Source organism: Phoca vitulina, unplaced genomic scaffold (genome assembly GCF_004348235.1).
Source record: "Phoca vitulina isolate PV1807 unplaced genomic scaffold, GSC_HSeal_1.0 scaffold59, whole genome shotgun sequence".
NCBI lineage: Eukaryota > Metazoa > Chordata > Mammalia > Carnivora > Phocidae > Phoca > Phoca vitulina.
Genome location: NW_022589762.1, coordinates 5,073,702 through 5,145,790, shown reverse-complemented (window position 1 = coordinate 5,145,790; position 72,089 = coordinate 5,073,702). Strand labels below are relative to the sequence as shown.

General features: G+C 44.8%; 1 long non-coding RNA gene across 2 annotated transcripts; it reads left to right on the top strand.

Annotated features, from left to right (window-relative positions):
• The first annotated feature begins 12,150 nt into the window (after positions 1-12,150).
• LOC116623563 lies at positions 12,151-61,876 on the top strand. Of its 2 annotated transcripts, XR_004297725.1 has the most exons (4): positions 12,151-12,275; positions 13,005-13,079; positions 56,755-56,925; positions 60,278-61,876. It is a non-coding gene; the product is annotated as an uncharacterized LOC116623563 (long non-coding RNA). The 2 variants fall into 2 exon arrangements; XR_004297726.1 differs by lacking the exon at positions 13,005-13,079.
• Positions 61,877-72,089: the final 10,213 nt, after the last annotated feature.

Below are 72,089 nucleotides of genomic sequence, written 5' to 3'. Positions count from 1 at the left end.
GGAGCCCGATGCGGGGCTCGATCCCAGGACCCTGAGATCATGACCTGAGCCGAAGGCAGACGCTTAACGACTGAGCCACCCAGGCGCCCCAAAACATAATTAAAATTTAAAAAGAAAAGAAGAAAGATTTTAAGGATATGAGGGAAGGTGACAGATAAGGAAGATAAGAACAATCCAACAAATGAACAGTGAGTTTCTTTAAGGAAAAGAATGTTGGAAATGAACAAGAAAAATAGTAAATAGATCATAGATGAAAACCCTTCTTAAAAGACATGAATGTGTTGATTGTAATTGTGTTCCAGGCAAATCTTTGATAATGAACTGTCAAAACTACGTTGTATCTCAGTAAAGCTACAGGAATTTTAAGATTAAGAATTTTTTAAATGAAGAAAGATAAAAGTAATAAATAATCTTGTGGGCATCTAAACAAGAATCCTAGTCATTTATGAAGAAAATACTATCAGGCTGGTTTGAGATTTCAACAATATCCTAATATTAGGAAAAAACAAAGGAAGATCTACAAACCCTCAAGGAAAAAGTGTCGCACAAAAAACTTTCATTTTATCTGAAGGCACTGACAGATATTTTAAAAATCTTCTTGACTATTAGATTGAGCATATTAAATTCACATTTTTCTAGGGCAAAAGTGGTCCAAGATTGGCAATTGCATATAGTTTAACCTAAGAAAAAGATAAATGGAAAAGCCATGTTAAAAAGATTTAAATATAGCATGACAGTTTAAAAAGTGTTCGAGGGTGCTTGGGTGTCTCAGTGGTTAAGCGTCTGCCTTCGGCTCAGGTCATGATCCCAGGGTCCTGCGATCCAGCCCTGCATCGGGCTCCCTGCTCAGCGGGAAACCTTCTTCTCCCTCTCCCACTCCCCCTGCTTGTGTGTCTCTTGCTGTGTCTCTCTCTGTCAAATAAATAAATAAAATCTTTAAGAAAAAAGATTTTATCTTTTTTCTTGTTCTTGCTGCTCTTGCTGTGTCTCTCTCTGTCAAATAAATAAATAAATAAAATCTTTAAGAAAAAAAGCGTTTGAATTACAGTTTCAGGGGCATCTGGGTGGTTCTGTCAGTTGAGCATCTGACTCTTGGTTTTGGCTCAGGTCATGATCTCAGGATCGTGGGATCGAGCCCCGTGTCAGTGGAGAGTCTGCTTGAGATTCTCTCTCTCCCTCTGCCTCTGTCCCTCCACCCCTTCACCCCATTCTCTCTCTTCCTCTAAAAATAAATTAAATCTTAAAAAAAAATGTGTGCAAGTTACAGTATCAGAAGAGAGTGTAAATGCTATCAATTTGATGATGTAGGAATAATAATATAAGTAATAAAAATCTTGAGATGGAGAAAGGAGAGGAGATGGGAAGAGGCTTAATTGCACTTATTTCTTCATCCTCAATATGGGGACAGGGAGATCTGGAATGAATAGAATGTGTATAAAGCTGGGAACAGGGTATGAACTGGCTAGCTCCAACCCGTTTGTCATTTTGTTTTCTTTTCCCTTCTTTTTTTTTTTTTAAGATTTTATTTATTTATTTGTCAGAGGGAGAGAGCGAGGGAGAGAGAGAGCACAAGGAGGGGGAGCGGCAGGCAGAGGGAGAAGCAGGCTTTCCGCTGAGGAAGGACCCCGATGCGGGACTTGATCCCAGGACCCTGGGATCGTGACCTGAGCTGAAGGCAGATGCTTAACCGACTGAGCCACCCAGGCGTCCCTCTTTACCCTTCTTTATTAAACGTTGGAAAGCTAAAATTCTAGCTCTCCCTCTACCCCTTGCCATTAGCGAGAACAGGATAATACCATTTCTAATCAAAGAGCTGAATGTGCAAATCTGCTTGGAGAGGATTTCTTTCCTGAATAAAGAGAAAAAGTCACAAAAGGAAAAGATTTTGGCCCTATTTTTTCCTCGCTTGGGATATGGGTGGGACCCCAGAGGAGCAGCAGTCACTCACCACGTGGAAGTTGGTAGAATTAAAAGAGAATGAGCTTGGGGCTTGGATGAAATTGGGGGGTCACTACCCTATGGGTCCTGGACTGCCTGTCCTAAGAGCTTTTTTTTTTTTTTTTTTAAGATTTTATGTATTTATTTGGCAGAGAGAAAGACATCAAGAGAGGGAACACAAGCAGGGGGAGTGGGAGAGGGAGAAGCAGGCTCCCCGCTGAGCAGGGAGCCTGATGAAGGGCTCGATCCCAGGACCCTGGGATCACGACCTGAGCTGAAGGCAGACGCTTAACGACTGAGCCACCCAGGCGCCCCTAAGAGCTTTTATTTAAGCCTTTCTTATTTAAGCCCTGGTTGTTGGATAAAGTCAGATGCATTCTTCGCTGATCCTGATTTTGGTATCCAGAGGTAAACTGAGTCTAAAGTGTGGAGCTGGCTGAGTGGAGGAAGCACATACAGCTTGAAGGGCATCAGTCTGTGCTTGTATCCAGGTTCTGCCACTTCCTGGCTCTGTGAGCACGGGACAGATGACTTAACTTCACTTTGTTTCTTAAATCTGGAGAGTGGAAACGCTTAATTTGTAACATTATTTTGCACATTCAAAAAGAAGTGCAGGTGTAGAGCTTAGCATAGTGACTGGCACATAGTTGTGTCAATTAGTTGTGGCTCTTTAAAAGTCAAATGTCGGCCAGGGCCACTCTGCCTCTCTAAGACATGATTAAACCTGGCATGAACCCCTGTTCCACAGCCCTGTGAAAATCCAGAGCCTATTTGTGGTAGGTGGACTTCTAAAAGTAGCCCCCCGGATCCCTGCCCCTTGGTAGTTGCGCCCTTGTATAAACTGCCTCCAATTGAGCCTGGGCTGGCCCTGGTAATTTGCCTTTAATGGATAAGAGCATGGCAAAAATGAAGGGATGTCACTTCTCTGACTAGGGTACAAAAGATCGTGACTTCTGCCTTGCTGTTAGACTCCACGGCCCGCATGGTTCGTGTTCGCTTCTGAAGTCACCCTGTCGGTGAGGCCCATGTGGCAAGAAACTGAGGGCAGCCTCTCGTCCACAACCAGAGAGGGGCTGAAGACTGGCAACAATTGTGTGAGTTTGGAGGCGGAACTTTCTCCAGGGGATCTTGCAGAGATACCCCAGCTTTAGACGACACCTTGATCACAGCTTGATTGTAAGAGACTCTGAGACAGAGGATTCAGTTGAGCCATGCCTGCATCCTGACTCCTAGAAAACAGGGGATAATCAAACAATGTGCTGTTTTAAACCGCTACCTTTTAGGGTAACTTATTATGCAATAGGTGACTAATGACTTCCCCTAGAATCTTGATATTGGTCATATTTCCCTGCTTTAGCAATCTAGTGTCTCTATCCCTTCAGTATTTTCCATAAAAATATCCGGTCAGACTCAAACATTTTTTGAGTGAGTTTTTTAAAATGTTTTTTATGTATTTACTTGAGATAGAGAGAGAGAGATACAGCGATCGAGAGAGCAAGAGCAGGGGAACAGAGAGAGAGGGAGAAGCAGGCTCCCCGCTGAGCAAGGAGCCCAATTCGGGGCTCGATCCCAGGACCCCGGGACCACGACTCAAGCCGAAGACAGACGTTTAACTGACTGAGCCACCCAGATGGCCCTTGAGTGAGGTATTTTTAATGAGGATTTGGCGTTGGGGAAACTTCATCTCTTCTCTCCTTCTTTCTCTTCATCTGTTCTGAGCGATGGACAATAGCAAATTCTTCCTTTGACCTGTGCCAAAGAGTTCTACGCATGGTTCTACCCACAGGCCCAAGCACTTGTCAAAAGATACTTTTTCTTCCTAAGGGAAATACTGGAAAATCCAGGTTTTTCCATTTTGTTACACGGTAGTATTATTGTTGTTGGTGGACCGAAACAAAATGCAAAGGGATCATGGGCAAATAGATAGGAGAACAGAGGGCTGAGGTGTGAGACAAATCTTTAAACTCAGGGTAAGGGCCAAAGGGAGCCTTCTCTGTGCACAGAGAAAGGATGAAAAAAAGAAAGTTTTCACTTTAGCAAGAGAGAGAGCGGCCAAGATGTCTTTCCTGCAAGGCAGAGAGCTGCAGGTTATGTTGTTCATTTATCTAGAATCTTCTAGGTGTTGCTCTTTTGAAGGCTAGAGAATGATGTGACCTGTGCAGCAGGTTCTCACCAGCCCTCTGAAGAACAAAGTATCAGTCCAAGTTCAAATGTGAAAGATAAGAGAGAAGAATCTCTGGCACCACTCAGCACACACCATGGCCTTGGGCCTGGCTCCCCTTGTTGCCTGGCTCTTGTGTCCCCTTGGCCCTGCCGCCTGACTGGACTCACAAGGAGGAAGCCACAGGAGAACGTCTCCTTATTCTCTTTCTAACGTTGTTGAGAGGGGGTGAATTAACAGAATGGAGCCAAATCTTGGAAATGAAAAATTTGGACGTGGAAAATAGGGAAGTAATTTCTATTGAGTATGTGGGAGTGGTCCCCACCTGGAGATTGAATGAACACTAAGGTTCTGGGCAGAATGTTGGCGATTGGGACAAAGGGGAAGAGATGGGGGCTGAGTACTCAGGATAAAGCATTAACATATAGTATTCAAACACGACCTCTCCCTTCATGCCCGGGTGTTTTTATCTCTTAAGTCCAGGTTAGTGAGTGGTGGGGCTGGGAAGCTCCCCAGTCCAGAACGTTTTCTGCAAAGTGTGTGGGAAGGACTACAAATGTTGTGGACCATTGGGGAGGAATCCAATTGCCCTTTGCACAAAAGAGGAATCTTAGAACACACAGATAATCCCAAACTTACCAAATGTGGGAACTAGGGCAAGTCTTTCACTTTCTTTCCAGATGTCCCCAAAGATTAGTCACTTTCTCTTGACTCTCAGAATGCCTCCGCTTCCACCCTTACTTTGACTTGAGAAGGAAAAAGGAGAAGCCCTCAAATGAACTCACTATGGACACTGAGCCCGCAACTCTCCTTCTTTCATCTTGGGTCTAAAGCGACCTCTCCCCATTTGCTCAGGAGTCTATCTTTCTTGCATTCTTAGCCACCTTGGGGCTACTGATGACTTTTCTTCTCTCTTGTTCCTTCAACTTCTTTCTCCCCCTCTAAATACTTCTCATAAATTTTAAAATATGCTCAACTCTCTCCTCTGTATTAAAACATTTCCTTGATCCCACACCCTCCTCTGGTCATATCTTTCTCTCTCCCTTCACAGCCAACATTTTTGAAAGAGATGTCTAAACTCATTGGACCCTTTTTCTCATGTCTCATATACTCCTGAGTGTCCTATCAGCTGGGTTTCATCCAATCATCTCAGTGAAACTCTCATCCCCAAGATCACCCTGCACTTGCGTGTCACTAATCTATGGACACTTTCCAGTTCTCTTCTTATTTGACATTTCCACAACATCTGACACAGCTGTCCGCTTGCTCCTGGAAACACTTCTCTCCCTGGTTCCTATGAGACCACACTCCAACACTCGACTGGTTTTCTCCTTTTTTTTTGATCTATGTGCAATTCCTCAAAGTCACCCACAGAATGGGCTCTGTCTTGGGCCCTTTAATGCCCTCACTCTGCACACTGTCTCTCATGGCTTTATAATGACCTGACAGTAGCTCCAAAATCTATCTTTTTAATGCAAATTTCTTTCATTGAAATCTAATTGTCCACTAAAATTTTCATTTGGAGCGATCTCTGGAAACTTAAATTCAACATGGTCAGAATGGAACTCACCTTTCCCCCAAACCTGCTCCCCCTTTTATATTTTCTCTCTTGCTAAGTGACACTAACACGCACTCGGTTGTCTAAGCCGAAGCCTACACATCACTCTTGCCTGTTCTTTTTTCCTCACCCTTCACAGCCAATCAGAAAGAAAATCCCATGATTCTAGATCCAGACTATCTTCCAAATGCTTCAATTTCTATCCTCCTCCAGTGCCACCACCTGAGACCAAGCCATGTGGCTCACCTGGGTTATCATGATCACTGGTCTTTCTCCTTAACACTGCTGATTCCTTTCCGTTGATTCTCCATATTGCAGCCAGAGTGGTCCTCCTAACGTATAAACCTGATCATAAACTAAAGTCCTTCAATGGTCTTTCACCCCTTTTGGTCTCCTTGGCTGGCTTCGGAACTTTCCTCATGCTTCAGCCTCTACTTTTGCTCATTGTTAGCCACGTCCGGCCTTACACTTTATATACATTCTAACCCAGTGCTCCCAGACTGGCTACCCATTGGCCCATTAAAACCCACAGGTGTGTTTTATTTGGCACACACAATATTTTTTTAAGTTGAGCCAACATTTAAAATCAGAGAATTTCTCATAAAAGTCCAGGTTTCCAGATTCTTTTGAAAAATTGGAATATACATTAACACCCCTCCTCCCTCCATTCTTGCATGGCCACAGTATGTTGGGGCTGAATACGGGCTGTCCTTTTAGATGGGGCATGAGCTCTTCCGGGTTAAGAGCTATGACAAATGTGCATGTCAAGTACGACAGGAATACAGTTGTAGAGGTGCTGATTTCTGCTCAAGATACCAGGAAAAGGTAGTAAGAGGAAGTGACATATGCCCTGAGTCTTATGGGATAGGCAAAACCACCCCACTAGAAAGCTTGGAAGGACAGCCGTGAGGGGAGGTAGCATGAGTCCACCCTAATTCTATAGGTTAAAAGGATTTATGGTAACAGAGTTTCCAAATACGTAAAGCAAATCTGATAGCACTAAAAGAAGAAGTAGGCAATTCCCCAAGTATTGCTGGAGATTTCCATGCTCCTTTCTTACCAATGTTTGCCCTGGACAAATCTCTCAACCTTTTGAGACTTAGTTTGGTCATCTGTAAAGTGAGATAGTGCTATTCCATGCTTACTTTTTGGAGCTGTGGGAATGAAGTGGACATGGACGAATTTAGTAGGTTCTTAATAGCTTTACACATGTAAGATTGATCATTTTCTTTTTGGGTAAAATACAATGTTTTGCTTGTCATCGTGCAGAAAACAAAACAGGTCAATAGATCTTGAGTACTTATTTTCTGTTGCGCACTTGGGTTAGATGCTGAGTTCTAGAGAGGGCAATGTGAACACCTTCGGGTAGCTCACAGTCTGGTACAGAAGGCAAACCTTGGTAATTATATGTTGTATATTTATATATTATATGTATATATAATTTTATATATTTTATATAATATGTATGTTATATGTTAATATATATGTTTATACATTATAAATAATAATTTATTGTGAAATGCTTTCACATAACGGGATTCAGAGGGCACGAACCATCACTGACACCTAACGTTTTTCCCTTCCTTCACTGATTCAACAAATCTGTACCTACCGGGGTGCCAGGCCGATACTGGGGCTGTACAAATGCTAAGTGAGACTGCCAAGGGCCCCTCATTTGTGGAACCCACATTCTTGGGGACTGAGTGGTGGAGGTGATGATACTGCTCAGATAATAAACAAGTAAATAAGTCCATAAGATCAAATAAAGATAAGTTTTTGAAAGGAAATAAGCATGGCAATATAGGAGACAAGGGTCCAGGGGTGGGGGGCAAGTCTAGATAACGTGGTTGGAAGGGACCTCCTTGATAAAGACCTGAAGGGTGTAAGAGTCCATGAGGTGAATGGTGGCCAGGGTGGTAGGCATGTGTGTGTGCCGGAAAGACACGTGGAAAGCATTTGAGATGGGGATCAGCAACTTTGGCTGTATTCATTATTTTGTATTAGTTGTGGTTGGGTGACTAACTTGCAGGAAGCATACCTAAGAGTAAAGCTGTCTCTGCAAGCTTGGCCGGGTGGAAGGGGTGGGGTGGGGGTGGGGGGTTAGTGCTTATCCCACAAGGCAGGGGCATTCTCTCAGTGGCCCAGATGGGAGCCCCACCTTTGGCGGGGTTCTAAGGAGTTGAGGGGAGGGAGCAGCACATCCAGCCATCCCTGCAAACCATGCTTAGGGGCTGGCACCCCGCCTGAGGGTACCAACTGAGCTCTGTGCTGTGGGTTGGGGAATGATTTGGAGAGGGAGAGGGACACTTCCTCCCTGCTCCTTTTAAGCCTTGCCCCTTCATCCATTTGCTCCTGTCGTGTTCCCTCAGAAGTGTGTGTGTGTGTGTGTGTGTGCGCGCGCGCGCGCGCGCGCACCTGTGTATGTTACTCTTCCATAAGGTACTTGTATTTAAGCCAAGAATTCCGGAAGATTGGAAACCCTGAAGACCCCAAAGGAATGAAGCTCCAATATATATAGAAAATCCAGGCACCATCTGAGGGGAGAGCATGTTTTCTTTGGGGGCAGGAGAAAAGAGAGAGGTACAGCCATGGGCGGCCATGCTGCCAGCCCCAGAATAGCCTGGGAGCTCTGAAGATGCGGCTCCTAACCCTGTTGATCCCATCCTCCCAGGGCGACTCCGCCATTCCGAGGGTTTCCGTCTGTCTTTCTTCCAGATAGCTTTCGCCTTCATTCAGGCCTCCTGATTGTGTCTGGGCCCGAATGAGTTAGGGGTGTGTGTGTGTGTGTGTGTGTGTGTGTGTGTGTTTGGGGGGGAGGAGCTGTGCGGGTGTGAGCCTGTGTGTGCAGCTCTGTGCACGGCAGCCCGGTTTGGGGAACGTTTTACAGAAAGTGAATGTCTAGCCAAGTCCATTTCCGCTCCTGTCTGCCCTTGCTCACAACTGCTGCGTCCCCTCCCTCGAAGCCGAGCCCCCGGGGTGGGCGCGCCCCTCCCGCACGCAGACAGGGGCCTGGGTGGGAGCACGGGGGCACCCCTGGGCTCAGATGCCACGCGGATGAGGTCACATCCTCTCCCTCCCGGCCCCTCGGCGGATGAAAGGCGAGAGCGGACGGAAATGCACGCGGCGCGGGAAGGCCGGGCTTGGCGTGGCGGGGCTGGATTACATAATAGTGGGGCTGGCCGCCTTCAGCCGGGCCCGGCGCCGGGGCAGGGCGCGCGGGGGGCCGGGCTGGGGGTGCGCCTGCGGGGAAGGGGGCGCCCCCGCCCAAGGGCTTGGAGCGCGCGGGGCTCCGGCGCCTTCTCTGCGGTCCGTTAGCCGGCCAGGGAAGTGGTGGTGACAACTCAGCTGGCTGGGGCGTCGCCGAGGAAAACGGGTGTGAAAGTGAGGGAAGGAGAGGGCTGCTGGGGGGAGGGGGGGGGGGCGCTGTTCTGCCTCACACCCGGGGACAGCCGTGGGACTGTAGCAAGGAGCAGGGAGGTCGCCCAAGGGGGACGCGGCGAAGACAGCCCTAGGGACGCGCTGCCTTGGAGGGACAGCAGGCGCCAGCCTTTGCAACCCCCGAAGATCATTTCCAACCTAAGTTTGAAAACCACCCACCTTAAGCATGCAGAATTCCTCATCATAACTTTAAATAGTTGTCAACGTTGTAACTCTTGCCCTATTGACATTTCATTGACATTTAAAAATATATCTGGTTGTATCACTTTAAAACGTAACACAGAGAATCAAGCTACTTGACCCAGATCATCATTCGTTTAAAAAATACATTTTTAGGCTCTTAAAGGCCAAAAGCATTACCTAGTTCTCTTTTCTCCTTGAACCCCACAGAATTTTATCTGGACATGACTATGGTTGAATATGTTTTATTGATCACCCTGTTATGTTTCTCCACCACCAAAGTATGTATATAGGTTGAAATGAAATTTTCTCTCAGATTTTACACAATATACACATTTTTATAATTATTACATAAATGGTAAACTTTTATTGGCAATTAATTGGAAAATTTTATTCTCAATTAGTCCATGTGTCCGTGGATGAATATTACTTATGTGATTCAACATCAATTCCATTCTGATGTTTCACTTTTATGGACATTTTGTTCACATAAAAAGTAGATGACAAGGGAAGAAGTTTTATTATGACAAGAGTCGCTCAATTCTTCGAACGAGTTCCAAGTTATTTGCCAAAACATCACATAGTGATGTGTCATCAAAACTGTTTTGTCAGTTGATGATTTATCAACTGATAATTTATGTCCCCCACCAATTTGTTGAAAACAAAGAAATAAAAGCCATTTGACTTATGAGTGGATTTGTTATTCAGATACTAATGTCATTGCTTTCAATTTCTGGGAATTCAGCTAAGAAGGCTTTACCCTGACATGTTAAATGACTGTAAATTATACCTGTGACTCTTTCACTTAAAGGCAACTTGCTCAACCAGATAAACTCAGAGAGCTTCAGGAAATAGAAATATTTGTTAACTTCAATATATCTTTGCCAATATGTCTTAGAGTTAAAATGCTTTTATTGTGTCACTTGCTTTAGATCTATTTTCATCAGATCCTTGGTAGCACAGATTTATCTCACTCAATTTGTGGAAAATATTTAATGGATCACCAGTCTGCCAAATCAGACAGCTTTCTGTCAGAAAGAGGTCACTGTCATTTCTCCATTTGAGGAACCCTCTGACAACATTGTCACTTCTAAATTCTAGATAGATAGATAGAGAAGAAATGACAAGGGGACCCGCCATGAGTGTGTCACGTGGATGAAAGATAAAAGTGGCACCCCTCACATTCCCCACTGAGGCTCTCTGGGCTTTGCTCTCACAGGACTGCCCCTAAGAAGAGACACAACCTTTGGCAACAGTGGGACGGAAGACGTTATTCAATGGAAATCACTCTCAGTCCAGTCCCATTCTACAATACATCTGAATTGAGAACACCCCATCATTGGCCAAAATATCCCATTTTTAAGACCAAGTTTTGTCCTTAACAGAAACATGTATGAAACAGAAAGGGGGAGGGGGAACATCCTGGTGCTTTGATTAAAGGCTTCACTGACACCAATTTTTCAAACTGTACCCCTTTTTGATGCCCCCTGAGTTTTAACGCATAGGAGCAACATAGCGCCTTTATTTGTGGATGGAGAGAAAGTCAATGGAGGACAGAGATGTGGGAAAAGACACCCAGCCACTAGTGATGGCAGTCCCTGGGGCTGCTTCTTTTGTCTCCCTGCTATGCTTAAACCCTCCCCCTCCTCTTGATCTACACCAACTTTGCTTTAGTTCCAAGCTTCATTATCTCTCACATCATCCCCACCATGACTTTCCAACTGAGCTTGCTGGGTCTGCCATACCCATTCTCCACACCACTGTGGAGTAGTTTGGCTAAAATGCCAATCTGACCAGGCTACTCCCTGTCACCCATAGAAGAAAGTGCAAATTCCCTACTATGGCACGCTGGGACTCCACCTGCCTTTCTAGTGTAGTGTCTTCTCTTTCCTACATCCCATCATGTGTCCTAGCGATGGAAAGTAGGACTTCCTACCTCCACATCTTACAGTGAGTGACAGACGCACTGAACAGCCCCTATTTTAGGCATGACCGAATTGGTGCTACCCCACCCAACATTATTTGAGGGCTATAAGAGGATCTTTCTATTCACTCTTGCTGGCTAAAATTGCAACATTACACTTTCATTCCTTTGACTTCAGGCCTTACTATCATCAGTTGCCTTCTTTCAAAATACACATAGCCCTGAGAGAGATAATGCATGTTGTCATTAACATGGCCCCTCAGAGGGGATGAACTGTCACCAAGACATTGCCCAGACATTTAGCTGGGAGAAGAAGTGGGGTGGAATCAAAAGAGGGGAAAACAATTTTGGAACATGGAGTCCGGTCTGGGATGGGTGGTCCAGGGTGGAGCATCATGACTGGTAGCAAGAACACCCACTGGGGAGAGTGATAGACCCCTAGGAGGGCCTTAGCCAAAGGGGACTTTTACCTGCTACTTGTCACATCTGTTTTTTGGGTCTGGTTACTTTGATACTATTAGGAGTGGAAATTTGTTGTCACAGTAAGCCTTCCAGACAGGAAGTTATGTCCAGCCTGTTCTCTGGCCTACAGAGTGACCACGGGATTGTATCACCTTAAAAAGAATATCTCTCCACTGGTTTCCACAGCAGAGCAGGATGGGGGGCAGGTCAGGCAAGCCACGGTAAGGGACGACATTCTGCAACTGGTATAACAACATCATTGACCTATAACAAAACAGATTTTTTTTTAAGCAATGACCCCTCATAGGCACAGTGGTATAAGTGGTGAATAAGACACTTGGTGGATATTTGTGTAGGTAAAAGCCCAAGGGACATAATCAAAGCCCAAGTGACAACTAACAGCCTCACATCTGCATTCAAGGAAGGTTTTGTTGATGACAATAGCCTCCCCGTTGTCCACAGTGGTGCTTTCTGCAGTTCCAATCAACCGCTGTCCAGAGCAGATGATCCTCCTGACACAGCCTCACGCCGTGGCACAGTGCCTACGCCATTCACCTCACTTGTCTCACCAGGTCTCTGTTGTCTCCTCGCTCATCATCACAAGAGGAAGAAGGGTGAGTAAGTACAGTACAGTAAGATACTTTGACACAGAGAGAGAGACCCCATTCCTATCACTTTTATTGCAGTATATTGTTATAATTGTTCTATTTTATTATTAGTTATTGGTATGGATCACTTGCTGTGCCTAATTTATAAATTAAACTTTATCATAGGTATTGTGTATATAGGAAAAAAAAATATAGTATATATGGGACTCTGGTACTATCTGTGTTTTCAGGCATCCACTGGGGGGCTTGGAATGTACCCCCCTGTGGATAAAAAAGGACTCTTGTACTCAGCTCCTTCCTGATTAGGGGTGTGCAGGTATGGGGCCAGAGCTGAATTACTCAGAGTGATGGACAGCATCTCTCCTCCCCCCACCTCCAGCTTTATTGAGATATAATTGACATATAGTTTCTATCATGTCATAGAATTGCTGTGTGTGTGTGTGTGTGTGTGTGGTGAGAACTTTTAAGATCTACTCTCTTAGCAACTTTCAAGTATATAATACAGTATTATTAACTGTTACTGCCATGCTGTACATTAGATTCTTAGAAATTATTTATCTTGTAACTGGAAAATTTGTAGTCTTCGACCAACATCTCTCCACTTCCCTCACCCACCAGTTGCCGGTAATCACCACTCTATTTCTCTAAGTCTGGCTTTTTCAAGTTCCAGATATAAGTAAGATCCTACATATTTGTATTTCTCTGATAAATAGTATCTTTACTGTATTCCCCCAGGAAGCATCTAGCACCTCTAAACAAATATTGAACACCTTTTGGATAAATGAGATGTTTCCTGTTCTTGGCTAAACAGTAAGTACTTTAGGGCAGATTCTGCCCCTGCTAGGTGGGTCTGTGGTGTAGAGGAGTAAATTCAATTCTCAGCCTAATAAGTAGGCTAATTTGGCATGTCATCCAGGATGGCTTTATCAGCAATCAAGACAGAATTTTGATCTCTGTTTGTTTGAGTGTAATTTTTAATCTCTGAGTTTAGAACTAGGGCAGGGAAAAGGGAGTGTTTTATATTTGGCCCCCGGTATTAGTTTCCTAAGGCTACCATAACAAATCACTTCAAGCGGATTGGCTTAAACCAATAGAAATGTATTATCTCGCAGTTCTGGAGGTCACAAGTCTGAAATCAAAGCATTGGCAGGGCCGCACTCTCTCTGAAGGTTCAAGGGGAGACTCTTTCCTTGCTTCTTCCAGTTTCTTCTGGTGTTCCTTGGTTTGTGGCAGCATTCTTCTGCCTCCATCTTCACATGGCCTTCTTCCCTGTATCTCTTCCTCCGTGTCTGTGTCTCAAACCTTCCTCTTCTTTTTCTCATAAGGACATCTGTCACGGGTTTAGGGAGTACTATAAATTGGGGATGATCTCATCTCGGGATCTTTAACTTAATTACATCTACAAAGACTCCATTTCTAAATAAGATCATCTTCATAAATATTTGGGGTAAGATTTGGGCATATCACTTTAGGGGACACAGTTCAACCCACTATACTCCTCCAAACCCTAACATCTCATTAAGGAGTAGAGAACACTGAAAAATGGATAACAGCTGTCATTTCTGGAACACCTGGCACGTGTGGATGGGGACTTTGGGCATGGTCAGGAGGCAAGGCTTTTGCAACCGGGACAGTCAGGGTTTTGACCTTGGCAATTGGTAGTAGTGCTTCCATGATGTCATGTGGCTGTTTCTGATGGCTGTGCTATTGTTTTATTTTTTTTTTAATGAACTTTTTATTAAAGTACACCTATCATAGGTGGACAGTGTGATGAATTTTTACAAACTGAGCACTCTTATGTAACCAGCCCCTGGATCAAGAAATAGAATATTACCAGTACCCCAGAAACCCCCATGCCAGTTACTACCTGCCAAATACCATTCTGACTCCTGACAGCACAACATTTGTTTCTGTTTGCTTTTGTAGTTTATATAAATACAATCATACAGTACGAACTTCTCTATGTCCATCTTCTTCCACTCAACTTATATTTATGAGCTCACCCATATTGTCGCGTATAGTTGTATGTCACTCATTCTCATTGCTTTGTAACACAATTGGCTTTTAACAGGTGTGGCCTGGGCAGGTGGCATCAGGCTGTACTAAGAATGGGCCATGGAGGACCTCACCTTGGTGGGTCACCAGCAAGTGGCTGTTTTACACAAGCATAGAGAGGCAGGCTGGACCCTAGCAAGTGGGGTGGCTTTCAGATGGACTTAGCAACCAGAAACAGCAAGGATTTGATTAAGAGGAGGCATTAAGGAGGATTAAGAAAGAAGAAAGGATTTGATTAAAGAGAAATAAGAGCATTTCATGAGGTTTTTTAGGTGTTAGGGAGCAGGACAATTTTACTGTGTTCCTCAGCAAGATCTTCAAGCCAAGAGGCCAGGACCTTAAACTGAAGTTCTGGTTTTGCAGACTAGCAGTGAATTTTGCATTTTAGAGTGTTAGTGGCAGGTATTTTTACGCAAAATGAGATAAATTACCCTAAATGCTGTTCTATTTCTTATACTGCTTTGAATGTTCTTTAGGACCAAGAGAGAGGACTGCAGAGGAACTGACTTTAAATTCCTGTAACTTGCCCACAAGTTCAAGGGAAACGCCCATTCTGGGATTTCAAGGTGGTTCCAGATTTGTTACTTATACATACTCTCTCTGTGGCTCTAAATGTCAGGGACCCAAATTGTGGCCTCCCTTACAGAAAGATAGCAGATTTTATTGACAGAGAGAGAGAGAGTGAAGAAATGAGGTCCTTTATCATGAAAAGAATGTTATCTTCTCAATTTGTGGTAGAGAAATTGATCTATATTATTGAAAATGCAAGGTTAATTGTTCTTCAAGGGGAAATTGAAACAATGGGCATATTTTAGATATGCCCATAACAGAAACAGTGCTTGGATTTCTGTGAAGTCCAACAGAAGAAGAGAAGCAAATTTTTACAAAAAGCAGACTGGAATGACTTTTGCAGGGGCAGCCAGGATCCAGGAAAATTTGAGAAGTGTCTGTCTTAGATCTACAGGGAGGATGGCAGAGCAAGAATGCATTATAAAAATGATTGGCAACTACTCCTTGAAAGATGGGACAGATATTCAAAATGGTTACCAACATGCAGACAAATTTACAATGAAAAACCAGAAATATCAGTTTAAAGTCCTAAAAAGAAATCATTCTATGAACTTTATTGCATGACCCAAGAAACACCTAAGACTAAAGGAATATCTGCAAAATTTATGAAATCTGGTTTCTCGAAGAAAGCCCAGGAAAAATGAGATGCTCTTAAGTGTAGCCAGGCAGGACAGACAGAACCAGCCCAGGCAGCAGTGAATCCTGGGTTGATGGGAGGAGACCTTTGGGTGGGATTTTCCAACACAGTAAGGTGAGGGTGTGCAAGATTTGTCCAAGCAGTGCTTGATTTTGACAGACCCAGAGTTAAAGATTGCATAGCATTATGGGCAATCCCATAAGAAAAAACAGTTGGGGGATTATGTTCAGAAAACAGTCATTGGAAAATGAAAGAAAGGGTTGGGTTAGTTTTGTTTTTGTTTTTGTTTTGAAATAAAGTGACTAACTTAAAAAACAGGTTAAACTGTTATAATGCTGAACCTTCCTGAAGGAAGTGAGGTGTAGTCCAGAGGAAGACCACACTAGTGCAGGATCTCACCATAGCAGAAAAAGGTATGAGAGAAAGACATGATATCTAAAGGGTTGAACAATTTTTAAAAATCTACGAGGAGTGTCTTAAGAAGTACCTGCAGAGCCAGAATAATCACTACAGCTTTAGTTCGGGATTCAGCCAAAGTGGTCCCCCATTTGGAACAAATGGGGAATGGGGAGGTGGAGTCTTCCTGAGGAGAAAGGTCACAAGTCTTAGCACTTCCACAGCAGGAGGTAATGGACACCCTCAGTGGGATGTTCCCCTAAATGTCTGCCCACAACAAGGGTGGAGGCGCTCATGCTCAAGGAGGTGCTGGACCCCCCCCGAAAATGGACATTAGGCAGTTTTGACAATTTTAGCTCGGAAAGGAAGGTACGTCAGGTAAGAAGACCTGCTGACTGGAGCTGTCATGATTGCAAATTGCTAAACTTAGTGTGAAGGCAATGAAGTCTCAAATCCATCATCTCAGAGAAGAGAGATCATGCATGGTGTCCCCCACTCCATATGGCACCTGCATAGTGGCAAAGGGAACCTCCCAAGGGGAGATTTGACCCCATTGAGTTTAGGTGGACTCCAGACTCCAGGCTAACATTCCCTGATTGTTATCCTGGCAGAATGGAAGATGTTCTTGCTCCGTCTCTTCCTCATGTCTTCTGGGTTTTCCCATGGTCTTTGCAGCACCGCATGCCAGACCCAGGGAATACACTTGCCTGTGATAACTGTCTCAAGAGCTGGGAGTTCACTGTGTGGCTGGCATAGCATTAATCTGTTGGGTTCACCATGTTAGCTCTTTGGATGCTTTTAAGATGAGGCTCATCTTAAATGGTCACCACCATTTCTGGGGTGCTGAAGGAACCCCACTCCTTCCCGCCAGAGACAGCCCAGGCAGGCTGTGGCTGCTGAAGGAACCCTAACTCCACTACATATTCAGATCTTCCTCAGCTGAGCAGAATCAGAAACTGGGAGAGGCTTCAATTCATCCAATCTTTAAAACTTCAGACTTGGGACTTTATGTGATTTTTAAAAATTTTATCTTATTTCATTTTTTAACTTATTTTTACTTTTTATTTAAGTAATTTCTACACCCAACGTGGGGCTCCAACTCATGACCCCGAGATCAAGAGTCACATTCTCTCTCAACTGATCCAATCAGATGCTCCCACACTGTGATTAATTTAAATCCAGTTCAAAAACTTGCAAGACTAACAATATACTAATTCAGGATATTAACATTGGCAGTGAAATTATAATGAAATATTTATTTCATTAACTAGATACTTATTCTATTATTTTTAAAAATATCTGACACATTTTGCACATTTTATGTGATTTTAGATTTTAATTTTTTGAACTTCACTCAGCAAGATGATATGACCATTGGACTTTAATGTGTCCCAGAGAAATTCATGGTGGGAATGAATTTATGTATTTATTTATTCATTATTTATTTATCTCAGTATGAACCCATGAACATTTATCCTACTCAATTCTACTGATTATAATCTATACCTAACATTTATTTCATTACTCAATGTTCACGGGTCCATGCCAATATAAATAAATAATTGAATAAACATATACATCAATAGAAAAAAATAACAGCTCTTTCTCAGTAGAATTCCAATTAGCAAATATAGGAGGAATGAGAGAAGTAGAAAACCACAATTTGGCAACATCACATTAAAAACTGTGGTGGCTATTAATCATCAATGGGTACTAGAAGTACAAGGTACAAATATGATGGAAAACAGGATATTTGCATAGTCTCAAAGCATCTCCTCACAAGACGCTTATTAATTATGAAGGAAAAATAATAAATTTACAGTGGAGAAACCTAGCAGACACCACCTTAACCAAATGGTTGAAGTTGACATCACCAGTAATGAGAAATATTGACATCACGGAGCTCCTGATATGATGCATTAAGAAGAATACAGCATCATATCTGTGTTAGTCTTGCCAAAAATACGTAACCTCAATCTAATCATAAGGAAACATCAGACAAATCCAAACAGGACATTCTACAAAATAACCAGCCAATACTTTTCAGAAGTGTCAAGGTCATGAAACTAAAAAAAGGGAAAGACTAAGGAACTATACCAATTAAAGGAGATTATGGTGGGTGCCTGGGTGACTCAGTTGGTTAAACCACTGCCTTCGGCTCAGGTCATGATCTGCAGAGAGCCTGCTTCTCTCTTTCCCTCTGCCCCTCCCCTCAGCACTGCCTCCCGGCGCTCGCCGCGCGCTCTCAAATAAATAAATGAAATCTTAAAAAAATAAAGGAGGGGGCACCTGGGTGTCTCAGTCGTTAAGCGTCGTCTGCCTTCAGCTCAGGTCATGATCCCAGGGTCCTGGGATCGAGCCCCCCATCAGGTTCCCTGCTCTGCGGGAAGCCTGCTTCTCCCTTTCCCACTCCCCCTGCTTGTGTTCCCTCTCTCGCTGTGTCTCTCTCTGTCAAATAAATAAATAAAATATTTTAAAAAAATAAAGGAGATTATGGAGACATGACAACTAAATGCAAATAAATGCAAGGTAGGATCTAGGATTGGCTCCTGGAGCCAAAGAAAGACATTAGTGAAACAAATTGGTGAAGTTTGAATAGGTCTGTGATTAGATGATAGAGTTGTATCAATGTACATTTCTTGGTTCTGACCATTGGACTGTAGTTATTTAAGTTATTAATAGTTGAGAACTCTGGATGAAAGGTAGAGGGGAACTCCATACTCTTTTTGTCACTTCTGTGAGTCTGAGATTATTTCAAAATGAAAAGTTAAAGAAAGAAAGAAAACGGAGTCTCTTAAGCATCATTCGAGTTGGTAGAATTGATCACATCTTCCTTTGTGCCTGTTGCTGACTTGGCCATGTCATACTTTTGTATGGTATTGATGACATTTCATCATACTTAGTTACTTATTTGTTGGTCTACCCCAAGTTCTTTTATGCAGGCATGTTATTTTTAATCTCTGACTCTTCAGTGCATATAAAAGTGATAAAAGTGGTAAATACTTACAAGGCATTAACAAACATTAATTCCTTCAATAACTTTTTTTTTTTTTAGAGAGGGAGAGAGAAGGGTGTGGGAGGGAAGGGGCAGAGGGAGAGGGAGAGAAAGAACCCAAGTAGGCTCCACACTCACCACGGAGCCCAATGTAGGGCTTGATACCACAACCCTGAGATCATGGCCTGAGACAAAGACAAGAGTCGGATGCTCAACCGACTGAGCCACCCAGGTGCCCCTCACTCAACCACTTTTATGTGCCAGATCTTAAGCTAGGGCCATGTCATGCAGTGATGGATTTCTCTCAAGTGCCTTCCAGTCTAGGTTGAGTCAGACCAATCCAGAGAGAACTCTAACAGACTGTGATGGGTGATATAACCGAGTGAAGGAAGGCTGCCATGTGGGTCCATGACTGGCAACACTGGGGAGAGGTTCCCCAAGGAAGTGACAGTTAAGGACATAACTGGAAGGATGGTCAAGAATTACACAGCCAAAACAGGATGGAGAAAGAATGTTCCATGCAGCAAAACAAAACAAAGCAAAAAAACGTGCAAAGGTCCACAGTTGAAAGAAAGCAGAGAACGTAGGGAACTGCACTTCTGGCTGTAGGGTCCAGGGAGAGGAGAGGGATGGCAAGAATAGAGCTGAGCAGGCATCAGGGCTGGGTCACAGGGGGGCTCATGTGCCTGCATGGGGGGTTTGAACTGTGAGACAATGACTCTGTGAGGTTTCTATCACAGAAGGAATACTCTGGCTCCATGTGGAGAATGACTGGGGCACAGCTTGGAGGCAATGGGCCAGTTGGGAAGCTGCTTTATGATTGATTGATATGCATAGTGAGGGGGTAAAGAATGAAAAACACAACTCCCAAGCTTCCCGCTTAGATGACTGTAGAAGGCATATGCTATACTCAGAGGGGCAAGAAGACGCAATAGTGATGACTAGCAGTTACTGAGGGCTCATGCCATGCCAGCAGCTATTCTAAGAACAAGTGTTTCCCAGCTTCCAATTTCAGTCACTCTGTCTCTGAACTCAGTTTTCAAAAGAGAGACTCAGATGTCTACGTCTGCTCCAATCAGCTGTAATATTGGTATTCTCATCACTGTGCCTGGGGGCAGAGGTAGAACAGGCTTAAGGAAAGTGTCAGGGTTCTCTGGTACAAATAAGGTTACCTGGATGTATCCCTTCCATGGGGGAGGTGGGAATGGATTCTCAGAAATGGGGGTGGATGTAGGAAAGGCACCTTAGTAAGTAAGGGTATCCAGGTGGGAATCAGTCCCATTCCATGCTCAGAGGAGAGATGTGAGCTCCAGATGTTTATATTTGGGAATCTTCAGGGACACCTGGGTGGTGCAGTCAGTTAAGCATCCAACTCTTGGTTTTGGCTCAGGTCATGATCTCAGGGTTGAGATCCAGCCCCACGTTGGGTTCTGAGCTCAGCTTGGAGTCCGCTTGAGATTTCTCTCCCCTTTTCCCTCTGCCTTTCACGCTTGTGTGCGCACACACTCTCTCTCTCGCAAATAAATAAATCTTTAAAAAAATATTTGGGAGTCTTCAGCATGTAGGTGGGTGAAGCCAGGGAAGCTGCTGACATCACCTAGGTGAAGGGAGAGATGTAACGGAGGGGAGGACAGAAGCCCCAGGAATAGACACATTTGAGGGATGGGTGAAGGAAGGGAGCCAGCAAAGGCAAGGGAGATGTAACTTCCAGCAAAAGGGGCATAGAAAAGGGAGGGAGTGTTGTCTCAGTCGCCAAGAAAGGTGGAAGGCATCCATTGTGCTGAAAATGCTGGAAGCAATGGAGCCAGGGCAGGGACGGAGGAACCCATGAGTCAGAAGTGGGGTCATAGCTTCCAGTGGGGTGGGATGGAAGGAAGGAGTTGGGGAGGCTGCAGATGAGTTGTGGGACGATTGCCATCTGCTAAAGCTGTGTGGGGAGGTCCTGAGATAGGTTTGAGGAGGGTTAGCAAAAGTTTGAAAAAGCTGTTGTGGAGAAAGGGGTAAAGAAAACCAAGAAACGAAAAATAATTTGCGAGCAGCCTGTGAGGGCCAGGCTGAGGTTGGAGATCCTGAATCTGAAACACCAGTTTCTGTGCTGTGTGGTTTCTTTCAGTAGGGCTCAGCTGCTGGGGGTGGGGGTGGGGGAAGGAACAGAAGGTTGGGAGTTGCTGGTTCTGGTTGAGTTTGGCTGGGTGGGTTTGGGCACACTGGCCTAGCCCGTGTGTCTCCTAGGAATTATGACATCCACACAAGCTGTCCCCTTGATGTGAAGTCTTTGTCCCCTCTTCCTTCTCTCCTGTATGTTGAGAGTGATCCGGCTCGCACCTCAAGACTTAGTTCCAATGCCCTCTCCCTGTAGAAAACTCTTCTTCATTGAAGCTTCTCAGCACTATGTACGGAGATTATAGCATAGAGGTTATGTCTTATCTCCTGACACGTGGAGGGTCTGTGATCTCTTTATCTCCAACCAACCCAGTGACCTAGGTCCTCTCCCTTTGAGCACCCAGCATCCCTAGTCCTGAGAAGCCTGTCTAACACCCATTCCAATGCTGAAACCGCCTGAGTGATTGTGTGTATGCAGAGCTGTGTTGCATTACTAATGCTTTTAATGCCTTTGGGGGATTGATGGGAGGGGTGGGACAGGGGGAAGGGGAAGTCCATTTATTTGCCTAGACAGCCTCCCTCCCCAGGACATTAGAGTCACCTTGTTTAAGTCTTTCATTTCCTAGATGAAGAAACTGAAATGAAGGTCTAGGGAGCTTAAGCATTACTCAAGGAAATACAACTACTTTTTTTTAATTGATAGACTTTTTGGGGGAGCAATTTTAGGTTTAAAAAAATTGAGGGGAAGTCAGAAAGTTCCCATATATGCCTCACCCCCACCTCCAGTTTCCCTTGTTGCTAACATCTTGATTAGTGTGGTACATTTCTTATAAATAATGAGCCAAAATTGAAACATTATTAACAAAAGTTCAGAGTTTACACTAGGCTTAATTCTTCCTTTTGTTCATTCTGTGGGTTTTGACACATGTATCCACCGTTATAGTATCATACAGAATAGCTTCACTGCCCTAACAATGCCCTGTGCCATTTATTCAACCCTCTCCCAATCACCTCCATTTCCAGAATGTCGTATGATTATGGTTAGAGTCATACAGTATATAGTGTTTTCAGATTGGCTTCTTTTATGAGCAATACACTTTTAGGATTCCTCCATGCCTTTTTATGACTTGATAACGCATTTCTTTTTAGTGCTGAATAGTATTCCATTGTATGGAATGTGCCACTGTTCATTTATCCATTCATCCATCGAAAGACATCTTGGTTGCCTTCCTGTTTTGGCAATTATGAATAGAGCAGCTATAAATATTTGTGCAGGTTTTTGTGCGGACATAGTTTTCAACTCATTTGGGTAAATATCAAGAAGTGGGGTTGCTGGATCATAAGGTATGAGTATTACGTTTTGTAAGATATTGTCCAACTATCTTTTAAAGTGGCTGTCCCATTTTGCGTTCCCACCAGTGATGAGTGAGAATTCCTGTTGCTTTATATCCTCACTGGCATTTGATGTTGTTAGGGCTTTGGATTTTAGCCATTCTAACAGGTGTGCAATGGTATCTCGTCTTACTTGGAATTCTCTGAATCAGCCATCCATATATCTTCTTTGTGAAGTGTCTGTTCAGAGCCTTTGCCCAGTTTTTAATTGGGCAGTTCGCTTTCTTATTGTTGAGTTTTAAGCGTTCTTTGTATATTTTTATTTTTTAAAAGATTTTATTGTTAAGTAATCTCTACACCCAACGTGGGCCTCGAATTTATGACCCAGAGATTAAGAGTTGCATGCTCTACCCACTGAGCCAGCCAGGAGTCCCGATAGTTCTTGGTATATTTTTAGATACTGGTCCTTTATCAGATATGTGTACTGCAAAAATTTTCTCCCAGTGTGTGGTAGCTTATCTTTCCATTTTCTTAATACAACTACTTCTTGTAGAAGTCTAATATATATATGCATACGTTATGTATTTACATGTGTGTGTCCAAACCCTAAGTGTACAGCTGTAAATATAATAAATGTCTTGATATATATACTTAATATAAGTGTATAATAAGTGTACAGATCGTAAGTGTACTTAATTCTTACGAAGTGCGTGCCTCCCGGTAACTGACACCTAGATCAAAGGCCAAGGACTGCCAGCAACCCCTAAGGTCATCTCCGTGTCCCCTTCAGGTCCCTATTGGAGGCACTGGTAACAACTATACTACCTCGAACAACATAGATTCATGCTGCCTGTTTTAAATTCAGCACCAATTGAAACATATAGAATATGTTGCCTTTTGTACCGGACATCGCTCGCTCAGGAGTCTGAGACTCATCCACGTTGTTGTGTATAGCAGTTCTTCTTCCATTCTGCTTTTCCTTTTAAATTATATATTATAGAAGCCAACAAGCGATGGGTGTTTGCATGTGTGTGCACACACGTGTGCATGTGCGTACATGTAGGCGTGTCTGTGTGTGTGTGTGTGCGTGTGTTGTGTTCCATGGATTGCCCTCTCCTGTTTGTGGCTCTCCATCTCTCTCTGAGTCACTGGATTCACCCAACATTTCAAGTTCCTCTGGGTCACGGAATGTTTGGCTAAGACGGCACCTTGCGCACATTGTGCTCAGTAGTGACCACGTGCCAGCCCCCCACACTCTCCCATTCACCCTCACAGTATCCCTGACGCACAAGGAAGAGAGCTGTGGAGAGAGGGCCAGGCAGCCATGGGAAGCTGGGAATGTGGCCAGAGGTGCCAGGGAGACGTACAGCAATGCCTTCCCCTGGGGCTGGGAGAAGGGTGGTGCTTTCCCCTTCCTTTTGTCCTCGGAGACTCCATGGCCCGAGACAGGGAAGCTGGGGAGAGAGGAAGGAGAGGGGATTATAAGGCCAGCAGAGGCTTTTTGGCCTGTGGACTTTTTGAGATTTTTTAAAAATGTTTGGGACCCCTGGGATATTCTTCCTATTCCTTATTCTTCCTACTCCCCATCACTCTGTGCTGGGGTATCTCTCCCCATGGAGGAGTCTGTGATTCTGATAGGGGCTGAGATGCACAGAGGAAACCTGGGAGCTTAGTGAAGAGAACATGCATCTACTGAGTACCCAATGGGTGGCAGGGGCCTTATGCACTTCGGCGGTTTTAATTCTGTCTTCAACTCTAGGAACCAGGTACTATTTCCCTCCATTTAACACCGAGAAAACCGAGGCACAGAGAGATTAAGTAATCTGTCCAGATCACACAGCTGGTAAGCAGGAGAGCCAGGGTTTGAGAGCAGCAAAATCCTGCTGGCCCCACCATGTTTCTTCTGTGAAACTTCTATTCACCACAGTCCGTCCTTTCTTTCTTTTTTTAAGAAAACATTCTATTTATTTATTTGAGAGAGAGTGAGAGAGAACAGAGCAGGAACGGGGGGTGGGGGGGAGGAGCAGAGGGAGAAGGAGAAGCAGGCTCCCCGCTGAGCAGGGAGCCTGATGTGACAACGACAATGACGCACCCAGAGCCCAAAGTGACAATGACAACGATGCAAGGATCATGACCTGAGGCAAGGGCAGACGCTTAACCGACTGAGCCACCCAGGCGCCCACCCCAGTCCTTTCTTGAGAGCAGAATGCTGCGAGAGACTGAGAGCAGGATTTGGGGAGGGATTCCGATGTGCACGTGGCTGGAGCACCTCTCTCTCCAGCCTGATGGGTGGGGGGGCTAGGGGAGGGAAGAGACCCCGACGCCAGCGCCACCAAGCCTGGGCTGCTGCAGGTTCCTCCACACCACCCAGACCTCCGTGCATACTTGAGCCAAAGCTTACCAACTCTGTTTAATTTTCGAGATAGTTCTGTGAAAGAGGCAGGACTGTGTCATCCACTTCTGCAGGGAAGAAACCAAGCGACTGTAAGCAGCTTGTGTGAGGACAGTTCCAGCGCTGTCCTGTCTTGTCCACAGTGTGTCTAAGAATTGCCCATCAGGACACTGACTGATGTGGGCAGAATGGTCTGTAAGTCCCTTTATTAAATGGGTGTCTAGGAGAAGGGGGGTCACAAAGAAACTGCTCCCAGCTGGCAGGGACCACAAGGCAAATGTAGCAACGTCTACCCCCCAGCCTCTCTTTGTGTTTAACGAGCCCCTGCCAGAAGGGGTGCACACTACACTCCGGACATTGTCTCCTGTCTCTCCTCCAAGAATCCATTCCTCCGTTCTGCTCCCCCACCATTCCTCACTGGCAACACCACCATCCCTCTGCGGCTGCCCGGCCCTGGACCTCCACACACTCTTTTGAAAGAGAATCACCCCCAAAGTGCTCCCAGGTTCCCCCTGGCCCTGCTCTACCCGGCCTAGCCTTCATTCTCTGCTGTACCCCTCTTCCTCGGTAAGCAGGGCCAGCCTCCTCGCAATCTCCTGTCTCCCCTGTGCCCCTGTGTCCCCCAAGCCACCCTCCCCCACAGAGCCTTCCCTCCTCCAGACTAACTGCTGATGGCTGTGCCCAGCCCAGCACGAGGAGACTTTCCACCTTGAGTCTGATGAGGGGCCAGAGCACATGTGGCTGATCATTTCCCCAAAGCCTTGAAATGCTCCTGTCCCTCGCAGGGACTCAACAGGAAGACAGGTGTGCCGCACTATCATAGAAGGACTCTGAGCCTGGGGCATCAAGTCTTGTGCCCTGACTTCTGGAGCCCTGCCCAGCTCTGAGTGTGTGTGTGTGTGTGTGTGTGTGTGTGTGAGTTCAAAGGGACTTACTTTCCTACTGAATTCTTTGTTCGTTTTTTATTAGAGTTGAATTAACATTATCATCTATTTTTAACTATTTCTAGACAAGGCTCGTGACCTTGATTGGTGGGGTTAGTGTCCAGATCTGGGGGATAGCCATGAGAGCATATCTGAGGGGGACAGAAACACAATGAGTCCAAATTAAGCATCATGTGATTGTCAGAATAGCCCTGGGCAAGGATGAGTCCATGGGTACCCCATATCAATGAAAAGGCTGGAAGCTGAGGACAGTAATCATTCGTCCACTTACATATTCCATTTAGGGCAACTATGGAGTACCCACCACATGTTCAACACAGTGAGAGAGCTGGGGATGGAAAAATAAGATTTTGACTTTCAAGTACAGCAATATAATGGGATGTATGAGTTATTAAAACCAAAGTTTACACAGTGACCTATTGAAGGTCAAGAGTAGAAACCTCTGTGTCATGGGCATGAAAAGTACAGCATAGGGAATATAATAACCGGTACTGTGTGGTGACAGATGGGAGTTACACTTGTGCTGAGCATAGCATAATGTACACGTGTTGAATCACTGTATTCTACGCCTGTACTAACGAGACATTGTGTGTAAACTATACTTTGATTTGAAAAAAAAGGGGAAAAAAAAAGAATAGAAACCCTTAAGCCAGACTAGGGAGCCAGGGAAGACTTCCTGGAAGAGGTGACATCTGAGCTGAACCACTGGAATGAGTCCTTATATTTTCAAGGCACTTTCTGGTTCATGGATTGCTTTCACATTCATTATCATACATCATTTTCTTCACAACCTTTTGATTGTTCCCTGAGATAAAATATAATTCCAATTTACACATGGGGGGGAGGCCAGCCGTGTCCAGGTTTAAGTGGATTGCCCAAAGTCTCTCTCTCTCTCTCACACACACACACACACACACACACACAGACCCGCTAGATGGCCAGCTTCCTGCTTCCTGGTTCTGGGCTCTTTCAGTTCATTACCAGGTGGCCTGCCCCCTGCACCCCCCCCACCCCATTTTTGTTGAATGCACCTGAAGACCAGATAGCAATTTTCTGATAATCCCAGGCAGGCTTCCTGGAACCGGCGATGGGGGAGCTCGGGGACACCTCAGAATAGCCCAGGGGCCTTGCCCAGGACTCCACCCCTAGGAAATCCCCTGGTCTGTGGCCCCTCCGACAGACAACCGGTTTTGACCATCTGCCCCAATGCACTGTGATCCAGGGCCCGGGCAGGACTACTTCCTGGAGGCTTAGCCATGTGCTGGAGGTGAGCCCGTGGGTGGACGTGGAGTGGAAAGTCCACTAACTGCTATGGCCTTTGCTTCTGGGGAATTCCACCCTCACCCCCCTGGCCCTTTCCAGCCATCAAAATATGCTTGCTCTCTTTAAAATTAGGAAGTAATTGACACCTGTCGCTTAAATTAATCAGAGCTGTGTTCCCCTTATGTCTTTCTTTTTTCCCCCCCTTCCCCTCCCCACCTAGGCCCCCGGAGCTATCGTCAATATTTATCATTAAAGACTCTCTGAGTTCCAATCTCTGGAGGAATAAAGAATCTTTAAGTTCCTTTTATTATGTTTTAATTAACTGTTACGGACATAAGCAGTGCAAAAATAACTCTCCCTGTAAAACTTGAAGCTTACAGATAAAATCCTGTAGAACCAGAGGGAACCCGCCCCTTCTCCTAGTGCTGGGGCCTGCCGCTAATGTGGGTGGGCGCCAGGACTGCCATGGGGGCCTCTCGCCCTCAATTCTCTTCCCAGCCCTGGCTCCCTTGGGTCAAGGGTGTGCGCGCAGGCAACAGGTGTCCGGGGAATGGACCCAGGAAAGGGTTCACTCAGGTCTGGAAGTGGACTCAGGACTCTCAGGAAGAGAATTTCGGGGGTGTTGAGTTTGAGTGTGGTCTGCACTGGAGAACGTGGTGAAGCTGCGGACTCCTTGGCGGGAGGGAAGGGTCTGAAGGGTCTGGCCCGGCTGTCAGGGTGATGTTGTGGTGCCCTCCTCCCCATCCCACTAAGAGACAAAAGCGCTTAGCAGGCTTCCCTATATATGGAATATATAGACCCATAGGAAATACAAGGTGCTGTTTTGAAGGTTATTCCCCGCCCCCCCCCACCCCCACCACCATGAATAATATCACACTGTATATACTGTTCTGCAACTTGTTTTTTTCACTTACTCTGCAGGGAGGATTTTTCCACATAGCTCTACATTTTTTTTTATTTTAACTGTGGCTTAGTATCCTGTGGGTATGATTATATTACAGTTCAGTTAAAGATAAGTAGTATTTGTTGAGCGCAGTTTTGTTGTTGTTGTTGTCGTTGTTGTTTTTGGTGCTATAACGTAATATGGGAATTCCTGAAAATCCTTGCATTCTGAAAACTAATACACTAAAAATAAGAGGCTGAAAACAGTAGGGTTGGGCAAACCTTTGAACATGTATGCATCTTGGTAATAGAACCCGACCCAAGGCAGTAATGGATGGCTCGGGAGAAAATTCGGGCAGCTCAGCCACACAAAACCGTCACATTCGCACTGCTGCCCCGCAGGTGACAGGGCAGTGCAGATGGAAGGGAACTCTGAGCCAGGTGGGCACGGGAGGAAGTGCAACCTGCTTCCTGGGATGAGTCTCTCTGGGGACCAAACCCCAGGTGCAGGCTCGCATTTTAAATTTTCTTAAAATAGAGCTGAAAGGGCCCTCGCCTCCACAGAAGCCAAGCGCAGGGCTTTTCCCTTTCTCGCTGAAGGGTATTGCTCTCCTCTTGCTACTCCAGCTCCCTCGCTCGCTCGCTCGGGAGAATTCCATTTGAACCAACGCAACCTGCACTTTATAGACACATAGTCTCCCTGTTCATCAGTTGGGGATGAGCTCCACGGTGTTATAGAAATGTGTGTTGCAGAAGAAAAGACAGTACAAAAGTGACTACAACATTCTACATGCTCGTAAATATTAGAAAAAGGGGAGAGAGGAGAAGAGAAGGAAGGAGAGGAGGGAGGAGGGAGAACGGAGGAAGGAGGCGGGCAGGCAAAGGGGGAGGACTGAAGAGTAATTTAGGGAAACAGACAGAGAACATCTTTGGTTGAGAAAGCCCACTTACCATCACTAGGTTCATTGGTGGTCCGACATGAGCGTCCTAAATGAGGGTCCACGCTGGATGTCTGAGGGTCCTTGAAGAAACTTTTGCTGGTCTGAGGGAAAATAAAGACTATGTGTGTGTGTATAATATATTCCTTGAAGGAGGGTCTTTATTCTGCGATTGTCTTACTTTTTGTTTTTAAAATGTCGTTTCTTTGGGAAACAACAGTCATAATAAATGGTGTTTCTATATCTGCGTCTACCTATCTATATTCTTCTTTGGCAAAATACAAAGTCATCAGCTTTTTACTGGTTCTCATTTTTTTTGTGTGAAGTTTTGCTGATCTACCAAGTGCAAAAGCCTCAAAACCACTTAGGCTATTGCTGACTTCTAAGTAAAAATGGTCTCTAAACCATCCCGGAAAAATGGTAGATCATTTATTCCTCAGATTCTAGGCTTTTCGAGTGTTCCAAAGGAGAAACCTTGCACTTTAGCGTTCCAGCCTCAAGGTGAAATTTATGTAACGGGGTCCCCCTAAATGTGGTTCTCTCTACTCCAGGAAGAAGGGTTACTTTATTTATTTATTTTTAAAGATTTTATTTCTTTATTTGACACAGAGAGAGAGAGCACAAGCAGGGGGAGCGGCAGGCAGAGGGAGAAGCAGGCTCCCCGCTGAGCAGGGAGCCCGATGCGGGACTCGATCCCAGGACTCTGGGATCATGACCTGAGCTGAAGGCAGATGCTTAACCCACTGAGCCACCCAGGTGCCCCCAGAAGGGTTACTTTAAATCTTGTTTGAAAAAAAAATTTCTTGTTTGAATTTCATGCTGTGGAAGTTTCCTTCAAGCATAACTTCTTACTTTTCATAATGTAAATGGGGGAAATCTGGAGGCTGGAGGCCCAGACAGTGAAGTGGGCCCCTAGGTCCCCCTCACATCCCCTTGATCATTCAGCCCACCCTCTGGGTCTCTCTTCTGCTCTCCCAGGAGTGGCATGATGATCCCTTTCCTTGCACAGAGGCCAGGCCAAGGAAGAGACTGGAATGGAGCTCAGGGAAAGAGTGCCTTTGAACTTCCAACACTGCCCCTAAACATGGGTCCAAGGCACGTACCCAGATTTCTCTCTGCTTAAAAGAAAGCAAAGTCAGGTCAGAGGTTTTCCTCCGTGCGCTGTGGCCCAGCATATTGTTCTGCCCCTGCCTCCAGGCCTGGCCCACCCCTTGCAGTAGATGTTCAGCATGAGTACTGTTCTTGAAGACTCCTGGGCTTATGCCGCCAGTGGTGGTCTGATCAGTCACCCACTCTGGGTTTCGGGGTTCTCACCTGTAGGTGGAAGAGAGTGCCTGCATGATCTCAAAGTCTGTTCCAGCTCTCCTGTCCCACGGCCTCCCACACCCTAACCAAAGGGGCCCCCCATCCTCAAACCAAAGAGAGCCATTCAGAGAAACAGCCCTCAAAATATTTATTTATGAAGTTTAAAAGCAAAGTGCAGAGCAATAGTACACTACCATTTGTGATAAAGGGAGTATACAGAAGAATATTTATACATATTAAAATGTCTATGCAGAGACTAGCTCTGGAATGATAGATATCTAAGAAATAGACTCATCTTGCAGCCTTACGGGAAGGGGGCAGCACTGGGAGACAGGGATGGGAGGGAGCCTTTTTGTGGCACACACTTCTGTAACATGGATTTTGAACTAATAGAAGTTTCAAAATGATCTCACCAAAACATCCTGGCTCAGCCATTTAGTAACTACTGGTCTTTGGGCGAGGGACCTGACTTCTAGTTTTAGTTCCTCATTGAGAAAATGAAGACAATCACCCCATAATGTTACAAGTGAGAGTTAAATGAGAAAATGACACGTGAAGAGCCGACCCCAGTGCCTGGCACGTAATAAGGCTTCACCAAGTAGTAACCAAAGACTCATCGGAAGAGGAGCTCAGCTCCGAGTTTGCAAGGAGCTTACAGATGAGCTGGGAGGACCATCTCAGCACGGAACACTTGACCTCTGCACGGGGCAGGAGTGTCTACCAGCGGATAACCTCCATCTCACCGCATTCCCTGCTCACCAAGCCCGGTGGCCGGCAGGGATGGCACGGGAAATGGGAGCTGACTTGTCGAAGGTCACTCCTCAGGATGGCGGGGCAGGATCTGGATAGAATTCAGGTCTTACAACCTTCTGTCTTGACCTCTTTGGGTTCTATTTCCCTCGAGTGAAGGCCATTCTCTATTGGTTGGTGGGCCCAGGTTAGGAGAGAGGTCTGGGATGTCCTGTTCCTCATGCCCTGTCCTTCCTGTGCTTGCAGGCAGGACTTATTGGCAGGTGTCTGGTTTATGGCTGGTGCACAGCAGCCCAGGACCAGGTAGGGAAGCAGTTCTGTATGGCATCATTGCTTGAAAACAGCTTGGGGACCCCCTCTCTGGCTTCCTGTCCACTCCTTCATGTGGCCCCTCCTAATTTCCATTTCCACTCTGGGTGGAATCAACTCTGGGAGCTACATAGGGAGTTTTCTCAACATTAAAGGAAGAGTGTTGGGTTAATCACAATATTTGGATCCTGGGATGCTAGGCTGTAAGGGCAGGAGAGGCATCTAGTCACTAGGTCCCCAGGATTATAGACAAGGCCATGGGGGTCTGGAGGGTGAGTGTGATATTATCAGGGCCACACATCACTTAGGACCATGCTGAGACTTGAACCCAGATCTTCTGACTCTAGGACAAGTGACAGTAGAGGTTCTCAAGCTTCTTAGCTGCAGAAAACAGCTTCGGAATGTTTTATAATGGTTCTGTGTGTCTCTGCAGAGGTTCCAGGGGGTTGGGATAAGCTGGTGCTAACTTGCCAGGCAGGGTCTTAAGTACAAGTCATTAAACATCACTAAAGTTCAGAGAGATAAACACGGCTATCCCCACTGTAGAGATGAGAAAACTGAGATTTAGAGAGCGTAAGTCAACCTCCCAAGGTCTCACACCCAGTAAGAGATAGAACCAGGATTCAAGCCCATATCCACCTGCTTTGAAGCGTAACGTGCTTTCCACTACACTAAAGTTCGAAGTTAGAAACAGGGCATGTTTTCCATGAAAGTCTCCTCACAGGCTTTGCAGATGAAATCAGAATGGGGCTATTGCAGTGGAGCTGGTAGATTTTTTTGTGCCTGACCAACACATGGCAAGTCAGTCTCTGAAAGCCTGGGGACTGCCAGTGAAATCCCCTTCGAAGGTGGATGTATGGGGTTCCTGGATTGGTGAAAAGTGAAATGAAGAACTGGTTCTCAAACTTGCATGTGAGCTGGTGTGATCTCTGATGCTCTGAAGGACCTCCGCACACTTGTCACTGTCAGCTCTTCCGAAGCCAGTGGCTACACTCTGTGCTGTGAGTTCTGCTGTCCTGGTCACAGAAGACTGGCCAGTGATTTGGTGCCCAAGCCAGTGGTCTGGCTCCTTCCAGGTGGCTTGGCAAAAGCCTCTGTGCCATAGGGGTCTTCTGTGTGGGATGGTGACAGCATGACCCAGTTGGATCCTTTCTCTTGGAAAGTGTGAGTACAAGTGAGAAGTGAGTATCTAGGAGCTATGTCCTGAGCTGAGCACTGATGAGCCAGGCTGGGAGTCCCCAGGAGGCCTGATCAAGGCACCTCTTAGCACAGCTGCTGGGTTTCTTCCAGGAATTCTTCTTCCTCATAAATCCTCCTGTAACTCAAGGCTCCCCACATTCTTCAGCCTTCAAGGAGCACCCTTTCTTCTTGGGTTCCAGTAATACCAGCTGGAGTCCCCTCTTCCCAGTAGCTGTGGGGAGTCCCAGTGTTTCTGAGAAGCATCAGGAATGTTTACACTTTCCATAAACCCACCCTAGGGATCTCTTGATAACTCGGCCCATTGCCTTATGCTTCTCAGCACACATCTTGCTGTGACAAGGCAAGAGAAAGGCCAGGAATTGAGGACATCCATGAGGGAGTGAACCTAGTGATTGGCCGTGGATTCTAAGGCAGGTTAGAAGGAAAGAGGCAGTGAGGTCCAGTGGAAAGGAGGTAAGGTCAATGGATAGGAGGGTCTGTGAGATCCAGGATTGTTGGAATTGAGGTTCTAGAGGGATTGAGCTGGAAAGGTGGGAGCTGGGGTTAGAGCAGACTTGCAAGAAGTTGCAATTATGGTGGGATGGGAATTATTGGTAATGACAACTCTAGTAGGTGGCTGGGATAGGGTAGAGGACGAGATCATTAGAAAAGATGTGTTCAAGGAAGCATGTTTAGTGCATATGAAAATCCCCCATGACTTAAGAGATAGGAATAATGATGGCAGAGGAGTGCTAGGAGCTATGGTCATGGGGAAATGACAGAGTATGAGCCAGTCGGGCAGGCAGGTGTTAGTACATGTCCCTGGGACAATCTTCTCTTTCCTGAATTCTGATCTTAAGACAGATTGTTAGAAGAGGGTGCCTGGGTGGCTCAGATGGTTAAGCGTCTGCCTTCGGCTCAGGTGATGATCCTAGGGTCCTGGGATCGAGTCCCGCATTGGGCTCCCTGCTCTGCAGGGAGCCTGCTTCTCTCTCTGCCTCTACCGCTCCCCATGCTTGTGCTCTCTCTCTCTGACTCGCATGAATAAATAAATAAAACATTAAAAAAAAAAAAAGAAGAGGCGTGCACTTGCTATGAGTTTATCTCTTGGATGATGTAAGGTGACAATCTCTTTAATAGTTTGTACTGATACCTGTCAGCTTTGCTCTTACAGGCTTCTTTCCAGGGCTTTTTTTTTTTTTTTTTTTTATTGTTGTAGGAAGAAAAAAGAGGTAGGGTTGTTAAATAAAAATTGTCATCATCCTTGCCCCTGCTCTATAATATATCCCAATTTAATATATCCCATGACAGACCAAAGCACCCCCATTTCTAACAGGGAACTCTGATCTTAAATCGATGCTGAAGATGAGAGCCTGGAGTAAGAAGGTTTCTCCTGATGCCAAGGTTGAGGTTGTGCTCGGTCCCTCCTTTGCTGCCTGGGCGTGTTGGTACCTGGGACACAGTAAGATGCTTCTGTGAAGAAGGAGAAGGGTAATTGCTGAAGGACGTTGCAGGCAGAGCCAGATGGGAATGAGCACATGGAAGTGGAGGGCCAGGAAATTGGGTCCTTTAAACCATCCAGGCTCATAGAGTATTGGGAAGTCTTCTTGCAGCCCAGCTAGAAGACCACTGGTCTACTTCCCACTGGTCCTCTGGGTCTGTTTTCCTTTCTGTAAAATCAAGAGGTGTGACTCGGTGATCCCTGAATTACATTTCAGCTTTAAATATTTAATTCCCACCATCAGGCCCGGCCACTGGGGAATTTGTGCATTTACTGAGGCCACTCCTGTCTCCTGGAGGAACATGGAATAGGCCGGGCAGGCCCACCTCTCCCAAGTGAGCTAGACTTCTGCTGCCTTCCTCCCTAGGAGCAGGTTGTTTGCTCTGTGTTTCTCTCTTGCCACACCGCTGAATGGATCTGCCAGCTCTGAGCTGCGTGATCGGGGGCAAGTTCTCTCCATCTCCTGGAGCCTCGGGTAACAGTGTGCATTCAATAGCATTCCTACGACACAGACTACAATATAGCATTAAAAAAACCCCGAACTATGAAAAGAGATGGTTTTTGGAGGATGGTGTTATAGGAACTATGTCTTATTTCTGCCGTGTTTGAGTTTCTGCTATGAGAATGTAGATTGCTTTTGTATACAGGTATACTTATTTTTGTATTACGAATGTTATGTTTCAGTTTTTGACTTGAGTGGTGCCAACTCAGTGTGGAAACAGCATGAGATGCATCTCAGAAGCACTGGCCATTCTGTATGTCTGATGCATTTTTTTTTTTACGTGGAAGAATTGGTTCTTATTTACTAAATGGAGTCAGAGCATAAAAAGGAGTCAGGGTTGGTAAGGGGGCTGGGTGCCCACCCTGCATGAAGAGGGCGTCTCCTCCACCCCACCCCTGCCTCTGACTTCTGCGTGGGCGGTGAGGGAGGGGAAGACCAAAGTCTTTGGGGCAGTTGGGGGGGTGGTGGTGGAGGCACAGCATTCAGTGGGGTTCAGAGTTTGGGCCAGGAAGGGAGCAAGGCCTCTTAAGACAAGAGTGGCTTAGCTGAACTCAGCACTTGTTGGGGGAAGTGGGTGGTTTGAGTTTTACTTTCAGTTTTCAATCAAAGTCATTTCAGGATGAAACCCATATAACGGTCCGATCTCTCAGCCAGATTTCTCAGCAAACCTATGCTCCACCCCAGCCCAGGTTGTTTAGCTTGAGCTGGAGGCTGGGCTGGGGAAGGTGAGCAGTAGGAACACGGTTTCTTGCAGGGTGGTGCCCTGGACTCTGCATTTCAGCAAACCGTCCCAGCTGGGGCCCTCAGTACTAATTCTACCACCACATTTGGATGATGGTGGCAAGTCATTCGACCTCTCTACATCACAAATGGGAATCCCAAAAAGGATGTCTAGAACATTGTTTAGCACCCAGTATGTACCAAGCTGGCTATGTGTCTTCAAAGATGAAAAGATACAACCCTTGACCCCCAATTTGCTCACAGGGTAGAGAGAGAAGAAGGAAATAAAGAAGAACAACGTGATGAGAACTGCCATTCATGGGGGCCCACTCCGGGCCCGGTGCTTTACTTATGTTCTTAGTCCTTAGTATGGCTCAAAGAAAATGTTTCTTGGAGTTTGAGCCAGGGACCACCTATCAGAATGCAGATTCCTAGGACACCCCCCCACACCTCCAAGCCACTGGGTCAGAATTATGGGGATTGGGTTAAGCATCTTCACTTTTGACCAACATCTTGAATGACTCTCATGTACTCCAAAGACCAAGATCTCTCACGCTAGGTGGTAGATATTTTACTTTAGTATGTTTTACCAAGAAAAACCTAAGCTGAAAATAATGAAAATGCTCTGCATCAGCCAAGGTGCTTGTTGTAGAGACTTGATTCAAACCCAGAGCTCGGGTGACCAGGGTCCCACTGTGCCTGGGAAAATTCTGCTTGATGCCTGTTGTCCCCATAATTAACAGCAGGGCTTTTCACTCTCAGAAGCATCCTGCATTGGATAATAAATTACAGGGCTACCCTAGTGGGAGCCCCTGGCCATTACTCTGTCCCGTGCTACTGCCTCTTTACTAAGGTCAGCTCATGTGGTTATGGGAACACACAGAAGGTGGAGGGGGATAGCTTGGCCTGGGAGGCAGAGTGGAGGCAGAGGGAGAGGAAGGTCAGAGAAGACATCTCAGCTGAGATCCCCTCTCTGGCTTTAGGACAGCAGAGTAGACAGTGGGGATTTTAAAGAAGGAAACTGATAAACAACTGATTTCCATCTCCTGAAAGCTGCAACCCCAGCAGCGATTATAATAACAATGAACACTTATGTGCTGCTCACCAGTGCCAAGCACCATCCCAACCACTTTGCATGCATCATGTAGATGAGCCCAGAGCCTGAAGAGCAGCTGGAGGGGTGACGCGGGCACCGCAAACTTTCCTGCCTGGGAGACTGGGGGTCACGGTGCACTACTGACCAAGGACCCAGGAGTCCAGACATCCCGCTTAGTCACGAAGCAGCTCCTGATGCAGCCTCTGTCAACTGTGACCTTTCTGGATGATGGAAAAAGTCAACACCAAGATTCGGAGTCTAATACTTGGTGAAAAAGAGCTCTTTTTCCCTTCTCTGGGGACCTTTAAGAACAGAGCTGCCTGCACATCTTGACTAGTTTAGATCCAGCCCTGCCCGGAAGCAGGAGGATGGAGGAGATGACCTCTGAGATCCCTTGGAGCCTAAGGGGTCTGTGATCATTACAACCACATGTCAGGACCCGGAGACATTCCGGTTTCCTGCTCCTTCACCTGGGGCCTGGGGCTGCGGGGCCCCTTTGCCTGTGTATTTTGTAGGTCATGCCCTTTCCCCTGGGCCTCTCAGCCTCCTCTGTAGTGCAGATTTCACTGTCCCCACCAGCAGGCCCCTCTGCTCTGCCTTTCCCTGATCTTCCTTGCACTCTGTCTGTAGAAGGAGCTTGAGTGTGGGTACAGGACGCGGGTCCTCCTCCTTTTTCTCTGCTTCATCTCCAACACACATCTGGATTTTCCAAGTCAAGCCTGGGTCTTTCCTGGTACCAAACTCATTCAGGGACAGGGAGCAGGATGCCCTCTCTCTAAAAGAGAGCCAAGACACTCTCCATACCTACCCTTGCAGACTTGCATTCCCTCTGGGCAGCAGAACCAGTGGCCATGGTCAGATGTGCCCACACTGGCCAGATGTACTGCCCCAGCCCAATGCGGATATTCTCTGAGTGTGCTTTTTAACCAAGAAGACCACTGAAGGCCATCCCTTGAAGACACTAGGCCTACACATACATTTCTTATTTAGATCATCCTGAATTGGGCAGCTGGAGGAAGGGATTGGCCCAGGGCCCAGCCAAACAGAGGTTCCTTGGAGCCAGCTGCTTGGCTGGAACAAAACTGACAGCTCGACAGATGGGAAGAAAGCCTAGTTGGGGGGATTCGGGGGAGAGGGTAAAAGAATGAGGGAGAGAGGGAAGGAGTGTGGAGCAGAGAGGGTGAAAATGAGGAGAGAGAAGTGAGAGGGAGGGGGGAGTGGATGTAGGGGGGAAGGGAGGGGGAGGTTTAGGGTGGTGGCTTCATCTTGGGGCTGTAAGCCATCCAAGGGTTGGTGGGGAGGGTTGGGGAGGAAGGGAACAGCGAACTATGGTTTAGACACATTGGGCTCTCACGGTAGAATCTCAGTGTCTCCCAAACTTAGCTTTGTGGGACTCTGGATAGTTTTTATGGTGAGAGAGGAGTGGGGAGAAGAGAGAAAAAGTGTTAGAATAACTCACAGGGGCCGTGCATTCAGCTCAGCTCACACTTTTTATGCACATCTATTTTAGACGCCAAGCTCCGTGCAGGGCACTGGGCGTAAGAGGGGTGACGAGTTGCAGGCTGAAGGACACCTGCTATGTGCTCAGGAGGCAGTTGAGGGTGCCTATGAGGGATGGGCTTGGGGTCCTGAGAGTCCTCTCAGAAAAAGAGGAAAATATGCCTTATTTCTATGTGTGAGCCAGAGGATCTGAGAGTTGGAAAGTCAGCTTGTGGGGTGGCTCCTGAAACCAACCAGACCAAGGGTTCCTTCTCATGTGCTAGCAGGGCTCTGGAAGAGAAGTCGTCTCATTTATCCTGGGAACACGGTAAGGGCAGAGAGGCGAGGAGCCATTGGCTCTGCAGGTCAGACGGGAACCTCAAATCACATTAAGTTGAACAAAGGTCCTCCCTCCATTTTTTTGAAGGTTTTTTTTTTTTTCTTATTTTGGGTTTTTTTGTTAGTTTGCTTTTGGTTTTGACCGAAGACTTCTCAGAGCCTTTAATATGTAAATGTCCAAGGCTTGGGCAGTAAGAGCTTTTGGAGGCTGCAGTGTATCTTGTGGCTTACTTGGAGTTCTGCTGTGGTGGTGGAGAGAACATCCTTATCTTGAAGTAAGAAAAAAAAAAAAGCTATGGATGGGGACATTGATCTCCTGGGAGGTCTGAGCCTCTCATCCGCCATTCCACCTGTCCCCAAAAGCTCTCTGAAAACCCTTCAACTAGATTAAAGATTTGATGAACTTGCCTTTGTTCTCAGTGATTTGACCTTGGGTGAACTGCTCCAATTCTTTATGGCCCTTCCATTTTCTCCTCATTGAATTGGGATAATGGGCCTCAATTCATTCCTGTCTTTAGGGGCAATCTGTCCCCAAAGCATTTCTGTGTTGTATTATTAGCATCTACTTCCCTGAATTGTTCTGTATTATTTCCTCTATAGGTCCTGAGCCCGAGCTGGGTTGAAAGCACCCTGAGGGCAGAGGCCCTTCTTGCTATAGTGGGTCTAAGTCCCCCCAACAGGGTGACATGATGGAATAGCAGGGGACCTCCAGCCAGGGGACTGGATTTGCTTCCCCACTCTGCCCCCTTAAGCTCCCAGAGGCTCATTCCTTCTTTTATGAACAAATGGTGTTAACGGAGCTGAGGGAAAGTGATTTATAAACTAAGTTTCCATAGACTCCTAGTTATTTTTATTAAACATTTATCAGACTCATGCTAACTGTGTTTGAGGCACTGTGCAAGATGTTGAGAATCCAGAGATGAGCTGCTGCTTTGTCTGCCTCATCACATTCAGGCTGTAGGTTGATAAGGTGATGGTCGTGGAAAATCACGCTTACAAAGCTTAAGAAAACCTCAGAGTTGCAAATGGGGAAATAGATACATTTAAAATGCAGGGAAAATGGGTGCTGTTTCATGAGCTCTGGTCCCCAAGCCATCCCTTCCGCTTAGGGGCAGCCATACCCAGGATCAGGAGCAGGCACCTGGGACACTTGACTTTTTGCTGTAAAAGGAGAACTAGAAAGAAATACTTTTTGTGCTCAGGTGAACTGGAAGTTAGGGGTGTTGGGGGAGCAGGGGAGGGAAAAGCCGAGGGATGAATGGAGGTGGGAGAGGCCGGCGGCGGAGCAGACAGACCCCGACACAGATGTGGAACTGAAACAAGGGAATGTTGTGAAGCGGTGGGTCCCTCAAGGCTCCATCACGGCCCCCTTAAGGACCACCCTGGGAAGTCCTCTAGAAAAGCCATCCATCATGGACAACAGTCTGCTTTCTTTCCCCCCTGCTTCAATATCCATAGCACAAAAATGTGCTTCACTAATGGAAACCTTGTGCTGACCTCTTAGAGGATTGTGGCAGCGAGCAGCAGAAGAGGAAGCGGCTGTGTGTGAAAGAACACACAGACGCAGGCCAGAGCTCCCACGTGTGTGCGTGCATGCACACGCACGCTCGCCCAGACGTGGACACAGATAGGGGCAGGGAAAGCCTTGCGTGCACTGCGTACGGTGACAGCGACAGCAAGGAGGCAGTGCCCTCCAGCTCCCCAAATCACCAGGCAGGGCTCAGGGTTTTCACTGGCTCGCAGACCCTGTTGGAGGGGGGTGGAAATGAAAGAAAAAGATCAAATATCAGTTCCCCTCAATTGCCCTGGGTCTGTGCAACCAACTAACGGTCATTGTGAGACTGTGGTCGGGAGACCGTCTCTGTCCTCAAGGGGGCTTGCCTATCCTCAAGGACAGCCCACCCAACAAACCCCCCCCCCGTCTACCACTCTGACCTCTGCCTTCACCCACGGGGCTGTGTGAAGGAAGAGACAGTCAATAAATACTGCCATGCATGTGAGCACACACCAAGTGTGGCTATGGAATGAGCCCTGACCCACGTTTTAGGAGACTGGAGCCCTTGTCCTGGATCTGTAGGAACTGGCTGTGCAACCTTAGTCGGGTCACTGAACCTCTCTGATCCTTAGAGCAGGGCAGACAGGACAGTCTCTGAGGCTCTCCATTTCTGACCTTCCACGGGAATCTTGTCCACTGGCGGATATCTGCATGAATGAAGAGTTGCAGAGCCATGGATAATACAAAACAGTGGCGACGTAACTCTTAATTCCTTCTATTTTGTTTTCTGTTTGCCTCTGGAATGTAACTGCAGCACACGTTCAGACACAAACTTCCTCTCCTTGCCTGGCCCCCCTCTTCTCTCCTCTGTTTAGCCCTCCTGGCCCTGGCTGGGGGTGGAAGAATGTACTGCTGGCTGGGGGGCAGGTGGTGGATGTGGGAGAGGAAGATCTCTGCTTGGGGGCAGGAGGCTGTGGGGGAGGAGTGTTCCAGGCGCTGGAGAATTGATCAGCTATAAGATCATTCTAATCCCTTCCCCTATTCAAAAAAAGGTTAGAGATTGTGAATAGAACATTCCTCACATGAGATACCGTATATACTTGCCTATGAGAAGCCCGGGGGGGGGGGAACAGTAGCGTGTGTTTCAATGATGAGCCTCAAGGAAAAGCATCAGAGAAGCCCTTGTTCTCCCTCTCTTCGGTGACATACTTTCGCCTTCGTTTCCAGCCCAGATGGGGCCCCTGCAAAACTAGATTGCTGGGGCCGAAGTCACAGACCGGAGAGGGAGACAAGGCTTTCACGGGGAGTCAATGTGCTGCCGCCGCCATTTTTCCTTCACCGGCGCTTTGGCAAAGAGGACACGTTCCTTCGGCAGCAGCAGCTTCTATGTGAGCATATACGGTACGTGAGGCATTCCAGAGTCCAGCTGCTAGCCAATCAGGAGTTGGGGCCTCTCTGCCTTTTTTTTTTTTTTTTTTTCTTTAAGGAAAAGTTTTGGGTCCTCTGAGGAGCAGCAAATCAACTGCAGGCCACAGAGTTGTCATCCCCTCCCCCAGTCTTCCACCCAATGTCGTGTGCGTGCGTGTGTGTGTGTGTGTGTGTGTGTGTGAGCCCCTGCTGGCCTCCCTACGGGACTGGACAAGTGGCAGGGTGGTGCGAGGTATAAGCAGCCTGGTTCGGGACGGGAAAGGCAGCTGCCGTGGTCCCAAGAGGTGTCAAGGGGCAGCGGCAGGCCGGGAGGGCCCGCTGATGACAAGGCTGCCGCCCTCTGCAGGGTGGCCAAGGCGAGGCCGACGAGGTGCTACAGTGTGGCTGGGCCGGGCAGGTCAGGCGCAGAGCCCGCCAGCCTCCGAGCTCCCTCCCGGTCTCGCAATCTGGGTCCCAGCTCTCCGACCCTCCTCCTCGTTAGGCGAGACCCAGGTTTGCACCTCTGCCTGGCTCTGTGGCTCTGACCTGGGCTCCACGTCCAGGCTTGGTTCTCTTTTTTTCTCTCTAAAGCTTCTCATGCCCGTGTCTCGCCGCTTCCAGTTGCCCTCCTGTTTCTTCTTCACTTCTCCTTTCCTTAGTTCTCTTTTTGTTCGGGGCTGGAGAGTCGGAAAAGGCAGTGAGACAACCAACCACCTGGCAGCCTGGAGAGCGGGCAACAGCCCTCTGGGCACGTTTCTTGCTCTGAGCACCTGAAGTACTCGGCTCCCTTAAGTCTTTAATACTTCCTTTAAATGGTGGACTCTTACCCAGAGGAAGAAACAGTTTAAGAGAGTAGAACAAGCAGCTTCCTACTCGGGCACTCACCATTCAGTAAGCACCTGCCACACACTATGGAGATGTGGATGTTCGTACCCGAATCTAAGCTACCGCCTGGACTCAGGCCCTGAACCTGGTCGGTCCTCTGACCAACAGCAGCAGCAAGCATACTTAGGATCTTAGAAATGCAAATTCTCAGGTCCCACCCCAGACCTGCTGAACCAGCAGCTCTGGGAGCAGTGCCTAGAGATCTGTGTCCCCCCCCACTTACCCCCAGGATGGTGATGCTCACCACCATTTAAGAAGCACTGCCCTAGACCATGGTCTCCCTAGATCTTCCCTGCTTGGAGACAAGGTCTGGGCCACACATACTTGAGGTTAATTTTCTAGCTCCAAGATTCCTCTTTCAATGGTTTTACCACGGAAGGAAGTTGAATATTTATCCACAGCAGGCCTGGGTGTAACTCCCATTTTTAGATGCAGTGACCTCAGCCCTTGACCCTTTGCCTGGCCTTTTGAGAAAGAGGATGGTTGACTGCAGCTCATTTTACTCCCTGTTCCTTCTTTCCCTTCATGATTTTAAGTTTCTCCTTTGACAAAAGTTCTGTTTTTTCAGACATGGCAGTTTTAAGGATTTCAAGTCTAGAAAGGCATATCACTTGGAAGAGAGTCTCTATAAGATAGAATAACGGGACATACAGCAGGAGAGAATTAGGTTAGATGATAGGCTGGGTACCATGGCAGTACTGATCTAGATTTTGTTTGGATTATCTCAGTTTTAAACACAACACCCTAAAATCCACATAGGTAGAGTCATACTTGTGAGACGACTTTTGTTTTTTAATTTTTATTTGATTATTAGGAAAGGGATTACTATATAGTTGTAAGACAAATTAATACACTACAGAGAGAACATATCTTTAAGAACCAGGGAAGATGCACCAGGGAGAGACCTTGTCTGGTTCAACAACCTGCATGATGTGGAAGCACAGAAAATTTGGTAATGGGCAAAGAGTCTAAGGATGGCGCTGGAGATTTAGGTGGCTTGGGTGTTTTAGGTCTGAATCATCTCACTGAGAGTATGATGTAAGCAAATCCCTTCACTTTTCTGTGATTCAATTTCACATTTTTAACACAGAGATAAAAACACCTTTCCCAAGCCTTCGATTTTGTTTTCTTTAGATTCTTTTTTTAACTTTTCATTTTGAAATTGTTTGGATCTGTCATATTTCTGCACATTTTGTAAATGAGAGGCATGGACAGCCTTTTGTTCTGGACTATCTTTTTAAGAATGTTTGTATAGGAACAGCCTCGGATAATAGAGAGAATGTCTCTCTTTGGAGAATAGGGTTTATTTGTTCTACAATAAGATTATGTCTCTGTGCAGGACAAAGTTTGGGTAGGTTTGCTTACAGCATCTTATAAGAGATTGTAATTTCTTGAGCCATGTGGTACAAACTCACTGCCCTTGTAGCATTTATCTGGACCCACCTGTGTCACCTCTGTGGAACTTGGGGGGCTAGGGGCAGTCAGTGTGATCATGAAGCTCATGTTGCTTGGGCTGCCATGTGTAATGAAGTCCCAGGAGTGTCATGTCTTCTTCCAGCATCATGGAAACTGTAGTAGCTTAGGTTGTTAGCTTACAAGCAGGGTAAAATCTTAGATCCTTCAGAGTTCTTGACAAATTACTTCAGACTTACAAAAAAAAATACAATGAATTCCCATTTACCCTTCACTCAGCTTCCCCATGTGTTAACCTACCTAACTACTGCCCAGTGATCAAAGCCAGGAAATTAACATCATATACAATTATACTATTAACTAATACTATTAATTAATCTATAGATCTTATTTAAATTTCATCCACTGTGCTGCCAGTGCTCCCTTTCTGGATGAGAATCCAATCCTGAGTGACACAATGCAGTTAGTTGTCATAGCTCTTCTATTATCCCTTAGTCCAGGTAGACTCCTCAGATTTTCTTTGTCTTTCATGACCCTGACACTCTGGAGAGTATTGGCTAATTTTTGTAGAAAGACCCTCAATTCGGATTTGACTGCTGTTTTCACATGATTAATGCATTTTGGGGGGCGGGGAAAGACCACAACAATGATATTGTGCCTTTCTCAGCATATCATATTAGGAAGCTCATGATGTCAACATGTTTCATTAGTGGTAATGTTGACTTTTATCATGTGGTTAAGGTGGTGTATTCCAGGAGTCATCTCTATAAAGTTACCGACTTTTTCTTTGTGATGAGTAAATATTTTGTGGTGAGATACTTTGACATTATGCAAATACTGTTTCTTATCATACTTTTGCCAACTAATTTTGTTTTTTTTTAAAGATTTTATTTGAGAAAGTGAGCGAGCGAGCGAGAGAGAGAGTTCATGAGCCAGGGGAGGGGCAGAGAAGAAGACTCCCTGCTGAGCAGGAAGCCCCATGTGGACCTCGATCCAAGGACTCTGGGATCATGATCTGAGACGAAGACAGATGCTTAACCAACTAAGCCACCTAGGCACCCTTGCCAACTAATTTTGGAGACAATAGTTTAACAATACTTTTTATTTTTAAAACGTTTTATTTATTTTTTGTTAAAGTAGGCTCCATGCCCAGCATGGAGTCCAATGTGGGGATTGAACTCAGGACCTTGAGATCAAGACCTGAACTGAGATCAAGAGTCAGATGCTTAACTGACTGAGCCACCCAGGCGCCCCAACAATACTTTTTAAATGTACAACTTAGCAGATTGGACAACAAGGTGAATGACATGGCTCTTCCATGGCTCTGGAAGTCCTATAAATCCCAAGCAGGATAAATCCTGATATATTCATAGTAAAACTACAAAATACCAAAAACAAAGAGAAGAGGTTAATAGCAAGAAGGAAAAGAGTATTAATAGCTAGAGGATGTCTTTTTAACAGAAACAAAGGAAGCTAAGAAAACTTCTATGTGCTGAGAGAAAATTTCTCTCAATCTAGATATATAGATAAAGATATAGATATAGATATATATACCTTGCAAAATAATCTTTCAAAAATGGATAAAATAGGGGCACTTGGGTGGCTCAGTTGTTTGAGTACCTGACTTTTGATTTCGGCTCAGGTCATGATCTCAGAGTTGTGGGATCCAACTCCATGTTGGGCTCTGTGCTCAGTGCAGCATCTGCTTGGGGTTCTCTCTCTCCCTCTGCCCCTCCCCCCACTCACTTGTGCTCGCTGTCTCTCTAAAATAAAAAAATAAATAAAATATTTATTTTTATTTTTTTAAAAGACTTTATTTGTTTCTTTGACAGAGAGAGAGAGAGAGAAAGAGCACAAGAAGGGGGAGCAGCAGGCAGAGGGAGAGGGAGAAGCAGGCTCCCCAGTGAGCAAGGAGCCTGACACGGGGCTCGATCCCAGGGCCCTAGGATCATGACCTGAGCTGAAGACAGATGCTTAACCCAGGTGCCCCATAAATAAAATCTTTAAAAAACGGATAAAATAAAGATAGTTTCAACAAACAAAAACTACCTGAGTTTACTACACATAGATGCTCACTAAAGGGACTTTTGGGCTAGGATATATTTCAGGAAGAAGGAATGATTCCAGAAGGAAGAACTGAGATGCAAAAAGGAATAGAGACTGAAGAAAAGGATGAACACACGGGTAAAACTAAACATTGAACAAAGCAGCAATAATAATGAACAATTTGTGGGATTTAAAAAACATAACTAAAATAGGCCAAAAAGGCATAGAAGTAGGACTGAGGCATAACAACTAGAGTTGAAACATGTGAAGGTCTGTATATTGATCAGGAGATAAGTAAAAATATTAACTTTTGATTTTAAGTTAAATAACTGCTTAAAGAATAGAAACAAAAGAGTGTAGCTTTCAAACTAATATAAAGAGAAATGGAGCAAAATTTTTTTTAATTAAAAAAGGCAAAAAAGGGGGCACCTGGGTAGTCAGTTGAACATCTGACTTTGGCTCAGGTCATGATCCCAGGGTCCTGGGACAGAGCCCTGCATCAGGCTCCCTGCTCAAGTGGGGAGTCTGCTTCTCCATCTCCCCCACCCTCTCTCAAATAAATAAAATCTTAAAAAAAAAATAGAAAAACTTATTTTAAAAAAAGCAAAAAAGAGAGGGAAAACAAAGAACAATATGGTAGAAATAAATCCAACTATATCAGTAATCACTATAAATGTGAATGAGCTAAACTCTTCCATGTAAAGAAATGGAATGATTATTAGACTAAACTCTGCTGTGAAGGGGCAACTAAGGTTAGACTGGATTTAAATATCTGATTTATGCTTTTCTCAAGAGATACAATTCAAACATGAAGATACTAAAAGGGTGAAAAAAAGCATGGGAAAAGATATACTTGACGAAGAATAATAAAAGAGGAAGCTGTATAATTATATTAATATCAGACAAAATTTACTATAAGGCAAAAAACTTTATTAGACATAAAGAGAGATATTACATAATGATAAAAAGTTCAATTTATGGGGCGCCTGGGTGTCTTAGTCAGTTAAGTGACTGACTCTAAATTTTGGCTCAGGTCGTGATCTCAGGGTCTTGGGATCAAACCCAGAATTGGACTCCTCACTTGGCAGGGAGTCTGCTTGTCCCTTTCCCTCTGCCCCTCTTCCTGCTCATGCTCTCTCTCACTCTCTCTCAAGACAGAGAGAGAAAGAGAGAGTGCAAGCAAGCAGAGTGGCAGGCAGAGGGAGAGGGAGAAGCAGACTCCCTGATGGGCATGGGATTGTGGGGTTTGATCCCAGGACCCTAGGATCATGACCTGAGCCTGAGCTGAAAGCACTTAACCGACTGAGCCACCTGGGCACCCCTAAATAAATCTTTTTTTTTTAAAGTTCAATTTACAAGAAAGATATATCAGGCTTAAGCTCATATGTAACCAGTAACATAGCTTCAAAATATATAAAACAAAATTGTAAGAACCACAGTGAGAAACTGACAAATCTACATCAGAATAGGAAGCTTTAAAATTCCCTCTCGGGGCACCTGTGTGGCTCAATCGTTGGGCATCTGCCTTTGACTAGGTCATGATCTCAGGGTCCTGGGATCGAGCCCGCATCGGGCTCCCTGCTCAGCGGGAAGCCTGCTTCTCCCTCTCCAGATCCTCTTGCTTGTGTTCCCTCTCTCGCTATCTCTTTCTCTGTCAAATAAATAAATAAAATCTTAAAGAATATATATATAATTCCCTCTCAATATTTGATAGATCAAGAAACAAAAAAGTACAAAAATATAGATTTGGATAACACAATTAACAACCTTGATCTAATGGATGTATACAGAATTGTATTATACCTAAGAAATGGAAAAGAGACATGTTTTTCAAGCATGCTTGGGATATTTAAGAAAATTGTCCACATTCTATGGCATAAAGGAAGTCTCAGGAAGTTTCAGTATCTTATAGATTGCATACATGACTATAACTAAATCAAGTAAGTAATCAAAAACAAAGCGAAAACAAAAAAATAATTCTATGCTTGGAAATTTAAAGACATACTTCTAAAGAACTCTAGGCTCGGGCGCCTGGGTGGCTCAGTTGGTTAAGCGACTGCCTTCGGCTCAGGTCATGATCCTGGAGTCCCAGGATCGAGTCCCACATCGGGCTCCCTGCTCGGCAGGGAGTCTGCTTCTCCCTCTGACCCTCCCCCCTCTCATGTGCTCTCTCTCTCTCATTCTCTCTGTCTCAAATAAATAAATAAAATCTTTAAAAAAAAAAAAAAAAAAAAAAAGTTGGTTAAGAACTCTAGGCTCAAAGAATAAATCATAATGGAAATTAGAAAATGCTTAACATTGATTGATAAGGATAATATTGCATATTAAAATGTAAGGAATAAACTTAAAATGTAGGGAATAAACTTAAAGGTGGTTAGAAATTGGTTAGAGGAAAATATACAGCTCATATGCTTATATACTAGGAAAGAAGAAAGTCTGAATAACAACAAGGTAAACATCCAAATTAAAAAAAATTAGAATGGGGTGCCTGCGTGGCTCAGTAGTTTAAGTGTCTGCCTTTGGCTCTGGTCATGATCTCAGGGTCCTGGGATTGAGCCCCGCATTGGGCTCCCCACTCAGTGGGGAGCCTGCTTCTTCCTCTCCCTCTGCCCCTTCCCCTCCGCTCGTGCTCTGTCTCTCAAATAAATAAATAAAAACTAAAAAATAAACAAAAAGTAAAAAAATATAAAATAAAAGAATAATCTTTTAAAAAGGAGAAGGGACAATTAATAAAGAATAGAATTAACAAAACAAACAAAAAGATAAAATAGGATTAACAAAGCTTAAAGATGCTTTTTTAAAAAGATTGATTAAATTGAGAACTGCCAGCAAGAATGACTAAGAAATAAAGAGAAAAAGCACAAACAGCAACATTAGAAATGAGAAAGATTTGACTACTTGATATGGGTTGAACTATGTACCCCCAAAAATATGTTTGACCCCCAGTACCCAGGAATGTAACTTTGTTAGGAAATAGGGTCTTTACAGCTGTAATTAAGTTAAGATGCAGTCATTAGAGTGGGCTCTAATCCACTATGATTGGTGTCCTTAAAAGAAGGGAAGAGACACAGACATAGACAGGAAGAGCACCACGTAAAGATGAAGGCAGAGATTGGAGTGATGTGTCTACAAGTCAAGGAATGTCCCAAATTGCTAACCATCATTAGAAACTAGAAGAGAGGCACAAAACAGATTCTCCTTCAGAGCCCTCAGAAGAAATCGATTCTGGTAATCCCTTGATTTCAGGTTTCTAGCCTTCAGAACTTTGAAATAATAAATTTCTGTTGTTTTAAGCCACCCAGTTTCGGGTATTTTGTTATAGCAGCCCTTGGAATCTAATTTATTACTGATGCAGGCATGAATGAAAATATGGGAAACTATTATAAGTCATTTATTGGCAATAAATTTGAAAACCTAAATGAAAAGGACAAATTACTGGCAAAATATTAATTGCCAAAATGGACTCAAGAGAAAATGGAAAACCATTAAATCTGGGTAATGAGTAGTTAACAATATCTTTACATAGAAAATATCAATCCCAGATGATTTTTTATGAGCATGCCAAGCAATAGAGAAAAAGATAATTCCAATATTATTTTAATCCTTCTATAGAGTAGAAGAAAAGGAAACATTTATTTCTTAAGATATTCTATGAGGCCAATATAATCTTGATACCAAAATGAAACATAGTTGTCAGAGAAAAAAAAGTCACAGAACCATTTCACTGTGAACATAGATATAAAAATCCTAAACACAGCATTATCATATTGACACAAGCCACATAGAAAACAGATAAGTTATGATCAAGTTGGATTCATTTCACGAATGCAAATTTAATTTAGTCCTCTAGATTTAGAAAAATCACTAAATTTAGTTTGCTACATAACAGCTCATTAAAAGAAGAAAAACCATATGAGCATCTCAATAGAGACAGAAAGTGTTTGATTACATTCAATATTTGTTTTATGATAAAAGTCCTAGTCCTTGCCTAACTAGGAATCAAAGGTGACTTCCTTAACCTGATAAGGTGCTTTTTTTTTAGCACACTCAAGGATGTGTGAGCTTGTGCGTACACACACACACACACACACATAATAATAATAAAATATTTTAAAATTTCCTTTTGGGTTCAGCAAAAAGCCAAGGCTATTTTCTCATGACTTTTATTCAATGTTGTTATGAGTCCTAGCCAGTCCAATATGAAAGAAAAAGAAATGAAAGTTATAAAGAATGGAAAGGAGAGAAACAAAACTGTCATATTTGCAGATTATATGACAGTTTACATAGAAAACCTAAATTGTCCTTCAGACAAATTACTAGGATGAATAGTAAAGTTTATCAAAGTTGCCAGATAAAAGATTGCTATACAAGAGTTGATGTTTATGCACCATCAAAACCCAGGAACTTTAATTTAAAAAAGATAACACAGAGCAACAAAAAACAAGATACTCAGGAATATATTTAACAGATGTGCAAGACTTTTATGAGGAAAAATATGAAAAGTTATCAAACTTCATTTAGAATACCTAAGTAAAAAGAAGAGACAAGCCATGGCTCTGGGTAGGAAGATGCAATAGCGTAGTGTAGTGTAGATGCTCCTCGTTTTGATTTATTTTTAGATTCAGTGGAATTACAATAAAAATCCCAATAGGTGGGGATTTTTTCTTTCTCATAGGATGTGGCCACCTGATTCGAAAACTCATTTGAAGCACAAGAGACTAACAATAGCTGAGAAACTCCTGAAGAGTCAAAGTGAGGAACTTACCCTTTTAGATATCAAGACTTATAAGAAGTGATGGTACTTAGTTGGGTACTGATGAAGGGACAGACAAATAGGGCAATGGAACAGGACAAAGCCCAGAAACAAATTCATACATATTTAGAAACCCTATATGTCACAGAACTGCCATTGAAATTCAGTGTGAAAGTAATAGATTATCCAATAAATGGTGTTGGGATAATTGGTTATCCACATGAAATTTTCTGTATTTTACACTGAAATGCACATACATTTCAGATGAATTAAAAATTTAAATGTGAACATCAAAATGTTAACTCTTTCACAAGAAAATGCTGGCAATTTTATGAATTTAGGATATGGAAATACTTCATAAACAAAGTACAAAAAGCAAAATGACAAAGAAGAATAGAGTGATAATTTTGACCATGTTAAAATGAAGAACTTCGATTATCAAAAATCGCTGTTAAAAAACAAAAAGGTACACACTGTAAGAGATGATGCCTATACAACAAAAAAGATTAGTATTCAGAATATATAAAGAATTCATTAAATTATTAAGAAAAACACAAGTTAGAAAAATGAGCGAAAGACACAAACAGGCATTTTATTATTTATTATTCTTTTAAAGATTTTATTTATCTATTTGTCAGAGAGAGAGAGAGAGAGAGAGGAGGAGAGAGTGAGAGCACAAGCAGGGGGAGCAGCAGGCAGAGGGAGAAGCAGGCTTCCCGCTGAGCAGGGAGCCCGATTCGGGGCTCGATCCCAGGACATGATCTGAACCAAAGGCAGACGCTTAACTGACTGAGCCACCCAGGCGTCCCCACAAACAGGCATTTTATAGCAAAGGAAAAGCTGAGTGGTCAAAAGTATAAGAAAGAATGTTTAGCCTCACTAATATCCTGACTAATAGTGAAGTACAATTTTAAGTTAAAAAGTCTGACAATACCATGTGTTGTAGATGCGGGACAGTGAAAACTCTCAAGCACTGCTGCTGAGGGTGAAAACTGGTCCAATTACTTTGCTGTTGTTGTTTTTTAAAGACTTATTTATTTTAGAGGGGGAGAAGGGGCAGAGAGAGAGGGAGAGAATCTCAAGCAGACTCCCCGCTGAGTGCAGAGCCTGACACAGGGCTTGATCCCACGACCCCAAGATCATGACCTGAGCTGAAATCAAGAGTCAGATGCTTAATCGACTGAGCCACCCGGGTGCCCCAGTCCAATCACTTTGGATAACAGCTTGGTCTTATCCAGCAAAGATGAAAATTCATATGCTCAGGGACCTAGCAATTCCACTCATAAGTTCAAACCTTGGAGAAATTCTTATACACATAAACTATACACATAAACTATTAGACATGTACAAGAATGTTCATAGAAACATAGTTTGGGGTAGCTGAAACCTATAAATGATCTATATATCTATATCTATATGTTAAACAAGAATAGAATGATAAAAACTGGTATACACATACAAGGAATACTATACAGTAGTTAAAAGGATTAGTTGGATCTAATGGATGGACCTCAAAATTATTGTAGTAAAAAAAAAATGAAGAATACATACAGTCTGATTCCATTTATATGGAAAAGATAGACTTTTCTTTCTTTCTTTTTTTTTAAGGATAGACTTTTCAATAAGTGGTGTTGGAAAATGTTGGCATCTATATGAAAAATAGAATAAACCTCGATTCATACCCTACACCATAAATAAAAACTACCCCAAAATGTATCATACACTTAAACCTAAAACTTCTAGAATAAAACAGGAGAAAATTTTTGTGACTTTAGGTTATGCAAAGAGGACACAAAGAGCATTCATCATAAAAGAAAAAAAATTGACAAATTGGACTTCATCAAAAATAAAAACTTCAGTTCTTTGAAAGATACCATTAGGATAATAAAAATACAATTCACAGAAGCAGACTCCCCTCAGAGCTCAGAGCCTGACGTGGGGCTTGATCCCAGGACTGAGATTATGATCTGAACTGAATCTGATGCTTAACCGACGGAGCCACCCAGGCACCCCTATCCCGATTTTTAAAGAAAGGAACAATATGTTACTTAGGGAAATATCCATTTGTGAATGGCAAAGCTATTTTTAAAAGCAAGTTACTTTTGAGAGTAAGAGAGTTCAACAGGGTTGGGGAGAGACACATAGGTGACCTGCAACGTTTGATAGAGTTCTATGTCTTAAGGTGGGGCAGAATGGAAGTGAATTGTTAAAACAGGATTATATTATCTGGGAGAAAGGGATGAAATACTAATCCTGTCCTCCCTGCATGGAGTCATTCATCCACCTGGAAGGGGCTCAGGGGAATTGGGAGTGACTGAGGGGTGGAGTGGTGGGCGTAAAAGGGAAGGGGCTGCCATTGTGCATTGCCTCCTTGTCTCCTTGCTGGGCAGTTGCAGAAGCAGCTGGATAGCCATAAACACTGAGTTCCTCCCCCACTGGAAGTGAAGAAGGTAACCCGTCACAGAGGGAGCCTCAGACACATGACTAGCTGATCTCTCTCTCCCACCTTACCCACGATACACTTTTTCTTGCTTTTTAAAAATTATTTTTAAAAAATATTTAAAGTAAGCTCTACACCCTATGCTGGGCTTGAACTCACGACCCCGAGATCAAGAGTCGCATGCTCTAATGACTGAGCCAGCCAGATTGCCCCCACGGTGTCTTCCTTAGAGACATGCTGGAGAGGAAAGTCCTCAAAGGCAGGGTGGCATGGTGTAATGGAAAGACACAAACTTTAGAGTCAGAGCAAATTTGGAATCCAGACTGGTTTACTAAGTTGAGGGCCCTTGGGCAAGTTAATGAACCCTTTGGAGTCTCTATTTCCTTGCTTATAAAAATGGGCATACAAACACCTCCCTAACTTGCAGGGTTTTGATGTATTCCTTTTTTTTTTTTTTTAAGATTTTATTTATTTATTTGACAGAGAGAGATACAGCGAGAGAAGCAACACAAGCAGGGGGAGTGGGAGAGGGAGAAGCAGGCTTCCCGCAGAGCAGGGAGCCCGATGTGGGGCTCGATCCCAGGACCCCAGGATCATGACCCAAGCCGAAGGCAGATGCTTAACGACTGAGCCACCCAGGCGCCCCAGGTTTTGATGTATTCTGATGTATTTTGAAATAGGGATATGTAGTCTGAAAGCTCCATAGGAAGGGGCAGGGAAGGCAGGGCTTCCTGGGAAGACAAGCTAGAGGTGGCGTGACGCTGGTGGGCATCAGGCTCTCCAGCCTCCTGCCCAAACACTGGACCTCGCAGGGTCCCAGGGTGATGGGCCTGACTCAGCCTGAAAGGGACAGCTGTGGACATCTAAATGGAACTGCTGATGAGCTACCATCCATTCTCTTCTTGAGGATAAAGTACACTGGAAGTCAGGTTAGTCATATGGCTGCTTGGTGAGCATAAAATGAAAACACAGAGGTTAGTTGTAAGGTTAAAATGTTAAAGGATATCACGTGACCATAATTTGATGTGTCCATTGCTACAAGAAAGACACAGCTGCCTTTAGGACCAGGATACTCTCTCTCCAGGCCCGTGCTCTGCATTTTCTCTTTAGGGCCCCTTTTCCTGTTGTTTCTATGGTTGACCTACCTCCCCCTTAGGACTGACCTTCTTTTCTGTAGATAGCCCTCCAAATACATTCCAGTGAAGGCTGGATGCTTCGAGAATCATTCTCTCTTGAAGGTAATCACAAGCTCTGCTCTGATGCAGTGTAGGTCACGTCATGGTTTTCCTCTCTGAGAGTTTTATTCCCCCCATTTCCAAATTCCTGGGGGCAGAGTAGGTGGGTAAATGTTGCATATTTGTTCATGTATGTACCATCCACTCAGTGCGCTCTTGAAAGATGTTCTCTTTCCATGTATGTAAGGGATTCATTCATGCATCACATAAGTTATTTTTTGAGGCTGCGTGTGTGTGTGTGTGTGTCCAGCATTATGCAGGTTTCTAGCACAATGCTGGTTATTGATCAAGCTGCTTGAAACTTCTCTGTTGGAGCGAGACCACCTCACCACCAGCACGATATTGCTGAAGATGGGGGCATTTTCCCAGGCACTGTCTTAAGAACAGAGAGATAGTCTATAAATACTCAGTCACATTTTCATGCTTTCCAACCAAGGAATGAACTGGCACGATCACCCAGACACTGAGACAGGAGAACACAATTGTTGCCAATCTGGGGATGTTCGCCTATGTCAAGCACCGTGTGAAATTCTTCACGCATATGTTACATTGACTTCTCACCACAACACTGTGGAGTAGGTAGTAGTATGGTCATCCTATAGATAACAGAACCACGGTTCAGAGGGTTAAGACAACTTGTGTGGGCTCACACTGCTGGTCACCACGAAGCCGGGCTTCAAAGCCAGGTCTGCCCAACCCCGGAGGTCTTCCTGGCTGCTTTGTCTCACGCCCATAAGCAGCACACCCGTGTCCGGAATGCTGTGGCCACAGCATAGCCACGAAGACCCCCCACCTCCCTCTGTTTTTCCAAACACCACCTCAGGACGCACGGTGGGAGTCGTGACCTCTCCGTGGCCTGCAGGATCAAGGCTAGTCCCTCACCGGTCACTCAGGCCCCCTCCCCCAACAAGGCCCAACATCCCCTTGTAATGTCCCCTCTGCTTAGAAACCGCAACTTCTGTGGCCTACTGCCCGCCTTCCCCAGTGTCTCTTGGATTTATGGCCTCCTTAACTGGCACCAGACATTTGCTCCTGTCCTCCTTTTGGCTCTAGATGGTCACCAGCCATGATCCGGGGGCTGGGGGGTGGGGGGGCCTGCTGACGGTCCACACCGCGCCCAGGCCGCACCTCACCAAACAGCGCCTGGGACCTCCTCTGTCTCTGAAGCACCTTCATGTCACACCCCTCACCCTGGATGCTCAGCATGCATTTATTTTCCGAAGCCACAAAGAGAACTGGGAGACAGGAGGGAGAGAACAGGCCTGAGCTAACCAGGTAGCCCCCCCCCCCCCCACGCCTCCCCGAACGTCTGGGAACATTTAGTCTCCGTGCCGCTCCATTTATCATTGCTCCCCAACAGCCACACAGCTCGTGGAAGTTAGCAATGGTGTTTAAAGTATTTTGTTCTTCCTCAATACGGAGCACATGCTGACCACATGGTAGATTTCGAGTCCTCACTTCGAACATGAATGAAACGAGCCAGTGGAGCATTCCAAAGGACGGCAGCCGAATACCAGTTGTTTCAAGATGGTGGTTGGTGCCTGAATACTGGTGGGTCTAGTGGCAGGAAAAAAAAGGATTTGGGGGCACTCATGAGACAGCTTCGTGTAGAGGCTGAAAACATAAGCTTTGGAGTCCGGTAGGGTTTGCATCTGAACTCTGCCCCTTCACAGCTGTGTGACATTGGTCCAGTGACTGCACCTTTCTGTGCTTTCACTCTGGCATCTGTAAGAAGGGCCATTACGATGATGAAATAAAATCATTTGTGTCAGTGCCTGGCAGAGTGAATGATCCACAAGAGATCGGTCAGTGTGATTAGAGAGGGCGGAGGGGAACGAAGAAGACCGTTGGAGGAAGACGGTATTTAGGGAGTTTTGGAAGAGTGTCTAGTGACGTCCCACCCTGGCTCTGTGACCATCGGAGACGTCCTGGAGCCCCCACTCCGGTTACGGAGCTCTCTGGTTTCTGGAAGTGGTGGCAGCAGCTGTGTGCTGGGTGGTGGCAGGGGTGGGGGTCAGAGGGGGGGTTTGTTGCTGGGAGGGTGACGGTGGGGGGAGAGGATACAGGGCAGGGGTGCACTGCAACTGAGCCGTTGGTTTATTTCAAGGTTGCAATCCCTCCAACCATCTCTTCCTATAAGTCGCCCTGACCCGAGGGCAGAGGAGCTGAACCCGGAGCAGATGTTTCCTCTCTTTCACTATCAATGGGTGGCTTGGGGACACGGGGGAGGGGAGGACAGGGGGAAGGAAATGAAGGCGCTGAGAGAGATCCCTTAGTTGGGAACCCCTCCTTCCCCGCCCCGGGGGTCTGTAGGCTTGGAGTGTCCGCCCCCTAGGGTTCTAGGAAGCACTCGATGATGTTAATTGTGTGGCCAAACCTAGGGTCAGATCACACCAAGGATGGGGGTGTGGGGTGGCCCATTTCCTGGAGGGGACTTGCGGGGTGGTTGGGAGCTCCTGCCCAGCTCAGTGAAGAATAAGTGGGGACAGGAGGGAATAAAAACAGCACCCTGTGCCATCTGCACCTGTCGGGGAAACCACCTGTGCGGCAGGCCCAGCAGCTTGGAGAACCGTGGCAGCTTCCAACCACCACCAGGATCTCTCTGGGCCTCAGTTTTCTGGTCTGTAAAATGGAGAGTAGGTATTAACCTCTCCAGATGACTTTGTTCCCTCCTCGGGAGGACTCCCTGAATAGTGACTGTCACGACACTGCCTTACCAATGTGCAGGATCAGCGAGAATGACATTTCATGGGGCACCAGCCGCACAGGGGATGTCGCTTACAGGCGGGGAAAGTACCTAAGTGTTCTTCCACCTGCTGCAGCCATGGAGGCGGCCTCCGCTGTGGGGACAGGTGCACCTCCTCCCAGATTACTCCGAAATCATTGTGGGTGCCCAGTAAGCACTTCTTGGCTCGAGGCGGAGAGAAACAATGAAAAGCTGGTGGGCGCTTAAAATTTCCCTGAGCCAATTAATCATTTCGGGCACTTTGGCTTCATCCCCTGCCCTGAGATACATCTTCTTTCTCATGGGAATGGTTGTGAGGCTCCAGCAAGTCAGGGAGTGGCCAAGCTGAGCTGGGCAGGTATATTTTCTGGGTTGTCATGCCAGTTTCTATTTCTCAAGGTAAAGGAGGCGCCTTCGTGTCTCTGAAGACACAAAAGGCCCAGCAAAGTCGGTGCTGTCTTTACGGTGGGGCTGGAAAAGGGAACAGGTAGCCTCGAGGAACAGCGAGCTCCCTGTCTCACGGGTGTTCGGCAACAACACGGCGTTCCCCATCCCCCACACACCGAGCTGGTAAGCCCCCTGTGTATGTCACCTTAACCCCTGCACTGGCGTTCCATGAGGACGTCACAATGGTCATCACCCCATTTTACAGATAGGGAGACTGACGTTCCTGGAGGTTAACTGGCCTCAGGTTTCACAGCTCCACAGTGGCCTTCTGAAAGCTTAGAAATCGTACCACTGGCGGTGGGCACGGCCTGCCAGAGGTGCCATGTGACCTGCTGATGTGGGGCCTAACTCAACAGTAGTGAATTTCTCCCCAAAGGGAAAGTCTTGAGTTAAACCTCAGAAAAGTTCCCATGGGTCAGCCTTGAGCACCCTCCTGTTCCACTTCTGATGGTGCTGGCCTTCCATCCAGGCTGACTGTACTGTCTCAAGCCACAGGGACTGGGACGGAGAACAGCAGGGCTGGGGTGTGTGTGTGTGGAGGTGCAGCAGGACCTGGGAACCAGAGGGCAGGCTGCGTATCTGACTCTTAACCTTTCACACTCGTGCTACTGAATGCCATGGGCATGCACATGCGTGTGCGTGTGTGAGTGTGTGTGTGTGTGTGTAAGAGAGAGGAGTTTTTAGGGAGGGAGAGGGTATTGCCTTCCTATGAATCTTTCTTTTCTCTTTCTTCCTTTCTTTCTTTTTTTCAGCAAACCACAGACCAGTTACACATTCTTTGGCAGTTTCCTGAGGATGAACTTTAGATATTTGTAGAGAGAGGAAAGAAAGAAAGAGAGAGAGAGAGAGAAAGGAAAGGAAAGAGGAAGGGAGAGGGAAAGAAAGGGAGAGAGAGAGAAAGAGAGGAAGGAAGGGAGGAAGGAAGGAAGGAAGAAAGGAAGGGAGGAGGGAGGGAGGGAAGGAGGAAGGAAGGAAGGAAGGGAGGGAGGGAGGGAAGGAGGAAGGAAGGGAGGGAGGGAGGGAGGGAGGGAGGGAGGGAGGGAAGGAGGAAGGAAGGGAGGGAGGGAGGGAGGGAAGGAGGAAGGAAGGAAGGGAGGGAGGGAGGGAGGGAGGAAGGAAGGAAGGGAGGGAGGGAGGGAGGGAGGAAGGACGGAAGGGAGGAAGGGAGGAAGGGAGGGAGGGAGGGAAGGAGGAAGGAAGGAAGGGAGGGAGGGAGGGAGGAAGGAAGGGAGGAAGGGAGGAAGGGGTAGGGTGGGGAAGAAGTGAGACAGCAGTGTGCATACACACCCTCCACACACAACTCCTGGCAATAAGGAAGTGAGACTAGATCTTTTTCATGAATGGGCTTAACTCAGCCTTGCTGAACTTCCGCTCCCCCATTCACCAGCATTCAAATTTCACCTTCTGACCATCCAAGGCAGCTGGCTGCTGGCCCAGGAACTAGAAGCGGTTTGAGATCATCCCCCTGACCACAGGCAACTGTGTGCTTACAAGAATCTTCTTTTCTGAGCTGGTAAATCCAAAACGATCAGGATGTTTACAAGGATGCCAGGTTTGAGGGGCACTGGCCCCTGGCCCCCGCTCCCCTCTCCCAGCTCCCTCCAGGGCTATTGCTTACACCCTGGGGAAGCTGGGAAGTTGCAGCAGGCTGTGCGTGCAGAAGAAGGGCTCCCACCCAGGAGCTGGCTCGGGCAAGCGTTAATGCCTGCCTGAAAATTCTGCTGAGAGGCAAGCGGCCCCATTTGGGAGAGGACACTTTAGAGTTTCCCTGCTGGGGCTGCAGGGCAGTGAGCTGTGGCTTGTGGCCTGTGTGGGTGCCATTCTTTCATTTTGGATGGGGGTTGGTTGAGGAACAGGGAGCCCTCAGAGCTGCTGTCTTTTTAAAATCGGCCTGGAGTTTGCAGGTGGTTTGTCCAGGCAGTGGAAAGACGGGCTGTGGGGGCTTGAGCTAGCCATTTAATTTTGCTGTGCCTCAGTTTCCTCGGTGGTAAAGATGGGTAATAACACCTCTGGGTGGGGCCGCTGTGATTACTGAATGAGCTAAGGCAAAAGTCAGGGGGATGCCACCTCCCTGGGCCCCCAGGCCCCTGGGCTCTCAGTTAGGGGAGCCCCTGCTGCCACCCCTCAGAGAATCAGGGCCAGCTCTGCAGCTGGATGCAGCCAGGGATGGTGGCTGCCACGGACTTCTGATGAGTGGCCTGGAAATGGAGGAATACAGGGAGGGTCTATCCAGGACACCAAAGAAGGAAGAGGAAGGAGAAAGGTGGGGGGGGGGGTTGGGGAGGGCAGAGACCCCTCTGTGAGGCCGAGCTGCCCTTTCTCTGCCCCGCTCTCTCTTGAAGCCCCTTCCAGTGGAAGATCAAGGAGATGAGGACCATCATTTTCCCGTCCCCACCCTTGCTCTCCCTTGGTCCCCGTACTCGGATGGCTTAAAGGGGGTCCCCAAACACCCATGTCTTGAAATACTCAGGCCCAGAGGTCGGGCATGGATGGGAGTGACCTTCAGGGTGCCTCTCCACTTCCGGGCCAGGAGCCTTTCCCGAAGGCGAAATCCAGGACAAAGTGCTGGCGAGCTGCATTCCACTCCTTGCGGCGGCTGTGCGGCGGGGCCGGGCTCTGGGCACTGGGAACGGACTCGGAAATACCAGTGGGCTTTGTTGGGCTGATTACTCACAGCAAAGGAATGACATCCATTTCAGTGGACTTTCTAGGAACTTGCCTGCAGCTGGAGCGTCCGTCCCTGTCCCTCGGTCCCTCTCCAGCATGGAGAGGCTGCTCGCAGAGGCCCAGTGCCGGGGAGGGCAAGGCGCGGCTTATGGTGGCCTGATGCCAATGGGTCCCCGGGGGGGGGGGAACTGCTGTGAGTCTCTGTGGACGCAGTTGGGCTCTGGGTCCTCCTCCCCTGTGATAACTGGGGGCAGCCTTTCTTGACCTGTTTTTCCGATCCTCTCTCCCTCGGCTTTCCCCACGTCTCCCAGAGCAGAGGTGAGCGGCATCCCAGCAGGACCGCAGGCTGAAGGCAGGGAAGTAGGACAGTAGGGACGGGATGGGGCTCTCATGGAGGAGATGCCCATTGATGGAAGCTGCCCAGCCCCGTGCTGCAGAGGAACACGGGGAGCCCTGCAGGAGTCACACACTTCTCCCCAGCTTGCACCATCGGCACATGGCAGAGCTAGGAGTGAAGTCCATTTTGGCTCAGTTACGAAGCCTGTGGGTTTAGCTACCAGCCTTGATTTTGTGTGTTCTGGATTAGCTCTACTTTTATGAGAACGAGATGAAGCACTCCCTGAGGGGAAAGGCCACGTTTTATTTTGGCCTCCATTACTGTTTTCTCTTTGCAAATGCCTCTGGACCCCCTTAACTAGTTATCATCAGCACTGCCACCACATGACTGATCCTCTTTCCATTCCTCTTTTCTGGGCCATGATATTTCTGTTTACTAATGGCTTCTATGCCTCCCTCTCTCTGTCTCTAGGCTTCTGGATCATGTCACTCTCTGGATCCTCTAAGAGTATCTCTCATTCACATGTCCTGTCAGGAGCTCTGAGGGCTTATCGACTCTCCCATCTGGACATTCCCATTGGTGAGACTCGCAGCCTACATTCTACAGAAGACAGCAAAAGGCCATCACTGATGGAAGTTTTCGTGGCCAGGGCGGTAGGGTCACATGGTAAAAAGCATATGGCATTTGCTTGATTATCCTCGATTGAAAGACGAGGGACCCAAAACTCAGAGAGGTTAAGCAACGTGCCTGAGGTCATCCATATAGAAGACAATGGAGTCTAGAATCTAGATTAGAACGCAAGTCTTCTGCTTCCAAAGCCCGAGAATCTTCTATTCTATCGTGCTACCTCCCAAGAAAAACTCCATTGTGTCTGGTTTGTTTTTTGTGTTGAGAGTCATTAATTACATTTTAAATTATAGCAAGATTATAATTTCTACAAGGTAGTTAGTTCACTCAGTAGATATTCTTCCACCCTGAAACTTCCATCTTTCTGAATAAATGAAAACATATTATCATGAGTGTTAATGTTAACTTTAAATAAAACCCTTAGCACTAAGTCTGACATAGACTTGCTTGATAACATTATTCATAAGTGTTGTTAATAACATACTGACGACTGCTGTTTGAAAAAAGAGAAAGCAACAGAACCGCTAATAATAATACTGCAGAAACCTCTTTAGTCCAAAAATGACACAAGAGCAGTGGCCCTTGGGTTAAGAGGCTTGACTCTTCAGCTGCCATCAGCTGGCTGTGTGGCCTGGGGCACGACAATGACCCTCCAGGCTCCATCAAATGAGTGGCTCATCCCTTAGACACGGGGTTTGACCCAAATAATCTCTCTGACTCCCTTCACCTCCAATCCGCGACGGATCTAGAAGTTTGGCTTTGCAGCCTCGCAAGGGGCTGAAACAAGTATGGAAACAAGTTTGTAGCGAAGCCACGCCGATAGACCTCCCCAGGCCAGCAGGTGGGGTGGCCCTCCTAGTACCTGACGGCAGGCACACAGTTCTTGCTGCAACTCCGAAGAGTTCTTGTCTGAACCATGCTAACTGGTTGAACTTTAGGGGCTCAGAAACTTCCTCCACGTTAGGGCTGACAAACACAGGTCATACCAGTGGCCAAGTCCACTCGCTCTGTTCTCATCTGTTGGACTCGATGGGCAGTAGAATTTCCATCCGCTCAAGCAGCTGCTGATAGCTGCAGGGCCTGGGGTGGTCTCTGTTAGCCCACCAGCTGCTTAATCAGCAGGCAGGAGGAGCTTCCTCTGGCTTCCTCTGGTCTGCAGCTGCTCAGAGCATCACTGGAACAATGGTTGACTTCCACGACAAGAATGTGTCAAACCCGTTTTTTTTTTTAATGCAGAAAATTATTTCAGGTTGGCTTATAAGCTGGTCCAAATATGTTCTCTGGGATATAAAACATTGTGATAAAGTGCCCCAAATAATGGCCCCCGCACAAGCCTTCTGATAATGTTAATTCATTGTTGTTAATATCAGATCTCACAGAACAATGAGATTAACATGACGATGATATATCCAAACTCGACTAACCCTTCTAAGACCAGCTCAGATTCCCTTTCTTCCAGGAATTCTTTCTGGACTCCTCAGCCTATATTCATTTCTGGCATTCCTCCCTTCCTTCCTCCCTCCCTCCCTCCCTTCCTTCTTACCTTCCTTCCTTCCTTCCTTCCTTCCTTCCTTCCTTCCTTCCTTCCTTCCTTCATAGAATGCTTTTCAAGTGCTTGGGGTTTTAGGTGTTGAGGATATCCTGGCAGACCTATTCTGGTGGGTGAAGACAGATAACAGGCAATATACAAATTAAAAAAAAAAAATCATCATCCATTCATTCATTCAATCAAAAATTTACTGAGCACTTACTATGTGCCAGACATAGTCTTAGTATTGAATCTATTGAATAAGACAGACTTGGGTTATCAACTTCAGAAGCTTTCTTTTTAGTGAAGAAGCAGACAATGAGCAGATGGATGGAACAGTTTAGACATGGTACGTGTTTGAAGAAATACAACAGGGGCTTGTGCCCATGATGAAGGGGCAGGGGACGACAGGGTGCTGCTTTCAGCAAGGAAGTCAGGTTTCTATCATTTCTAGAGAAGTCAAATCAAAATGAAAACTTGTACTGCACTCACTGTCCTATTGTTCAAGACCTCTCCCTCTTAAACTTCACCGGAACACTGGCTTATGGTGGTCACGGACTGAGTTTGAAGGATTTCTTAACTGACTTCAGCAGAGAAGAGGGAAAGCTGCTCCGTGACTTGATTGAAGATACTTCGGCAGGGTCTCAGCTCACAGTCTTAAGAATCTGGGGGTTTGCGGGAACAGGGACAAGTGTGGGGCAAGTGGGAGAAAAGAGCTTCTGGTCTGTAGACCCTAAGATGTACTAGAACATGAAGTCTTGATTTCCAGTGAAAAGCACTAAATGACATCATGGGCAGCTGGAGCAAAGCCTGGCTCTTTCCCAAGCCTGCCATCTGATTTTCAGTCCTAACACACCACTGCCTCACTTCTGTATCAAGATTTTAACTTTCAGAACACTTTCCTTGTGAGCTTGAGGTTTACAGCATCCTTGAAAGATAAAAGTGACAAATACTATTATCTCTGTTTGAGAGTGAGGAAACAGAGAGAGAAAGGTCAAAAGTCTTATCCAAGGCCACCCAGTAAGTTGGGGGAGAAATCAGCAATAGACCTCATTCAGAGCCCTTTGTTCTTCCCACCACGTGGCTTGTTGGTACCATCATTTGCCAAATCTGCATGAAATATGCATCCATTATTAACTCTTTTGTGCATTTAGAATAATTATCTGATTTGGGACTTTTCTTCGCAGAATGAATTTTCCTTCTCTTTGACTCCCTAGCTGCTGTCTGGAATTCTTTATCTTCAGCCCCAACTTCACACACCTTCCTCTGGATGGTGGGGGAGGAACCAATAGCAATGGGCAGTGTGGGAGGTGGACACTTGGGGCTACATCTCAGGACAGCTGTCCTTGATTATGGAAGGGTGCGCAAGAGCCCCCAGGCATGCCCTGCTCGACACTGGGAATTGCTGAATGCAGATTTGAAAACCTCACCAAGCGTGTTGACCAGCAGGGACAGCTGCTGGTGGGTTGGGCTGTTGGAGACCTACAGTAGGTCCCAAGCCTATCTTCCGTCTTCCCCTCCTGGGTTTCCTTGTCCTTCTGGAAGATGCACACCAGTGGGTGTGTGTGGGCGGTGCCTTGTGAACCACTGGGAGAGAGGGCCATTTCCAATTCCTATGCCAACCTCCTCATTGGTCTCCTAGCATCTTCTCTCCATCCCCTCCATTCCAATGTCCACCAAGCAATTACAGTAGCCTTTGAAAACACAGAACTCTTCATTTTTCTCCCCTGCTCGAAATCCTATAACTCCCTCACCCCGCTCCTCGCCCCCTTATCTAAGGACAAAGTCTCAACATGGCTCATAATTGCTTGCACCATATGGTCCCTCCGGCTTACTCTGCCATATGATTTCAGACCCGCTCCCCTTTCCCACTCTGACTCCAGCCACCCTGACCTTTCTGAGCCTCAAGAGAACCAAGGTCTTTCTGCTTTGGGACTTTGGTATAAGCTGTTCCCTCTGCCTGAAACTCTCTCCCCTCCTTGTTCCCTACTTGTTTGCCGAGTATCTCTTACTCAGCTTTTATGTCACAGCTTAAATGTCACCTCCCTTGATTGCTTAGCCTAGATCATATTCCCCATTATATAGCACTTCTCCACTTCTATGAGATCATAGCTCTCACATTTGTACTAAAAAAAAAAAAAAGTTAATTGTTTAACTGCTTAGAAGGTTCTCCTCTATCCCCTCCCTCTCCTCACTCCCTTCTTCCCCTCTTCCTTTTGGTAACACGATCTCTCATAGTGCCTAGCACACTGCCTGCACTCTACGCATGTCTGCAAATGACTGAATGACCCATATGCCCCTAAGGGTTGGGAGGGCATTTAAGATCCTTGAATCTAATGTGTCTCCTTGACAGCATTCCTGCCCAATATCCCCCACCTCTGCTTCAGTGCTGCTGTAGGGGGGGCACTTGCTGTCTCTCAGGTCAGTCCGTTCAATCTAAGGAAGGAGGGGCCTCACCAGTGGTTAAATGTTCACCCTTAGCATGTTACTTAACTCCTCTCTACCTTTGTTTCCTCATCCGTAAATGGTGATTGTGATAACACCCACTTCACAGAAATGCTGTAATTATTAAATGAGATCAGGCATGTGAAACACAATGAGTTTTTCACCACGATGGATCAACACTTGCGAGTTATTATGATTAGGACTACTATTATTATATAATCATCATCACAGAAGGTGAAATTTTCCTTACATCGCATTGTGATCAGTTTCTCTACCCATCTGGGTCTACCTGGGGGCTTGCACAGAACGTGTCTGACACATTTCACACGACAGCCATTAACGTCTTTGAAGACAGTATCTTGTTGACTAGGTCCTGTCTTCTCCAGCGTGCCATGGGGCAGGGACCGTACCAGTTTCAAGTGTCCCACTGTCTTGGCCCTCTTTGAATAATCCCTCTTTGTCTATGTCCCCTCACTTCTTGGGCCATCCTAGAGATGAAAAAGTGCTGGTCCAAATGAATCCAGGACTGTGGGCAACAGAGTAGGGTGACAAGGAATTATCTAGTCTCTGGACACAGCCAAGGTGTGAGAAGCTTTATGGACTTTTCAGCAAAACTTTGGGGTCTCAGTCTACCATTGTGAGATGGGAGCTGAAGGAAACAATATGGGGAGACCAGGTCTGATCTCAGGCAAAATTGATCTGCTCCAATCTACCATTTATTTTCTTCCTACCTTTTTTTTTTTTTAAGGCTGTAACTCAGGTGCCTACATGCTACTCCAGCTTACAATATAGAATGTCCTACCTAAACAACTAACCAAAGCTGTGCAGATCCTCTTTTTAGAACTTACCAGTCCTTTAAAATACTTTTTCAAGGTCTTTTCTCTCCTGAGTTAAAATACCATATTAGTTCCTGCTAAAGTGTTAATGACTAACCTCAGTTCCCCTTCCTGCCTGCCATGCCCGCCCCCCTGACCGCAAGGGTTGGATAAATTTGAATTTTAGACATAAATGGCAGGGTCAGTGAAGAAGTTAATTTTGAGCAGGTGGAGATTTTACCCAGGGCTCTCCAATTCACAATGTGCAGGTAGCTTCCTACTGCACCTAGGCATTAAGCTAACCAACCCTACAAATACAATCTTGTAGAAAGGAGGGCCTGTCTGGTGAAGTCAGTTAATATGAAGACCGCCATCTACTGGCAGATGGTATCTAATGGACCCATTGGTGTACTTAGTAAGTTATTGCTACTGCATAGAGTTTCCTGATTGGATTGCCTGAGTGAGGAGGACCAGTAGTCTCCCCTCAGTCCTTTACTCTAATCTTCTTTTTTTATTATTCCTTTTTTCTTTAACTTTGATTCCTTAATGTATATAACATTTCACAGAGCGCTTGAACTGGAGGGGATCTTTGACCTGAAGGGTATACCTGGTATAAGCCATTAACACTTTAGTATAAATTAATACATCTGACTACCAGCAGTCTAGAAATTGAGCTGAAATTCTAAGGATATGGCCAATTGGTTGTCTTCCTTCCTTATTTCCTTCTTTCATTCCTCCATGCCTCTCTTCTTTTCTTTTTTCTTTTCTCTCGCTCTCTCCGTCTTTCTCTCTATCCCAGTATCTCTCCCTCTCTCTGTCTTATCATTGAATTTAGAAGTCTTGCTCAAAAACAAAATATTACCTATGAATAGGAAAGAATGACAAACATTTTTATTTACCAAGGGATAGCTGTGGACATTTTTAAAAGGTATCAGTCCACTGGCCTTGCCTACCCTATCAAAATTCATTTGTGCTTATTTCTGAATCCCTGAAACAAATGTAACTCCTCCTGATATCTCCCCAATCTTTGAGATACCTTATTTCCAGTTCCTTCAATCCCTCTAGCAGTCTCCTACCTCCGTTTCAATAAGAAGTGTAAATATTTTTGCCATATTCTAAAGCACCTTTCATGTGTGGTGTGTTTGCTTCATGCATGGCTCTCTGGCCTCTTGTCATGGACTATTGCTTCCTGAAGACATTTGGCTTCTCTTTCTTAGTACCTCACCATTGCACTAAGTATGAATTCAGCACTGGTTACCCAACTAGATATGTTCATTGGTTAGGGCTCAAACAGTGCTGAAATGATGGGCAAGAAAGTGTTTAGGTTCAGATAACATTCTAGGTCTCCATACACCTGCATCTGTGTGTGGGTGGCAAGAAGGGAAAATAATGGTTTACCAACTGGAGTGTGAATGTGCCTGAGGAGACAGGAAGACTTTCCAAAGGATATTCAGGCATGAATTAACTTAAGGGAATCAATTTCCAGATCCTCAATTCCTTTTCAACCCTTCCCTAAAGTTGATCTGCTTGACAACGCACCTGCATTGGCTGGTTCTCTGGTCTTGCCTGTTCTTTCTCAATAGCCCTTTGCTCACTTTATAAAAAAGAAAAAAAAATTTTATTCATCCCAAAACTGACTATGGTGCATTGGGCCAAGTATAAAAACCTCCATGGCATCAAGGGGCAACTGAAAATATTAAGGAAGACAACATAAATCTCTAAAGCTTTGTGTCTTTCCATCTTATACATATTTCTGTTAAGGGCAAAGCATGGCATTAGAAATGGGGTACTTTGTCTCATTTGGAAGATATTTTGAATTCAGATTTATTGCACAGTGAGCTAGCAAATGTGATTTTTTTTTGTATAATGAATCTCCTCATCCATACCCCAATGATTGTCAAAGAAAATACTGCCACCATGCAAATTCCATAAAAATAAAGTGAGTGAAGATAGGAAATATTCAAGGTGGTGGTGCATTACTTCATCCAGGTGATAAATGACAAATTCATGGTAAGATTTCAAACTCTCTCACTCTCTCTTTCTCTCTATCATCTTAGAATTAGAATGTAGAATGTTTGTCACGAGGACATATGTTAACACACATTGATTTGGATTAAAAAATGAAGACTAAGTGGGGTGTTTTTTTTGTTTGTTTGTTTGGACAGAGACTAAATCTACCCTGGATGATTAATTTTACAATGATGACTGCCTTCAATGATTAGGCTATGATTTGTGAATGTTTGTGAATGATTGTGGATGTTGTTCATAAACTGTGTTAAATATGAAGCTTAAATTAAAAAAAAATCTACATCTTTGAAGTTTGGCAACAATAAAAATTAAGCATACTATAATGTAAAATAATTTTATAAAGGTTTTTGGCAAATGTGTACTGAAATTAACACTATTTCAATTTATCTTACTCTTTCTAAGTATATCGAATTAGAAGGTGCCTCCAAGAAAAAGAATAACAAGGATACTTAATCTTTTGATGAGTCTTGGTAAAGCATTTTAGGTGACTCTTCAGAAACAGAGAAAGTTAATGACTGCAAAGACTGGACACTAGGTATTTGTAGGTCAGATGTTTTCCAATTCTTTGCTTTCAACGATATCAGAGGAGGACCTAATCGAGTTGTCAGCTGATAGATTATTAAAAATAATTCTTGATGATAGAGCAGTATGTTATTTTTGGCATAGAACTTGGAAAGAGTTCAGAGAGTTAAATCATATTGCTATAATAAAACTCCTTCCAAACTTATTTATGTGAACAAAGTTTCCCAGCACTACTTCTATAAAAATGAAAAGCAGGAATAAAATAGATACTGCTCCCTGTCTAATTCTAATAACAAGTAATATCATGCATGGCACAGAAAGTAATTAAAAATTAAAGCCTTAGCTCTTTCATTAAGAAATAATTTTTGAGTAAAAAATTCTTAATTGGACTTATTTGGAGGAAATAGAGTCACATGCAGTTGTAAGAAATAATGCACAGATATCCTGGGTAGCTTTTATCCAATGGTAACATCTTGCAACACTATATAGCACAATATCATTACCAGGACATTGATATTGATATAGTCAAGATACAGAATATTTCCATTATCATGAAGATTCTACCTTTCTTCCATCCTACCCCTCCTTAATCACTAATTTGGTCTCCATTTCTGTTATTTTGTCATTTTGAGAATGTTCTATAATAGAATCATGAACTATGCAACCTTTGGGGATTGGCTTTTTTTCACTCAGCTATGCTCCCTGGAGATTTATTCAGGCTGTTGTGTGTATCAGTAGTCTGTTCCTTTTTATTGCTGAGTGATATGCCAAGGTACGGATGTACTACAATCTGTTTAACCATTCACACAGTGAAGGACACCTGGGCTGTTTTCAGTTGGGAGCTATTACAAGTAAAGCCTCTATAAATACTTACATACAGGTGACTATAAGTTTTCATTTCTCTGGCATAAATATCCAGGAGTGCAATTGTGGGATCACGTAGTAGTTGCATATTTAATTTTTCAAAAACTGCCAAACGGTCTTCCAGAGTGACTTGTCCCCTTTTTCATTTCCACCAGCAATGTATGAGGCATCCAGTTTCTCTGCATCTTCACTGGCAGTCAGTGGTTTTACTTTTTTAAAACACATTATTTTGTAGTAGACTTTAAATCTTAGAATCAGTTTAGATAGAAAAGTTGCAAAGATAGAACAGAGAGTTCCATGTACCCCTCACTCAATTTCCCCTATTGTTCACATGGCACATCTGTCTGGTCCCCTTGTCACAACTAAGGAACCAACATCGACACATCACTTTTAACCAAATGCCACAGTTTATTTAGATTTCATTAGTTTGTCCCTAATTAGTTTTTTTTGCATTAGGGGATTCCACCCAGGCTACCACATTACTTTTCTCTCTCATATCTCCTTAGCCTTCTCCGGTCTGTAACAGTTTCTCAGATTTCCCTTGTTTTTGAAGACCTTAACAATTTTGGAGGGTGCTGGCCAGGTATTTTATAGAATATCCTTCGATGTGGATTTGTTTTGTTTTTCTAAAGGTTAGACTGAGGTCGTGGGTTTGGGGAGGATTGCCAGAAAGGTGAAGTGCCATCGCCATCACGTCATACCAAAGGTACTTGCGATCATGACGGATGATGTCAAACTTGATCAGCCGGGTGAGGGAGTGTCTGTTAGCTTTCTCCACTGTCAAGTTACTCTGTTTCTCCCTTCCCATAGTTTGTTTACTCTTTAGAAGCAAGTTACCAAGGGGTAACCCCCTCAAGGGGTTAGGTGGTTAATCTCCACCTCTTTGAGGGAGGTTCCTGCATAAATTTTTTGGAATTCTGCTTTATGGGAGATTGCACCTTAAAAAAAATAATATACGTTATTCTTTAGAGCACTAAAAGACTTCAGAAAAATTGAACAGAATACAGGAAATTTCCACAGACATATTCCCTCTCCCCCTTCACCTCCCCTCCCCAATAATTTCCCCTATTATTAACATATTACATTAATGTGGTACATTTGTTAAAATTGATAAGCAAATATTGATACATTGTTCCTAACTAATGTTCATATTTTACATTAGGATTCACTCTTCTTTTAAAGTTCTTTGGGTTTTAATAAATGCATAATGTTATACATTGCCCATTACAGTATCAAGATACAGTGTACAAAATAGCTTCATTGCCCTAAAAATTCCTGTGCACCCTCCCTTTCTCCCCTCAAATCCCTTACAAACAATGATCTTTTAACTGTCTCCATAGTTTTGCCTTTTTAGAATGTCGTATATTTAGAATCATCCAGCATGTAGTCTTTTCAGATTGATTTCTTTCACTTAGCAATATGATTTTGAGGTTTCTCTTTTCATGTCTTGATAACTTATTTCTTCTCAACACTGAATAATAATCCCTTGTATGGATGTACCACCATTTATTTATTCAATCACCCATCGAGGGACATTCATTATTTGGCAGTTATGAATAAGGCTGTTATAAACATTTGTGCACAGAGTTTTGTGTGAACATAAGTTTTCAATTCATTTGGGTAAATACCAAGGAGTGCAATTACTGGATTGTATGGCAAGACTACCTTTAGCTTTGCAAGAATATGCCAGCATGTCTTACAAAGTAGCTGTACCATTTTGCATTCCTACCAGCAATGAATGAGAGTTCCTATTGTTCAATCCCCTGGCTAGCCTTTGGTGTTGTCAGTGTTAGGGGTTTTAACCATTCTAATAGGTACATAGGAACTGTTTTTTAAATTTACATTTCCCTAATGATGTATTATGTTGAACACATTTTTATGTTTATTTGTAACTATATATATTTTTTGGTGAGGTGTGAGATCTTTTGCCCACTTTTTAATTGTATTGTTTGTTTTCCTATTGTTGGGTTTTAAGAATTTTTTTGTATATTTTAGATAACAGCCCTCTATCAGATGTGTGTTGGCAAAGATTTTCTCCCAGTCTCTGACTTGGATTTCCATTCTCTTAACAGTGTCTTTCACAGAATAGAAGTTCTTAATTTAAATTAAGTCCGACTTATCAGATTTTTTTGTTCATGGATTGTGCTTTTGGTGTTATATCCAAAAGTCATGGCCCAATACGATGTCATGTAGATTTTCCTCAGGTTATCTTGTAGAAGTTTTATAGTTCTGTTTTTACATTTAGGTTTATGGTCCATTTTGAGTTAATTTTTGTGGAAGTTATAAGGTCTGTGTCTAGATTACATTTTTTTGCACGTAGATGTCCAATTGTTCTCGGCAATATTTGTTGAAAATACTCTTTTTTTCCATTGAATTTCCATTGGTCTTTTGCCAGAGATCAGTTGACTATATTTGTATAGGTCTCTCTATTTTGTTCCACTGGTCTATTTGTGTATACTTTCACCAACACCACACTGTCTTGATTACTGTAGCTTTTATGGTAGGTCTTGAAGTCAGGTAGTGTCCATCTTCTGACTTTGTTCTTCTTCAATATTGTGTTGGCTATGCTGGCTTTTTCGTCTTTCCATATAAACTTAGAATCAGTTTGCGGATATCCACAAAATTACTTGCTGGGATTTTGAGTGGGATTGTGTTGGATCTATAGACCATTTGGGAAGAACTTTGATACTTGAACAATATTGAGTCTTCCTATCTATGAATATGGAATATCTCTTCACTTTTTTAGATCTTTGATTTCTTTCATCAGAGTTTTGTATTTTTCTTCATATACATCTCTTATACATTTTCTTAGATTTATATCTAAGTATTTCATTTTGAAGAGTGTTAATGTAAATGGTGGTGGTTTTTAATTTTTCAATTATAAACATTCATTGCTGGTATATAGGAAAGCAATTGACTTTTGTATATTAACCTTGTATCCTGCAACCTCTTTATAATCATTTATTAGTTCCAGAAGGTTTTATTTTGTTAATTCTTTGGGATTTTCTACATAAATAATCATGTCATCTGCAAACAAAGAAAGTTATATTTCTTCCTTCTGAATATGTATATCTTTTACTTTCTTTCTTGTTTTATTGCATTAACTGGGACTTCCAGTATGAGGTCGAATTGGAGTGGTGAGAAAGAATATCTTTACCTTCTTGATTCAAGTGTATTTTATTTTAACGATTCTGAAGAGTGGGTAATGATATCTCATGATTTTACTTGCATTTCCTTTATGGCTAATGATATTGAATAAATTTCCAAGTGCTTATTTGCTGTCTGTATATCCTCTTTGATAGAATGCCTTTTCATGTCTTCTGCCCATTTTCTAATTGGATTGTTTGCTTTCTTTTTAGTGTTAAGTTCTGGGAGTTCTTTATACATTCTAGATATGAAGTACTCTGTCAGTTTGCAAATATTTTCTTCTTATCTTTAGCTTGACTTTTTATCC